The sequence below is a fragment of the Bacillus rossius genome, chromosome 3 (assembly GCF_032445375.1).
Source record: "Bacillus rossius redtenbacheri isolate Brsri chromosome 3, Brsri_v3, whole genome shotgun sequence".
In the NCBI taxonomy this organism is placed as follows: Eukaryota; Metazoa; Arthropoda; class Insecta; order Phasmatodea; family Bacillidae; genus Bacillus; species Bacillus rossius.
Window position 1 is genome coordinate 12,136,570 of NC_086332.1, and position 59,269 is coordinate 12,195,838.

At 37.0% G+C, this 59,269-nt stretch overlaps 3 protein-coding genes across 3 annotated transcripts in view; 1 reads left to right on the forward strand and 2 right to left on the reverse strand.

Annotated features, from left to right (window-relative positions):
• Nucleotides 1-10,057: 10,057 nt before the first annotated feature.
• On the reverse strand, nt 10,058-27,351 carry LOC134530228 (venom serine carboxypeptidase-like). Its single transcript, XM_063364905.1, has 6 exons — nt 26,907-27,351; nt 24,642-24,828; nt 23,016-23,156; nt 22,009-22,083; nt 17,440-17,606; nt 10,058-10,645 (listed from the first exon to the last, which is right to left on the reverse strand). The coding sequence occupies exons 1-6, from the start codon at nt 27,210-27,212 to the stop codon at nt 10,133-10,135; spliced, it is 1,389 nt and encodes a 462-aa protein (XP_063220975.1). The 5' UTR covers nt 27,213-27,351; the 3' UTR covers nt 10,058-10,132.
• A 7,732-nt stretch (nt 27,352-35,083) lies between these two features.
• LOC134530229 (venom serine carboxypeptidase-like) lies at nt 35,084-47,648 on the reverse strand. The gene is made up of 6 exons (XM_063364906.1): nt 47,303-47,648; nt 44,842-45,028; nt 43,983-44,126; nt 41,254-41,328; nt 38,492-38,658; nt 35,084-36,353 (listed from the first exon to the last, which is right to left on the reverse strand). Exons 1-6 carry the CDS (start codon nt 47,603-47,605, stop codon nt 35,832-35,834), a joined length of 1,398 nt encoding a protein of 465 aa, XP_063220976.1. The 5' UTR covers nt 47,606-47,648; the 3' UTR covers nt 35,084-35,831.
• A 6,953-nt stretch (nt 47,649-54,601) lies between these two features.
• The window catches only part of LOC134531396 (collagen alpha-1(VII) chain-like), an 18,932-nt gene continuing 14,264 nt past the window's right edge, over nt 54,602-59,269 (forward strand). The window contains exons 1-3 of the mRNA XM_063367100.1: nt 54,602-54,691; nt 54,771-54,834; nt 59,195-59,269. The exon at nt 59,195-59,269 is cut by the window's right edge and continues 204 nt beyond it. Coding sequence (XP_063223170.1) covers nt 54,771-54,834; nt 59,195-59,269 — 139 coding nt within the window. The 5' untranslated portion in view covers nt 54,602-54,691. The remainder of the gene's footprint in view (nt 54,692-54,770; nt 54,835-59,194) is intronic.

Below are 59,269 nucleotides of genomic sequence, written 5' to 3' on the forward strand. Positions count from 1 at the left end.
CTGCTACCAGTGGGTAACTGCTACCCTGAAGATGGAAACTGCAAGGTTGAACGAAACATCGATGAAATCTTTGCTTTCAACGGGGCTAGTACCAAGAAGAAAGTAAATCAAACAAAGGACATTCAACCAAAAACCGTTACTGAAGTCTTAATAACCACAACGGGATAGTGTGACACCGGCTTTACCGGCGTGGCCAGCTGGGGCCGACTAAACTAAATGATTCTATTGTGGTTCACTGTTACCCACACCCAGTGCAGTACACGGGAAAGAAAATACTCACATTTGAAAAAAAAAATCTGAAAAAAAAAATCCCCTGACCAGACAGGGAATCGTTTTCAGGACGTTTGGCTAATATGTTAGAAACTACAACTGAGACAACAGAAGGTACTACACTGTTAAAAACTGTCACCTCAAATTTACGAAGAACGTTTGTTACAAATTATCCAGTAATATTAGTAATTTCTTTTGGGCATTGAAACTTGCTTACTATGAATTGAACTAATAGGAACAGTATTAAAGTATTAATAAAAAAATATGACTCTTTTCAAGTTTAAAGCAAACACACTCTTCTTCTTTCCATCCATGTGTATGCTTATCCAGTTTACAACGGAACATAGACCTCGGAACATGGAATCTGACGTAGATACTACGAATAACTGGTTACACTCATATAGGACTACGAAGAAACCATCGTTTATTTGTGGTTCATTCTTCGTTAAAAATTACGCGATTAACTGTAATACCTAACAGAGTACTAACTCAATAGAGTTAAATTTGATGTTCCGGAAGCTTGCTATGATAATTTTATTCTCCTGCAGGGAATAAAATCATGTTCCACCCGTTATTTATTGGTGGTGAGGGCAGGCCCGCCGAGAGGGGGGGGGGGGGGAAGCAGGGGTAAAATCCCCGGGGCCCGACTCCCTTCAGGGGGCCCGAGGCCCGAGCATAGTATGTCAACATTTGCGTTCTGAAAAGGCGATGGTAGATTTAAATGACTATTAAATGTATGTAAACTTTGCACTGCAATCATATGTTATTGTCTGAGACCTTTATAAAATATGTTATTGGATATTATTCCCTTAGTGATGGTTTTAAAAATCGCTTACTTGCCATAAAAAACAGAGTAAATTATGTACTGTCTAGCAAGCAGCGAGCCAGCGACACTTGACTTACTGGACTTTTAGTACCTGGTGCTGATAACAGATGGCGTCACAGTGAGCTCTTGAGCACGTATGTCAAGTTGGCGAATAGGAATACCATCACAAATCTGGGGCACAGAAAAGAAAAGAAAAGGCTGCTCGGGACAAGTTTTTTAGTCGTGGCCAGAGATATATTATAGGCTTTGTAGTTACAGCTAAATCGGAGGACAACAGATCAGACTTGAAAAAAGTTCATGATAGAAGCAATCAAACTGATGATATTACTCATGGGTTAGATGACAATGTCATGACATGCAGCGTTATCTCCACTGTACACTCTGATAAAACTGAAAATGCTCTTAGCAGTGTCACAGAGAGTTCACGTGGCGACCTTGTAACAAGTGCTAACACAAATGGTGGTAACTTGGAGAAAGAAGTACCCTGCAGTTATCATGATTTGATGCATAGAGCAGCACCGCAGGATGATTTTGCAGATGGCCAAATCTTGATAGATTCAACTGGTAACTCATCTTCAAATCAAACAAACAAAGAAGACCCAATCCGTGGGGGAAAACTGCTGGATTTTGATATTGGTCTGCTTAAGACAAACCCTTTTTCAAATGATGTTGAAGATGCTGTTCGGCGAGGGCCGAAAGCAAACCCTAAGACACTGCCTACTGACGTAGGAGACCATGCATTCCCTGTCAATATTCTGTACTGCAAATTGAAAAATGGAGAAGTTTTGCCACGTGACTGGCTTGTATGGAGTGATGCCAAACAAGCTTTATTCTGTTTTCCTTGCAGTTTGTTTAGTAAGTTGCCGCCATCAAGTCGTTCTATTCTGTCGACTTCCATTGGTTGGGGACCCTGCAAAAACTGGAAAAGGCTTTATGACAAACTTCCAGAGCATGAAAGCAGCATCAACCACAAAAGCTGCTATGTAGAATGGCGCAGTTTGGAAATAATGCTGGGTAAAGAAGTGACTGTTAACAAATTACTACTGCGCAATATTCAGTCTCAAGTTGAAGTTTGGAAACAATTACTCTGTAGGTTTCTCGAGGTTATAATATTCCTTGGAGAAAGTGGCTTGGCTTTTCGTGGGGAAAGTAATTTGATTGGCGATCCCAGAAATGGAAACTTTTTGGGAATATTAGAGTTGATAAGCCACTATGATCCATTACTTTCAGAACACTTAAAAAAAGTAAAGGAATCTCAAATGGAACATAGACGACTTCAGGTGTATTATTTGTCAGTAGAAATTCAAAATGAATTCATTGAGTGCTGCGCTAACCATGTTATAGGCTGTATTTTAAAAACAGAGAGAAGCTGCGAAGTACTATTCTATCATAGTCGATGCAACACCTGATTCAGCTCATATAGAACAAACAGTCTTCATAATACGTTATGTCTACTTGTGTGATGAGAGTAACAAGTATGTCATCTTCGAGAGATTTTTAGCTTTCGTCAATTGCAACCAAAAGACTTGTGCCTCCATTGCGGATCTAATAATTCAGACATTAGCTCATCATCGTATACCCATTGGTGATTGTCGTGGTCAAGGATACGATAATGGCAGCAACATGAGTGGCATGTACAAGGGTGCACCAGCTCACATTAAGAAGGAAAATCCACTTGTCATCTTCTAACCTTGTGCATGCCATAGCTTGAATTTGTGTGGAGTTCATGCAGCCGAGAGTTGTGTTGAAGTTATAAAATTTTTCGGGGTGTTACAGAAGTTGTTCACTGTTTTTTCTGCAAGCCCTCAGAGATGGCAAATACTGAAGGAAAAAACTGGCTGCTCTCTGCATAGCATGTCTACTACTCGCTGGTCTGCAAGAGTTGAATGTGTTAAGCCTTTTGCAACACACATACCAGGAATCAAGAAGGCAATTGATTAGGCTCTTGACTTGAACCTTACTGTGGAAGTTCGAGCTGATTTAAATGGTATCCAGAGCTACTTGGAAAATTTTGAGTGCATCTTAATGGGTTCAATTTGGTTTAAAGTCCTGACTTCTATAAATTACACCAGTTTGGTTTTGCAAGCAGGAGATGTTACACTGGATGTAGAAGTAGAAAATATACAGCATTTGATTGAAAACATTACGGCCATAAAAAATAGCTGGGATTCGATTTGGGCTGAATGTAAATGTGTTGCAGAATGTCTAAATATATTACCAGAGTTATCAAAGGAGCAATCAAAAAGAAAACGGTGCAGGAAACTGTTTGCAGATGATAGTCTTTCTGCAGATGCTTTCGAACAAGCAAACCCAGAAGAACATTTTCACTGGCAAGTATTTAATGTACTGTTGGATGCTGTTATTGGAAATTTGACGAAGCGTTTTGAAGCAGCTAAAGACTTGTGTAACATTTTCAGCAACTTGTGGAAATATCATGAGATAGAACAGGATCAAGTTCGTGAATGTGGAAGGCAAATTTATGAGAAATATAGTGTGGACATAATTGAGGAAATATGTGAGGAACTGTTACATCTCAAAGCAATTCATCTTCCCAATCTAGGACAGAAAATTCTTCCACGTATTGATTTGCTGAATGAACTGCATGAAATGAAACTGGACAGTTTATTTCCTAACATTATTGTTGCTCTGCGATTATTTTTCACATTTCCAGTGACTGTAGCACAAGGTGAACGATCTTTCAGTACTCTGTATAGGATCAAGAATGTACTGCGATCTACAATGTGCCAGGACCGTCTGACCAACCTAGGAACATTAGCAGTGGAAAGCAGACTTGCGAAAAAATTAAACTTTAATCAGGTCATTGAGATATTTGCTAATCGCAAAGCTCGCAAAGCCCCATTAAAATAATTGTAAATTTGGAACTCTGTGTTCAGGCTGTGATAAGAGTGCTGTTACTTGTACTGTGTACTTTTATGTAGGTCCTATGTAAATTTTTAATGTTAAATTTTCAACATATATTATCTGTGGCCCAGTATAATTTTACCTCATATTTTTTAAGTAATTTAATTACATTATGTGGAATTTGCAAAACATGTGATCAGACTGTGGCAGACTACAGGTTTTCATTTAAATGATTGTTAAATTTGTTACATCTCTTATCTTACTGTGGCCTAGTTTTCGAGTATAATTTACTGTACTCCAAGTTTTATGTAATTTAATTATGTAGAATTCGTGGTGTTTCTGATGCTTATCTCATTGTGTTCGACTTTAATTTGAATGCCATTTTTCATGTAAATTATTTATGTAGAATTAGTGACTTCCTTGATCAGACTTTGATAGAGTTTATTTTGAACCCCATATTTTTATTAAAATGATTAATGTTAGTATAAAATAATTTTCTGACTTTTAATAACATAAGTACATGCCATTTCTTATTTTAAATGTTGTATTTTAATAAGAGAATAAAACTTTTCCTTTCACTGTTGATAACATTAGGTATTTTGAACAGTGATGGGAGGGGGCCCCACTGTTAGTATCCCCTGGGCCCCGGCCTGCTCTCGACGGGCCTGGGTGAGGGTGAGGGGTGTTGCGGTTGGAGTTAACCACGTCTGGTTAGAAACGACTGAACTCCTGTGCTAAATTATCAGCTCATTACGAACCTTTAGAACGGCTTGTGAAGAAGAAATTTGATTTATCACACTCTGTCAAGTTTTCCGCCAACTGTGCCTTGGCAATTTGTGGAGATAGGAAACTGATTTTTCTGCATATGTTACCGTTTCACAAGATGCGGAAACTGCTTTAGGTGCGAACAGGATTGATTAATATTGCATATTTACATAAGAATATTTATTTCTTCTATACTTTAAAATATTGTACCGTTTTGTTATGAGAAATTATAATTAATTCACATTTCTCTCTTTTTACATAAAGTTTGCATGCGAAGGTCTATTATGTTAGACTCTTAATTTATCCAATATGTATCCATAAAATCCCGAAGGACTTCATTATTAATGAATTAATCTCAAAATCTCTAACAATTTACAATGTTCCGTTAGTCTTGCGGGAGACCAGTTAAATTCGCTGTTTTTTGTATACAGTTTATTATTATTCTCTATTACATTATTTAATTTTTTTAACCTCGTGTATATTTTTTCAATGGTCATGATTAAAACCTAGGGATTGTGAATAAGTTCGCTTTTTCATTGTTCTTCAATAACACCCTTAAAGGGAAAAACAGTTGTTTTACTTTCAAAGGAGACATTTTCAACAGGATAAACTTTTCCATCACCTTCTTGAACTTTAACGCACCTACTACAAGATGATTAAAAATTATTATACGAGGGTCATCCAAAAATAAAGATCATTTAGTTAAACCAAATAAGAAACACAATATTTATTTGAAAAAAAAAAACAGTCCTTTTTCAGACCGAAAGCTTCTTTCACTTCTCTACATAATAACCTCCTACATTCAAACATTTGTCGTAACTGTTCACGAGCTTTAGAATTCCATGGCGTACTCTTCTGCCGCCATAGTTTTATAGTAGTTCAAATGCTATGCTGTACCCCTTTTTATAAAATTTATGTGAGTAAATTGGTGTGGTATTGTGAATTTCGGGGGAGGGGGGGTTCCCAACTACCGCACAAATGCCTGACCACATACACATATTTCTTGGTAGCTTTGCGATCCAAACAGGTATTTGTTTCATGCAGAAGCAAACATTACTGACAATTAAGTGTTATATTTGTAATAAATAAACCAATTTTGGAGATACATATTATCAGTTCAAGATGTATATTTGAGTAAAGAAAGACGATTGTGTTTTAATATCCGAATCGAGGAACGATGTTGCTGTATCGCCACAGTGTATTCTGAAAAGAGCTCAAGTATAAGAATTTTCGTTGATTTTATAGTATATATAATATAATAAATATAAGTATAATACTTAATGTATTATTTTATTTGTTTTAATGTATGCGGTTCAAATTCCTGATATAGAAATTAATAATATATTGCACTTTGAGGTTTCGTTTGACACAAAAAAAAAAGAAGCGTAAATCTAGTGGTAAGCATTCCACACAGGTTGTTTGGAAGTTCACCCAACCCGAATAATTTTGGGAGGTGATGTCTTAAGAAAACCTAGGTAATCAATTTTAACTATAGTATCCAGGACTCATTTTTAATCTACAGAGTTCTTCTCTGGCACTTTGGGAACCTACTGGAAAGAGAGTTGTAGGCAGCGTACTACCAAAAGTCAGAACGCCTCTGTCCTTTCTGGTTTTCATTCAAGAAATGGTTTAACGACTTGAAAAAAGGGTGAAGAATTGAAAAAAGGGTCATCAATGGTTCGGCATTAGAGTCTGGTAAGGTGGACGACTGGTGGGGAGTTGTGGGAAAGGCCTGGACACTATGAAGTACCGAGTACTAATTGCTAAGGCAATCTTTCCTGCCCTTTTATTCATTCTTTTTGCTAACAGCATTTGAGCCTTTCAATGTTATGGTTATTTAATGCAATTTAATCAAGATTTTATGACATAATCAAAAAAACAACCATCTGGTTGCAACTGTTTAAGATGCATCGTTTTGGCGTACAATGCATGTAAAATTTTCAGCTGCAATTATAGAACGCCTGGAATGAAGTAAATTCTTCATGAAAGCCGAGACAAACCGTATTTACAGCGGGCGGCAAGAGTCTACAGACTAACAGTAACACATTAATATTCTAATGTACCTATGGATTTCTCGAGCGGTTTTCTAACTTTCAGGATCGCAGTAAAATTGAAGACATTATCATTTCAAGATTATGTTATCTTATCAGGTTTCATCCTGGATTAACAGATTGTATGATATCTATAGTTTGTGTGATACATTTGTCGCAAACAAGTGACAGAAATATTTAACATGTAAAAACGGGTGCAAGGATATTCTGACGAATATATCACCATAGAAATCCATTTGTTATAGAAGCATGGGTTCAGCTTCTCTCAACAAAAATACCATGATTTTTTTCTGAGGTGTAATGATTTCATTTAACTTAATCGGCACACAATTTAAATTACTTGAGTGTTTTGGTATCTCCACAAAAAATATTTTAACATATTTTTTTAACAAAGCTGAATATATAAAAATCTCTTTACATAAAACAAATAACTGACTTGCACTTAAGTCTTATTCTATTTGTTTGTAAACTGCGGTTTTTCCACCCAAAATTTTTCCACCCAAAATATTCACTTAATGGTTGCTAGTAAAATTGGAGCCAAAATTATAAATAAGACTGCAAGGCAAGAACAAAACACGAGGTATAAGCCCGGTCGTTGCTACTCCAAGCAAGAGTGGTGGTGATAGGTACAAATATAATATTTAATTTCAGTATTGTGGGTTTACCGTGCATTTCCATCATTTTTAAGATGGCGGCGGAAGAAGTGTAGTTTCGGGTCGGCGTATTAAAGTTGCATCTGGGTTGTTTATAGCAGTGGAACGCGAAGACAAGTTTTTGAAAGTGTATATAAATAATTGGCAGAAGAAGAGAGTGTAAGTTGAGCGATGTTCGGTGGTAAGCACATGGTGGTGAGGTTAGATATGGAAGGAAGGGTTGTGTATGTAAGAGTTGTGGAAACGTTATGAGGAAGACAGAGAATGGCGTTCAGTGTGATGTATGTGACGGATGGTTTAGTATGGAATGTAAACAAGTTACGATGGGATTAAAGAGCATTGAAAAAAATGGATATGCAAAGTGTGTAGCTCAGATCGAGGTAATAAGGAGAAATTCAGAACGATCATGTTTGGGGAAAATGCAGAAGGTATGAGTTTCGAGTACAAATAAAGGATAGAGATACAAAGCAATTGAGTGGAAACATGGGGAGGAAATGGCTGCGGAATTTGTGAGAAAGGGGTTGAGGGAGTTGTGATGCAAAATGAAATGGAAGCTAAGGCGAGGAAATGGGTTATTGTTGCAGCATCAAGAAATCAAAGAAAACAGTAAAAATGAGAAGGTTAAAATGTTTAGAGAGAGGTGAGGTTAGAACCTATAGAAAGGAAGACGTAAGCTGGATATATAGGCTAGAGGAGGAGATAAAGAAGGTAGAAAGGTTAATAGAAGTGAAATAAGACAAGTCTAAGGAGGGGCATGAAGCAAGCAAGGGGAAAAGAAGTGAGGCCAACAATAAGCATGGAGTTGAGTTGTAGAATGAGGTGAGACAGTTAATAGCAGAACTCAAGGGGGTGAAGAAGGAGATCGCTAATCTATGTGAGCATAAAGATAGAGTTAGGTAACTGGACGAAGAGCCTAGCAAACTGAGGAGGCATAATGGAGCTCTGGAGGAGTAAATAAAGCTATGGAAATGTATATGGAGGGATAGGTAACAGTGGATTATAAATAAAGGTGAAAAAGTTCGAAGTGAGGCACAAGAATCGCATATTTAAAAAGGAAATGAGAAAACTTGGGACAAGATAGCCAAGGGAGCTTAAGCAGGCAGAGGAAAACCGAATCGGTACTAAGTATATGCCGTGTATGAGAGGGCCAGAACAGGAAATGGAGCTGGTATGTAGACAATAGCAATATTCTGGGACTTGATGCTATGGTATATCATGCTACCGGGGGCATACAAGGCGGCGAGGAGGGGACAATTTTTGTATGTACAGTTAAGTGTAAAGGAAAACCAGCTGGAAGAAGTAAGTGCCTGTGGTAACAAATGACTTCATAAGGAAGGAAGCATGAGGAAAATTCGGGATTGATTTATGAAAAAATGTTACATGAAATAAAATAAATAAAACAGTGGATACATTCTTATTAGTGGGATATTTCCAAGGAGACGTATCTATTTCAACAAACTTAAAATTTGCAAAAGATATGTTGGAGCAATGTCAGGCGTAGAGAGAGGACTCTGTAAGTGCCAGAAGGATTCAAAAGCAGTATATGCAAGTGACAGGTCCACTTGAATAGGGAAGGTGTGGGGAGAGGGTTTAAAAACAGGAAGGGCGGGGCAGAAAAATGATGAGGGGGAGGACAAGTGAAGATCATTGCTACTATTAATAAAGATAGGGGACGAGGGAGACAGGAGAAATGTGAGAGAATGGAGGTGGAGAGAAATGCAGGATCAAAGTACGGGTAGGAGTGAGTGTACAGATACAAGAGGGGAGAAGTGATATGTGAGTCAAAAAGCTATAAGTTACCTAGGGTAAGTGTTGTAAATAAACTTGGCTAGGATAGCAGATAGAGAAGGCAGTAAAGAAGAGTAGAAAAGCACTGGACATGAGGGAGGACGCAATGTTATAAAGAAAAAGGGTATAATACCAAGGTACATCCCATGCTGGAGTATGCTGGAGGAGTATGAAATCCATATACAGCAGTGCTTGAGTGCAGGGGTGAGCACCTGAATGGGTGAAGGGAAAGTTGAGGAGGATTGATAGAAATGAAAAGAGAAGTATATTTATATACCAACAGAGCCGTTGAAGGATATAGTGTAGGGAGACCCTAAAGGGCAGAAGATGTATGGCGAGGCTAGTTGTAGTGTATCAAGTATTGAAAAGGATGGGAGGATGGGGAGATCTGGGGCAACAAGTTGAGGAAGAACTCTATGCAATCTTTTGTGTGAGCGAAGTAGAAAGAAAAGGATGGTTTAACTATATTGTAGTTATATCTATAGGGGAATGGAATGACTAAGACGAATAGCGTGTGTTGGCAAGGGGTGTAGTTCAATTCTTGAGAAGAGTGAGCGAATGGTAGGTTGAATGCTTGACATCGGATTTGTGCCCAGTAGCGGCAGTATTCAAATTTAATTAAATTCAATATCTTAATATTACTTTTTTGTTTGTGGATTTACCAGCAATCTAATTCTTAGGGTTAATACTAAGGAAATCTTGTGTCACCAAGTTGTAGTGCCATGTCGCATACACGTTTTATTAAACGATATCACTTTAAAGGCATTAGATATGTCTGGCCTAGTACATTCTCGTTCCAACGTGAAATATTTTGGGGCCAAGGAGAAAATATAAAACAAAGGTATTTTAAGAAACTGTTTATTCTCAAATGTTGGTATTATTCTGTACTTATTGTAGTGACACACAGGTCTAGATGCTCAGAGAGTGCCCCTGGTGGCCTTGTAGATGAGGTCGAAGGCCACGGCGGGCTGGTCCGCCGGCACCATGTGACCGGCGTTCCTCACCAGCACCTCGGTCAGGCCGCCGGCCTTCTTGGTGTAGCCGTACACTTGGATGCCCTTGCCCCACGTGTGCCGCTCCGCCTTGGCGTACGCCTCGGCCTCCTTGAACCTGAGGTTCTGGAACATGTTCTCCGACAGCGGGTAGGCGACTATCACGTCCAGCTGGCCGCTGTAGAAAGTGACGCGGTACCCGGCGTCCAGGAGCTCCTCAACCCACGAAACCACCGACCTCATCATGTCTGTCCGGAGGGCGTCGTAAACGTCGTCGTTCATGTCATTATACGCCACTGAGCCGACGTGAAGCGCGGAGCGGGTGGATTCCTTCTCCAAGAAGGTGATGTAACTGGTGGAAGAATCGTCCCCTTTGACGATGTTGTAAACACCCAGTTCAGATGCCTCTTCGTAGAAACTAAGTGTTTCCGACCATGCCTGGAAGAGGAATACAGTCATTATTCTTTAAATTCTAGTATTCTTGTATTATGTTAGTGTATTTAAATAGTACCTATTTAATATAGCAGTTTATGTGCACTAAACAATATCTCCAAATGTATACCTACTAAAAAAATTATTTACAATATTTAGAGTCACCATGTGTTTTTTAAATGTCCCCATAAAGATAATCATATTTAATATTATTTAATTTAAATGAAGAAGTGAGAACGATTTCTGTTAATGCATTAAGAGTTTAAGCTTTTTAAGAATATCTACTAATTGAGGTCAGACAAATACACATAGAAGAATGACTTTTATTCTTGGTATAATATATACTACTTATAAAAATGTTTGAGTTAAAAAAGACTGTTTATTAGATGAAATAATAAAAAAAACCATTGGCAATTTCTTTTTACGTTATTGAGAACTCAAAAATATAGTTTTTAAATTTTTTGTCCGTTTGCCTGTTTGTTCCAGCATCTAAAGCAAACTACTTGACAGATTTTGATGATTTTTCTTATTTGAAGGGTTTCCGACCAACTTAAAGCTAGGCTACATATAATTTAAGAATTCAACCCCTAGAGGGTGAAAAAGGGTTATGCGACATTTTAGGATAATTAATTATATCTCTTAAATTACTCAAGCACAAGAAATTGTACTGTGTAAAAAAATATAAACATAGAAATATTACCAACCACAATTGTAGTATTTTATAAAATTCAATCCTTAAGGGTTTTTAAAATAAGTAATTACATCTCATATAATAAATAAAAAATAAATAGTAAAAAATAATTATATATAATAAAGCATAAGAATATATATTAAGTACTTATAATAAACATATAAAAGCTACAATCCACAATTTTACCATTTAGCGAAATTCAGTTCTTAATGGATGAAAAGGAGGAAAATTAGATTTTAAAATAAATAATGATATCTCTGAATCTAATAAAGCATAAGAAATATACCAACCATATTTAACCATTTTGCGTATTAAACCCCAAAGACGTAAGTATGTTTTTATAACGAAAAATGAACACTTCAGATTAAATTAGAACAAGAAGTAAGAACTGAGTTAAAATAATTTTCATCTAGAGTTACGTATAGCATGTTTCTTTCATTTATTAAACCCTGTCTTTAAGGAGGTGAAAAAGGTGTAAGTTTTGTTTTATCAGTAAAAACGTGTGTGTGTATATATATATACTTCTATCTTAATTTGCTTGGATATATGATTTATTAATATAAAAAAATTAATGTGCCACCGTTTCAAAAAATTGGTAAAAGAACCCAACGTAATTAACTGTTTGAGTTATTCATGCACACACACACACATATATATATATGTGTGTGTGTGTGTGCATGAATAACTCAAACAGTTAATTACGTTGGGTTCTTTTACCAATTTTAACCAATTAACTGTTTGAGTTATTCATGCATATATATGTGTGTGTGTGTGTGTGTGTGTGTGTGCATGAATAACTCAAACAGTTAATTACGTTGGGTTCTTTTACCAATTTTTTTAAACGGTGGCACATTAATTTTTTTATATTAATAAATCATATATCCAAGCAAATTAAGATATAAGTAAGAAACTGAGCAAGAATAAATTACATTATTATGATTTAATAGCATGTTTTTTTCCATTCCCATTTTTCTATATTCGACCGCAAATATGGTAATAAGGTGGTAATTTTTTTATTAAAAATCAAAATCTACCAACTCGTTTTTACTACATACCTTTCAATGAGTGAAATATTATAAATATGATTTTACGATGGCTTTTCGTAAAGTAAGCTCCGTTTGGTCATTTTAAAGAATAAATTGGTGAGGAAAAGTTTTTATTGACTGTTTTAGTTTACTAAAGCTCTTGTTCACATTTTCACATAATCGCTATTCAGTTCCAAACAATTTTCGCAACGCTGCACCAGTATTTCAACCTCTCTGCATAGAAGTTCGCCACCTGGGAATGGAACGGACGCCTTGGACATAGGCATTATGAGCTGCGAATGCGCAATGCGTGGAGCCTACGTACAGGCGCTTAGTAAACATTTACGAACAATGTTTAAGCAATATCTGTACTTGTGTCAAAAACTGATAGCTATCTTTTTTTTTTTGGGGACTAAAAGGGTGTGATTTTGGTCGATTTTAATTAAACGTGGGTCAACAATTACAGAAATAATTACAAAATTACGATAATCAACAAGTTTAATTTCGTAACCTTAAAAAATAATATTTTCTGATCAAATAAAACTAGTTTAATATATAATTATAAATTATTAATTATCATAACTTTAGCTACTTTCTCTTATTTAACGTTCTCAGAAATATTAATCTTAAGTTGTTACAGGGGTTAAAACTATTAAAAAAAAAGTGGCACCAAATCCAGTAAATCACTATTCAAGATAAATTTAATATTAATGTTAATTTATTATAATTATTTGGAGTTTACATCTTTGGTAAAAATTGATGAGTTTGGTTTTATTTGGTTAAAAGGTATTGTCAAAATTTCCGAGTTTTGAATTTTAACGTGTGTAGGCATCCATGTTATAAAAGATAAGAGAGGTAATTAATTTAATTTTAAGTAATACTATCCATAACTAAAAATATCTAATACATTAGATAATAAATTTGATATTTTTACTCTACGTTTAAAATTAAGATACGATTGTGGATAATATCTAAATAACGTAGGTATAGGTATACCGTGAAATTATTTAATTATTCTAACCAGAGCTTAAACCATAACAATTTAGAATATTTGTTTAAACGATAGCATGAATTTAATTAAAAATAAATATTTGTGTGTTTAAAAATACTTTAAATTGTCAACTTCATGAAATTAACTGGATGTAAGTTTAATTTCATCATGTTAACATATATCCTCGAACACACTAAAACCTAAGTTATAAAATCAAGATTCGTAATATATATATATATATATATATATTAAAAATTAAAAATGCCGACGCATAACCACTTTAAAAATTATTTTAAAAATTTATATTAAATTTTTTAAATCTTTTAAGCATATTTATTTACTACATGAATATACTAATTACATACTTATATTTCAATCATAAGATATCAGCAATGTCCTAAACTGGCTCGAGCGAACCCGTGGGTTATTAGCAAGTTTAATATACATATGATGAAATGTGATATAACGAAAGCTCCAACAAATAATACCTGCAGTAGAAAACTCATACCTTATATTTTTTAGACAGATTATATTGTGAAAGGGCTAGATTTAAGAACGGCTGATGGTGTACAGGAAATCATGTACTTGAAATAATGGGAAAGCATTAACTATGACTGCTGCTAATATCTTCCTTCACAACTGACAAACATTTATCACTGACACAGGTTATATTAATTCTCTAAATGTACTGCAACGACCATCGTATACGAGCCAAAAATATTCCTCCACACTGTTTGAAAATATGACCTTTCTATTCCAATATTTCAGCTTGTCTCGTAGAATTTTAGATTTCCGTTGCTGGAGTAGAGATATGTAAACATATTTGAAGTTATTTGCTTTCTCGCTGTGTTCTGCTTTGCCATTATAGATAATTATTTATACTGTAACTTACCATGAAGTGAAAAAGGGGTGGTGGGGGAAAAGCATCAAATTAAATTTTTACATACTGTCGACAATAAATAGACGCTGTGATATTCTTAAATTTACAATATTTTTCATGGAGAATCATATTAAATTTAAGAAATTGTAAGTTCTTTGACGTTTCAGACTGTTTTTCTTCCTCATAAGTTAGCTTCACCTCTGTGGGCGTGTGTATGTTATTAACTTTGCTCCCGCTTAACCAATTCAAATTAATTTTAACATCTAAAAGTATTACATCATTTAGATTTGATTTTTGCACTATCGGTCGAAATCGGGTTGCAAACTTTCGTTCTTTTATACGACCCCAATTGACATAATTTACAATAACTTATAAAATATACCTCGCATTAAAAAATATGTAAGAATTTACAAAGAAAAAAGTTTCAGTTTTGATTATCTTGTTTAGTGACACTAAACATATATTTAAAACAATTTTTTTTTCGGCTGTCCAACAGAATTTTACAGAAAATTGACATTTTAATTTTTTCAAATATATCCTTTAACTAGCTGCAATACCCGGCGTTTCCCGGGCTGAACACAGGGTGTAGTTAGTTATTGTCTTCTTAATTTTAATGTAAAGTGTGAAAATTAATTTATATCACTTACATATCCCGACAGACGTTGCTCTGCCAGTTTATAGTTATTTACCTGGTCTGTATGTAATTTAGACTTTATAAAGCAATATAGAAAAAAGCTGAAAAATAAGAGATTAGTAATATTGAAAAGATTCCATTATCTAGCTAATGCTCGGCCTGCATTGCAATGCCTCATTCAGTTTTGTTTTGTAATATGTTTGAAGCAGTTCCACATATACATATCATCTATCCATCTCTCTATATATATTTATCTCTATCTACATCTATATTCATCTATATATCTCTCTATCTCTATTTATCTCTTTAAATCTACATATATACTTCCCACTATCTCTATATCTTCTATATATGGCTCTATATAGCTCTATACATCTATAGGTATATCTCTTGATCTAACCTATTTCATTCTCTATACCTCGCTCTATCTCAACTTATCTCTCCGTCTCTATCTCACTATATATATATATATATCACTCTATCTCTGACTCTCTTTTATATTTAAATAAATTGTGTCATGCGTGCGCACTTATACAACAAAAACAGACAAAGTGCCGCTATATAAAATGAAATGAACACATTTTTTGAAACGATTCGTGCTCCAACTATTGAAAAATGGTTATACCGTCTCAGTAACCTTCATGGGCATGCGCATAACAAATCACCAAAATTTCATCGCAATCGGATGAATGGTATAGGAACGCATACGGCACAAACAAACGAAAATTAAAGACATGACAAATGCATCAAACGATGGTGCGTTTAAAATTCAAGGCAACTCTATCTATTGACGAAGTTAAGAACAAAACTGTTACCTATTAGCGCCTTTATTTTGCTAGCCGCTGCGAGCTCCACTAAGCGGACTGGTCTCACCAAGGAGAAAAATATTAATTTGCCAGACCTTACTATGTGCATGATCGTGTGTCAGACATAGAGAAATGACACTCACTCGCTATTTGTATGTCTATGACCTATGATTATAGACTTGACAACGTCTAATAAATTAATGAACCCCGGCTGCACGCACGAAAAATTGTCCCACTACGGATGTCCCACTACGGATGTCCCACTACGGATGTATTTACGCATGCGTGGCATCTCTCTGGTATGTTGCGGACGGTACAGAGAACTCGGCCGGCACGTGGTGGCGTACTGCTCAGGTTTCACCCCGCTATGCTGCAGGGATAGGCGGATCGCGCCGGTTGGATCACGCCTACGCATGTCGCCACACACGGCTTGGGGCAGACGACAACATAGCAGGGTTCGAGGTTATTGTTGTGCACCGCGCCACGTGAGTACATTCGCAAGGAAATGGCGTTCTTACAAGTACGTATTATTTTAATTACTAGTGTAAATCAGTATATTTAAACAGTGTTGTATGAGTATTGTTTTATCTGTGTAACTAAATATTTATTGCTGGTATGATACTTTTCACGCTTTAGTTTGACATTGGTAATTATTTGTCATGAGTTATTACTTGATCAACTAAATCACACACCGTATTATAGTTATGAACCCACGAGCGTGTAAATATTTCGATTCCAACAGAGAATATGCTAGTTAAAAGAAATTCAAACAAATATCGTGCGTGGAATATTATTAATTTATAACATCTGAAAAAAAAGTTCGCAATATGGCCTCGTGGCTGTGCGGTCAGCATCGCTGACTGCCAATCTACAGAATGACGGTTGGAATCCCGGCAGCTGCGAATTTTTTTTTGTACTTGTAAAAATAAATACGGCGCACGCACCATTTTAAAAGTAATAAATATATTTGAATTAATGAATGCAAATAAAAGTGAACTTATTAATTAAATTGTACATTTCATTTCACTCCTTCTTTGTATCCTTACAAAATGTGATAATTCAATAAAAATGAATCAATTTTATTCATAAAAGTATGCAGAGGTAGATTTTATCATAAAAAAGATAGAAAAATTAAAAAAATTTCTTATTCAAAGAATATAATATTATTTAATGCCTAAATGGTTTGGTTGCAAAAACCTATTACGGCTCAGTCTCAGGCCGAATATGATATTTCCTTATCTTCTGGATCAATAATTTAATCAGTGTTTTGTTATGACGTTGTCACGTTAAACTTTCGTCCGTAAACCGACTTTACAGACAACCAATTTTTTTCTGTTGTAAAATGAAATTATCACTTTTTCACTCCCTCAGGGATGGAATTTCATATTAATATTGGGTCTATGTGTTAATCCAGGTTATATGCTAGCTGTAGGCCAAATTTTTTTCAAATCCATTCAGTAGTTTTTACGTGAAAGAGTAACAAACTACCATCCATTCTTACAAACTTTGGCGTTTATAATATTAATACGATTAAAGGTGGTTGAAAAACGTTTAAAACTTTACATACGCCTCGCAGATATGCCTGTGCTCACGAGTGTACTGGGTTGCAGTCGCGTTCAGTCACAGGAGGACGCAGCGTGGTGTCTGTCTTCCGGGAGATGACCGGACATAAATCGAGTCTCTCGTGTCCACGAAACTTCCGTCCCCCGAGTAACTACGGTGATCCAGGTGGTAGCTGACCGTCTGCTCATGTACTGCCCTTACACTACTTACATAAAATGCGTTGAAAAAATCCTCGTCCTTGATGTATGCGCGTGCTTGGCCTTCGCTTCTCTTCATGCTTTTCCACGTGCTGTTGTCCACCAGACCCACCTGGTACACATAGTCGCTGTAGTCTAGCTGGTGCACAGGGTCGGTGAGACCGTCTCCTATGATCAGGCCTGCGAACACACATTGCGCATAACACGTTCATGCCCGGAATATTTTTTTGACGTGACAACGTCTAATAAATCGATGAACGCCGGCTGCACGCACGAAAAAGTGTCCCGTTACGCACATTGTGCCGTTATGCTGTGTCCCGTTACGCTCATTGTACGCTTGCGCCGCATCTATCTCTCTTCCACTCCATTGGAACAACCATCGATTTGACTTTTTCGAGGCACATTAAACTTGAAACACTCCCATTCGTTTCCTACTTTTCCTATCATCATCCTATCCTTAACAGAATAACACAGTTTGGAAGAAGTTAAATAGCAAACATGTATAAAAGTTATAGTTAAAATAATCTGTTCGTTAAAGTAATAAACATATTTGAATTAATGAGTGCAAATAAAAGTAAATTTATCAATTAAATTTTAGATTTAATTTCACTCCTTCTTTGTATCCATACAAAATAGTGATAATTCAATAAAAATTATTCAATTTTATTCATAAAAGTATGCAATCATTTCATCAATATTTTGTTATGACGTTGTCATGTTAAACTATCGTCCGTAAACTGACTTTACAGACAAGCAATTATTTTTTCCCTTTGGAGCTTTATTAAATATCGTGTCTACGTTTCGCCGCTACCTAATGATTGGCCAGAGTTGAGACACAGAATTGAAGAGACTATTGCTTACATTACTCCGGACGTACCTAAAGTGTGGGACGAATCGGACTTTAAGTTGGATTTGTGCCGTGTAACTAAAGGTGCACATATTGAATATTTGTTAGAAAAACTGTGTCAGTTAACATTAAATTTATGATTTGTTGTAAAGAGTCATCATTAAACTGTGCCGGAAATTAGGCATTTCGTCACCTTTTTTTTAATTTTTCTATAATTTTAAAATTTTTTGGGAATACTTATTTTTTTATTTACCTGGTTGTTAAGGGGGTGATTTACTTTTTGTTAGGACGGTGTACGCCACGTATTTAAACTTTGTGCCAGTGGACCGAAGCCCTTCCCAGGGGTCGATCTGATATTTTACTGTCTAATGTGGTCGTGGGCAGCCCGGTTGAGATTACTTTCGCCTGCAGTCACGTCCCGGGTTTGTTATTTTAATTCCCTGCATGACCAAATTCGCATAGAGCAGCTTCTGGCCTGCGAGCTGCTTCTCCTTAGAGGGCTGCTGAGAATAGCACGTCTCGTCACGAAGCAGTCTCCAGTGGACCGACGTTCTCAAGCTAGTGGCGTTTTCTGTCCCCCCTTCCTCTATCCCCACCTCACCTTAGTTCTGAGAAATCAAGCTAGGAGCAGTGACCTGATGGGACGATGGCCTAATTCAAGGACCTTCTCCCTGGTCCGACAGAGACGTCCACCACATCTAGCGGCAGAAAAAGTAACCGCGGGCCTGGTCACCAGCGTGCAGAGCTCACCCTCATGACACCTGGTGGCAAGTCAGCTCACCGCCTCAGTTAGTTCCCCTTTACGCCGCTAGAGAGCAGCGCCGCGGCGCCCTTAAGCCCTATGCTTCCTTCTCGCGGCCTGTAGAAGTCGATTCTTTGTAGCTTCCTGTTACCGCCGGTAGAGAGCGCGCATGTCGTGTTGTTGTCACGCCCGCCTCGGGCACCTCCGCATGTTTTCGGCCCTGAGCCGAACCTTCCCCCCCTTTTTTCTTAGGGCTGAGCGCCCGATTTAATTAGAAGCTTTGACCGCCATCGCCGGCATTCAGTACTCTGACCTCGGCTGCTGACCTCGTCTTCTCGGCGTCCTCTGTGCTAAGAGGCTTTTCGCGGCAACGGCGAATTCGTGTGCACAAGAATGTAGTCAGCTTGCTTTAGGGATGTGATCCCAGTGGTACAGTAGCCAGTCAGATGTAGTATTTAGAAGAAGTCATGTTTAGTTAAATTTTATTATTTTTTTTACCTTCTTAAAAATTTTAGTTTCTTCCGCGCATCTGCGAATTCTCGGTACGCGCCATCCTGATGTCGGCGCGAGACACCTCGCGAGCCCTGATTTCACACCCTGTTTGGTGAGTAATCCAGCCTTTTTTTCCCCCCCAAATTCACGTTTGTTGGCCTTTCGCGCCGACTGTGTATGACTGTCTGGACGCAGGTCTAATTCGTTTTGAATTTGACATGTATTTCTGACAGGGTCAAAGTTTCCGGGGAGAGAAATTGCTCCCCGCATGATCTTCGGGACCTGCAGCTGATTCCCCCCTTAGAAGAGTTTTCCTCTCGGTCCGACGTCATCCTGGGAAGACCCGGGTGATATAAGCTATATATATATATATTCCACTTGCTTAGAAGATACTAAACTAATTAAAAAGATACCAGCGAGCAGTGCTTTAAGAACGTAATCCTCAGAACATGTAAAATAAAGGAAACTCATATATATGCAATCGGTGGGAGAATCAAATTTTGGTGCTATACTTGAAATTTTGTTAATGTAATCATTTGTTTGTTAAGGTGTAATGTGTATTGTTTTAAATAATGTAGGGGCACCCCCCTTTACTTTGTTAATTACTAAGATTTTTATTATCATGTCGAAATAATGCTAAAACAAAACCTCTTAAAAATTGAGGCCACTTGGGGCGGCCTCAGTCGTCTTGATTATTATTATTACTTTTATGGTGCGTAAAGTTTGTTTAAAGAGGAGTAAATTGTTTTATAATATTATTTATAATATTATACTAGTTAATGGTGTATGTAAATTATTTATTTATTGTTATTTTTTAAACATATACTTGTGTTATTGTACGCTTATTATTCTTATTCGGTAGTGGGACCCGCTAGAAATAACGAGAACGATCGAGCGGAGTGAGGGGTGGCAGTAGAGGAGGGGAGTGACGTCAGCTGACGTGAGAAGGGGAGGCGGCGGCCAGCTGTTTTGCGAGGAGTGTGTATGACCGCGGGCCGCGGAACTATCCGGGGAGAGACGAGAATTGGCATTTCAGCGATGAGCAACTGGTGTTACGTTACGTGATTAATATGGAAGATGACGGTAACGCCACGACACCTTCGGCGAAGCAACATCAGTGGTGGTATACGAGAACGCGATATTGTGGGCCTAGTGCACGGGCCATCAATGTAGCGCGATGCTAGAGGCGCTAAAAGGTGAGCGGGGTTTACATCCGACCCCGGCGGACACCGACTACAGAGGTATGCTTCTAGAACAAGTAAGTGCGAGAACTGGATTTGTACTTTTTGCTCGGCTGGTATGACTTGCGGACAACGTGTTTAAAAACAGAGTGCGGCGATGGAAATTGCTGGTAGAATTATTTAGACTGAAGGACGTCACTATTTCGTTTTTCCACCCTCCCCTCCTCCGTAATAGACTTTATGGGACTTTGGTCTATTTTAAGTATAGTGTAAGAGTGTTTGTATGCAAATGTCACCAACGTACGTTAAATTTAATTATAGCAATTTAAATGGTATCTCGAATTGAATTTATAGGTTCCTTTCCTTTTTTACAGTACTTAATGTTGGTCATTTTATTTCTGGTAATTCATTATATATATTACAACTATCACAATAAGTTTTGCAGGGCTGTCGGTCAATTTAGTACGTTAATGATTCCTTTTGCGCACTGGCCAAATTTTAAGCCAGTCCCTGCGCGTCTATTGGTGACGCGTATACAGGACTGGCGTGGCGAGCGCGGACGTGTTCAACTACCCCGGTAAAAGGGGGGTTGGCCACAAAATAAACCAGGAAAACCTATAGACCGAGCTATTTATATATCGGTTTTTATTTATCATATACCTTCTTCTACATAACGATCCACGAACTCCCAAGTTACTAGTGTGCAGGGAGTGTAAATTTTGTCTTGTTCACCGCTTCGTGTCCCCTCTGGTAATTAATTTTAATTTTCTTAATTTTTTACCCAGCTATTTCCAAGGTGTTTTTAATTAATTTAAAATAATATAATTTTTGGGCACGAGGGGCGTTACAAAACTGTTATAAGATACCATTGAAATTGTGACATTCGTTTTATGAACATCCTGTATTTTAAGGATAACTTGAGGTGTTCTTTCTCATTTCCCCACCTTTATGCATTCTTCCAAGGACAGCTCAGGTACCTATTTCCCTTTACATATTAAAGGTTGACGAGATGTTCACGTAAAAAAATTCCACCTTTGTGAACATACAAGTATGCTCGAACCCGCTGACCGAATGTACTTGTATTAAAACCATCACTGTGGTGATAGTAGCGCAAAAATTTAACTAATAGTCAAAACATTTTGACCGTCATTTAATACTAGACTGTTGGTTTTAGAAGATAATTCATGATATGAGTGTGAACGGAAGATTTAAATACTTTATAGTAGGTTTTAACAACATTTTCCGTTTTCATTTGCAGTAATTTCACAACACGTTCACATACATTATGGTGGTTCGTTACATAAATGACTATTCATTTACCTTTTAGATTGATCTTCAAACTGGCATTCGGATTATTCTTATGGATTGTGTGACCCAGTGCTGGTATATATTTTCCTGAAAAATGCAGTTATGATGTATAAAAACACACTTATCACTTATATTGATAAATTTAATATTTAAAAATATTATCTGAAGCTTATGGCAAACACTACACGATTAAAAGTTTTCTTTATTTTTATACATAGATAATCACTAGAAACTGAGCATTATCATTTAAATCAGTAAAAGTAAATAACCGTGTCACCATTAAATAAATATTTATTAGATACAATAACGGAAGATACAAAATATCTCATAAAATACACTCGTGAAGACGTTTAATTTTAATGGTTTAACGCTATCATATGATGTCAGATAAAATATTTTCGTATAGAGTTAATATTTAGTTGAATTAATTGCGTTATCTTCCTTGTTTGAGGCCATAATATTTCCTCAAACGAGTAATGTGATTTCAGTTATTTATATTATTAACTTATACTTGGCGTATGTATACAAAACAAAAATTAAATTAAACCTTATAACATTTTTTAGACAATGATTTTTACTAAAATTATTATTCGTATCATCAAAATCACTATTACTTTTGTAAAATTATATTATTTTTTGTATATAAAAAGAAAACAGTTATTATAAAACCTTTATAATTTAATTCAAAATCTCCTCTTTTCAATACTAGAAATTTTTTAGCTTAAGACAAACTTAAAAAGAATACCTCTGTGGAGTATAAAATGAAAGAAAAATGGGTGAATAGAAGTCTGGTAATAAACAAGTAATAAAAAAACAAAAATCCTGGACGGGATAAATAAAATTATTTTAATGTTAGTTGTACGATGACTAAATAAGATGTAAAAATAATGATACAAATATGAATATAATATGGCCTAGAAAACTGGGAACACAAATTTACATGTTAAGCTTCCGACAGAATAAATTTTACAGTTACTAGTCAATATTATTCTAATTATAATCGTATGGTACCTACTCACCCGCATATGACTCCCCAGCAATGAAGAAATCATTCTTTTGAAGATCCGGGAACAAAGTAAAGAACTGTACCATTGCGGAGTATAGATTTTCTCCTATTTCAGTTTGGTTTCTTGGATAGCTGCTACCTGTGTAGCTAAATCCTGGAATAAATCCATTTCAGATATAAATATGTTGATGTAGAATGCATAAAATAACTTATTTTAAGAAAATAACACTACAAATATTTTATTCATTCTTTCTCTAACACTCGACACTTTGATAGGAAAAAAAAAAGATAAACCAAGCATTTATTTAAATTTATTTACAGGTGCTTCCCTCAAAATATTTTTGGAGACGTCTATTTTTTTAAAAATTTCTTTTAGTTTTATTTATTAATTTAAGATTTACGTCTCGTAGACAAGGAGGTCATATGAGTTACGGCTCATAAAATCAACTGTAGGTAATCGAAGGACTCCACCATGACCTGTTGTAAGGAAATTATGGGAAACAGACATCAGGCTAGTCTGAGCGGGATTGCAACCCCGGGTACCATGAAATGCATGTCCAGTGTTTGACACTGTAACTATTCGCTCCCTTCCTGCGTTGGTGTATTCGAAAGATTGAATTTTTCTCTATAAAATCCAACTACATTCTCACCCCGCTAGAAGAGAAATTTCTGAAAATGTTAATTTTATTTTGCCTTTCCTTAATTAGTTTTGGAGGCCTGTTTTTCTTTCTGTTATAAAAAAACTCACCCCCTTTTCACTCTCTTTCAGGAACAATTTCGTAAATCTTACTAAGCATATGGTCTACTACGCATATTTCCATTATACGTTTTTCGCTAATATTCTATCCTTCGGCTTTAGGTTTTTTTGTATGGTTATTATTCGTACCTAATATGCTATGTAACTTCAGCCTTATTAGCTTAGAAGATATTTTATTTTTTTCTATAAAAATATATTCTTCAATTTTCTTTATCCTTAGGGGCGAAAGTAAGAAAATAAATTAAGAAAATCATTAACCATACTAAAATTTTGCCCGTAACGATTTTATTACTAGTATAGATATAGGTAATGAAAATCACTCTCTCTTAACTGTTGACTAACATTTTTCCCTACAACCTCCCCAAGATGAAATTATTTTTGGCCAAAATATCATCTCTTAAAATACCTTAGACGCCATAGTCATTCTTATTTTTATGATAACATTCATGCAATTACTCCAAATACTAATAGTTTTCTGAAATATTATTTGGGTCTAGTTGACATCTTATTAAGATCATCGTACTATTATTCATAGGACCCATTATAAAATAAATATTAAAGGACAGCAAAATATAGTATAATTAAATGTTTAAATAATCTTTAACAAAATGAAACAAATGAATCTGTTGAGGTTTGCAGAAACAATAATTTTTTTTTAAATTACCACACAAATATAGATAGCACTCGTTCGTAGAATGTACTGCAGTACATTACGGTGCATAACATTTTTTGTTTGGAACTCAAGATAAGGAATCCAGTATATTTGTACTTTTATAAAATTAAAATAAAAAATAAAATAATTTTTTAAGCTTTTTTCTTTTAAATGATCAAAATTGAAGCGTTAATAAGGACAAGAGAACTGAGTTTGAAGTATTTACTTACCTGCTCCCACAGGATTGTCGATGAACAGAAGCGAGTGGTTCTTGTGCCACGAGTATGGGTTTCTTATGAGAGTGGAAGAGTCATTGGCGACGGAGAATGGACCCAGCTCCTCAAACAGCCCGAAGAGAGAAGTGGACCCAGGACCTCCTTGTAGCCACAGAACTACCGGAGCATTCTTGTAGTCGTGCTGGAAAAGAATTATTTGGTTTATCGTAGCTTACCATATACATACTAGATGCTTGTTCGACACTCAGATTATAGGCCACCTCATTAATGAATGCTTGTTGTGAAAATAGTTTTAAAAAATTTATCCTTTGTGAAGAAAATTATCATTATATTTTCATCAATTATTTTTGCGTATAACATTTTTTTTACTAATACTGACTGTTTTCATGAATATGTACTGATAATTATTATTTTTTAATTGGAAGAGAAAAAAATTAAATACCCAATATCGTAACAAATAAGACTAAAGGATAAATATGTGATTTAGATTAAGAATATGCACTATTATACAGTTGCCTGTATATTTAAGAAAAACCCAAATACATTAATGATTGTGTATTGCTAATAACTACAAATGTATGTATTTATTTAATCAAATCATTTGTCCTTGCAGTAATGAAAATATATTTATTTTACATTTTACATAATTTTACACAAGACATAACATAGTATATAATAAATATTTTAAATATTTTTGTTGCTGAGAGTTCAAGCTATTTGTAAGGATACATGTAAATATAGCAAGAATATTAGTTTATTTTACCATAGATTTGCACTAGAAGCTGTTCATATGACGGCATTGAGAATGAAACAGAAGTTATTCATCTAATCATTGGGTTAATTTTTCAACACCCATATTCAACAACGATATCTAACTAATGTTATGTTTTATACATGTGATTTGGAATTTTTTATTTTTAAGGAACATAAATTAGTTTTATTTAGTACAATAAATAACTATTTTTGTAAAAAAATTAAGCTATATTTTAATTAGTATGAGTTGAAATTTTAAAAATGTTCTACATAATTTTTTTGTTTTTTTAGGATACGTATAGTAAATAAATAACAAGAGTCTAGCGACAGCAATGCTACCGTCCTGCAACTGCCGATCCTCTCCGAAGTTGGCCGATCGGGAGCGCCTACCCCCTGGATGTTTGATTTCCAAGTATCTTTAATGTAACTATCCTAACCAAATCAACCGTCCACAAAGTTTTAAAGTATTTATAATGTAGCTAACCTAACCTAATTGACCATTAGTTATCATGTCCTTATCTGAAAATTACAATTTAATTAATAAATTTACTTTTATTTGCATTCATTATTCAAATATATTTATTACTTTTGAAATTATACGTGCTCGAATTTATTTTTACAAGTACAAAAGAATTTCGCACCTGTCGGGATTCGAACCGGCAATCTTACGATTAGATGATAGCGCCGCTAAGCGCTCAGCCACAAGGCATTATTTGATAAATAGAAGTTTCAGATGATATATATGATCGTACCGCCGGCCCCGGAACGAGCGTGAGCGGTGTGGCAGCCGGCCCCGGAACGAGCCAGTTGCCAGTTGCCAGTTGCAGGAAGGTAGCATTGCTGTCGCTAGACTCTTCTAATAAATAACATTGTATTTTTAAAATTAGATATCACTTAATTAGTTTAGTTGTATAAATATGGAAAAAAAGGGTAATACAAAATCCAAAATCGAAAAGTTAAAAGCTTTAAACATAATAATGTTGCAAACTTTGTGAACCATCCGAGATTTCCATGAATATTTCACGTTCTCTCACATTGTATCAAGCCTCCAAATGTACAAAATTATTATTAAGGTGTTTTTTTAAGTTACAGCAATTAATGTAGTTTAGGTTTTTATAAAGTGCTAGTGTATTGAAACCAATCTTTTCCAATCTTCATTTAATTGAGAAAAAACTACAAAATATTAAAAATTTTGGCAAGTTATAAATGGTGTTTATATAAAATATTTAAACAAATGAGGGCTGGTTGCTGGAATGTTTGGCAGATGCTACAGTTGATTTAATAAATAAATTTGATGAAAATGATCAACATTTCACCAATTTAATTAGGTAAATCTTACTTTTGCTTATTTAATTTATGGCTAAAGTAAAGTGCTAGTATGTCAAGAGAATTCAAACAAAATAAATTTGGTGTGTGTACGAGTGTGTAGGTGTGTGTGTGTGTGTGTAAGCCTATGCACGTGTATGTAAATGTCTACGTAAATGTGTGTTTTTACCCGTGCATTACCTCCGCCGGGAAGAACCAGAAGAACGTGTTGAATCTCTTGGACTTGTCGACGGTGAAGAAGCCGGAGTAGCTGGGAATGTCCTCGGGGAAGGCGCTGCCGTTCACTCTGGACAGCCGCTGCGCCTGCTCGACCTTGCCGGCCTCCAGGTATTCGGTGAGGATCAGCTGTCCCGTGGCCTTCTCTCCCGTCGCGGGCCTGTGTGGTTCCTGCCTCGGCGAAGTCCTCAGCAGGTAGTTGCGGGGAGGCCGCACGGACAGCGCCGGCGCAACCAGCAGCAGCAGCAAGCACAGAGCCTCGGTTGCCATGGCAGCGGCGCGACGTCTCTGTGCGAGCTGGACGTGAGGTCTTGGTATTTGTAGGCGGCAACAATCTCGCACGGCCACTCGACCAATGACTGGCTGATTGTGAGGGCCACTTGGTCCTATCTGAACACTCTAGATAAACAACTCGCTTTCGGCGACAGCTACGTTTAAATTAATGTACTGAACAAGTGTCAGTGACCGAACCATATACATCATAACTTGTACCAAAAACTTCCTCCCCGATGTTAACTGCACAAGTACACAGAAACTGTGTTCTAACCGATATGCATTTGAAAAAAAAAATACATTCTGATGTTGGTAATTTTGTCTACAATAACTAAAAATACATTATTAACTTTACTTCAAATGCTGCAAAAGTTTACTGTTAAGCCGTACCGTTATTTGTGCAGATATCACATGTTAATTATTTAACACCATATTAGCATATTGTTGTGCAAAATCAGTTATAATGCAGATATATGCTACATAGCTCTTTAATAAATGCATTTTCAGTCGAATTTTTATAATTGTTAACATACTTTATAGACAACTGAATATATACTGATAATGCTTCAATAATAATCAAAGACTTATTCAGGAACATTTTCGTAACAAATATTTTGTTGGTTGGTGGACACTCGCTTGTACATTGCAGATAATGCTAATTTTTTTGACGTGATAACGTCTTATAAATCGATGAACGCCGGCTGCACGCACTAAATATTGTCACGTTCCGCCTGAGCCGAGCGTGCAAGAACCGGCCAACTACCGTGGGAAAAAAACTTATATAATATCAAACAGGTTAAAGCGGGCTCTTTAACTAATTGTTCGTGATTATATTTAAACAATTTATTCAAATTAAATTTGTAAAAACTATAAATAATATTTGAAAATTAAAAAGTGTGCAATTTTTCATCAATGTTTTCTTATGACGCTATCACGTAAAATTATCGTCCGTAAACCGACTTTACAGACAACCCCTTTTTACGATATAATGTTAAAAAATTGGATGTTTTTAAATTTAAGGTGTATGTTTTATGTTAACTATTCAGTTTTATTTTCATTAAAATGGCAATCATTTATTGATTGCGTATATCGTGATATCTCTCTAGTTATGAAGATAATATTATCTGATACACTTTGTTTGGCATTGTAGATAAACGGTATCCTGTCTGGTTAGGTGCAGATAAAAGAGTAAGTAAAAGAAATTGGTAAATTTTTTAATACATTCTCTTACGTACAACCATATAATCATATAGATTTAACGTTTCGATCATTTAATATAAATTCTTAATTTCCTGTGTTGAAAGAGACAAATTAAAATTTTCACATGGTAATGTTTTCACTGTATGTATAAAAAATCATTAACAACCTACGTGATTTTTACATTTGACATGAACATTGTTATACTAATGTTTTTAACTAATATATATTAATCCATATAATACCTACACTTACAATGTGTGCTAAGTGCTGTAGGGAGTAGGTTCTCTTTTATATTAAACGTTATTTGAACTCAATGCAAGACTAACTTTCACTTCCTAATGAGTCATTTCGGCAAATGTTAAAAAAAAAAAAAAAATAAAAAAAAATAACGGGGATCAGTTGACCCTTGTTCTAGCCAAATATTTTAAACGAAAAATTTTATTTTCATACAAGTTTTTTAAAATAATTTTTAAATAAATTATTTACAAATCATAAATATCAATATTATACCCATACATTTTTTAGGGTGTTAAAAATGTATAAATATTTTATTTTCTCAATGTCAAATCAAACAGCAGGTGTAGTAAGAAATGTATTATTGTCAATTAACACAATAACGAGTTGTGGTTATTTTTAATGTTTTTATCATAAGTGTTCAGAAAATCGCAAGCACACTATAAGTAAAAAATCCCAGCATAACAATTATTTAATATATTAATATGGACAAACATATATAACTTGTTTGAAAAATATACAAAACATGACAAGTATGTAATACCGTCACGTGGAAATAAGTCTTACAATAATTCTTCCTTATTTACTTAAGAAAAATTCACATTTAATATATGAGATTTATGTGTATTAAATAGGCAGTAAAAGATTCTCGTTACATCACACAAAATTTAATTAATTTTTTTTTAACTTTTCGTCTGAGTTTTGCTTTTAAAATAAATGTTTCAGCACATTATTCTTCTAAGTTTTTAAAATTGAAAGTGAAAATTTAACATTAACCGGTGCTCAAACTGTTTCCTATTTTAAGAATGTCTGATTCAGTCTGATTGCATTGATTTTTCTCATCCAAGGAAATTATCGAAGGAAGGTATTTTTCTTTTTCTTTTCAAAGTTAACGTTTGAAATTAGAAGTTAATACGATGTTGCAGACACTATACCATCACACCTATGGACTAACAATATTAGTTGTGTCTAAATGTTTTTAAAGCACTTCAAATCATTCTTGTAAAATTTGTCATTGTTCTGGAACAAAAAAATAATCCTTTGTACCAAAAAATAACCAAATCATAACAAACTGGACTATCAAAGGGGCCTTACATATCGTTTGAAGCATGGATGGCTGTGCTGAAACAGCTTTCTATCATTTCACATTATTCCAAAATAACTTTTCTACATTAAAAATTAACAAAAAGTTGTTTTTTTAATTATTTTGAAATTTTTACTTTTTATAGATAGTTCACCATATGCACCTTACTTGGATTTCTATGTTGAAAATTGTGATTAAAACATGCAATAATGTATTGCAAACATGCAATGCAAAACATGCAATCATCACGGGTATCAACCCTGTAACATACTTCGAGTAGTTGAGATTTCTGTTTTGGTCATTATGGCCAGCAATTTTGTACTAGTACATGACAATTTGGTGAGTTCAGATACATAAAAAAAGCATAATGAGACTTTCACAGAGTTGTAGTGAGTGGTATTGAATTGTGGGCGTGTGAGGTGAGCGATTTTCAAGGCGTAACGTGCTTTCTCAATGAGTTGGATTTAACTAGTTGTTATTTTATAAGGTGGTCTTGGATACCAAACAGTTTGTTATCACTAGAAACCTGCAAAATTCGCGGATTCATTTCGTGATATGCTACAATTCAAATAATTATACCTAAGCGCTGCTTCTACCACTGGTTCACTGTTAATCTGGAGTAATGAGGGCCAATTAGAGATCCTCGCTCAAAGAAGTGTCGAATCACAGACACTCGGTCGAGACGACTCACAAGTCAGCAGCCAATGAACAGGTGGCATTTGCCCGAGTGTGTAGAGTGTAGTAGAGTCTATCCTGGAGGTCACTGAATCCGCGAATTTTGCAGGTCTCTAGTTATCACGTTGGGGCTATATTTTCATTTTTTCATTTTTTTTACATTATAAATAACAGACCGCAAGACATAGAACATTGAAAATCGCCTTTAAAAATTTTATATGGTTAACACACAATTGTTGCAGCTGCCTAGTCTCAAAATAAAATTTTACATTAAAAATATATAAGATATTCTCGTAAAGTGGTTTTTATATTGCTATGAGACAATCATACGGTTATATTACTATCAAAATTCAGTAATAACGGAATCATTTTAATTTTTAGATTGTAGTATCTTATCAGGCCATGTCATGAACAGGTGGACATTGATAAATGCGATTTACGTAACTCGTTGGTGGACAACTGGTAAAAGAACACTGTAATATTTAGAAACTTCTGACAATTTATAATAACGTGGAATATCCTTTGCTGAACCAAAACTCTTTATGAAGCTTTAAGTATCCATTGTTTATAGACAGTGGAATATAATTTGAGGTTAATATTAATTTTATCCTGAAATAAATAAAAACAAATATATTTTAATATTAAGATCAAAACAGGAAAATCTTCCAGCAGAGTTTATCACTTCTTGTACTCTCTATAGAATGAGTACAACAGAGCTCTCAGTGTTCTAAGAAATTAGTGTAGGTTTAAGATACGTCGGTAGGTATTAGCACTGTCATTCTCAGTTTAGCCGTTAGCTCTTCTGACGATGACGATAAGTAGTTATAATCATTAATCGACTCAACAGATAGCACGCGCGGGAAGAAAAATGTTTTCAAAAACAAGTTTAGGCAGAACTGTAAGGTTTTAACCATTGTGCATAACAAATGTTGGTATAATTGCACCGGTACTTTTCTCCCTCTGGTTACTGGAGGGACGGGGGAAAATTTGCCATCTCGGAAAAGGTACGCCTACTTCTGGTTTGCTCTAAACAGGGAGGACACTGCCATTAGGGAAAAGTACCAGAGGAATTCTGCCCACACATTTTATACACTCCTTGGGATGGGAAAAGTTTCAGCTCGAAGAAGGTGCGCCAATTAATATATAATCAGCACTAAATAAAACTAAGTATTATGTTGCATTTCTGTCATATATATATAATATATAAATATACATGCATTATTAAATATATGAATTGTGCAAGGGCACTAAGGTTAATATCTTAAAATAAATAAAAGTTTTATATTGACCAAAAAACTGGGCATTATTAATACTTTACAGCCTATTTAATTTATTTATCAACTTCTGTTCGTCCCGAAAAAATTTTTTTTGTAAATATTTTTCCTATATGTTTTGAAACAGTTACCTACAAAATTTGGTATGTAGGCTTCAGTGCATTCTTCTTAGTTAGTTATACATTACTCATCGCTGAATCTAAATATGTTGGCTATACATCTTGCTCTAATATAATTCAAGTGTAGGTACTGCAATCAATGCCATACTTTCAGGCAGGTATCTTCAAGGTCTTCTGTAGCCTAACCAGCCACAACGACCTAATATTTGCGAATGGATTAGTGTTTATTATGACTTTTTTCTCGCCGCAATGAGGCTAACATTTTATTATTATTTAATGCGTATTATACTACATCATTCGTTAAGCATTAATAATGTACTGGCACCACAAATTTAATCAATTTGCAAGAGATTGACATAAGTTTTCATAGCATTATAAATATACCTTTTTAAAAGTTATTGCTGATATCTTCTTAAATGAACAAACAGCAGGATCGTCGTAATTGGTTGAGAAGATTACAAACGGTGGTTGAGTGGTCAGATCATTTGCCTTCTTCCGTGGCGATCCGCTGTTGATCCTCGACCAAAAACCTGACATAGCTTGTACCACCTTTAAAGTTATGTTTTAAATCTGAAATAAATTCATGTTCAGTGTATAATGGTTTCATTTTAATGCGTGTCAAATTAAAGAAGTCATTAGTTGGTTTAATATTCGTAATGACATTTTAATTTTGCTTTGGCACACAAAATATTTCCGACATTTTTACTTGGAAATTAAAACAATCTTGTTTTACTTTAATATCTATTTTCAAAGCTTAGCGTGAATTATGTTACAAAAAGAAGTATGTATTTTTTTAGGGTACTTATTACATAACGAAATACGAAAATATAGGCTTAGCTCTCGGACTAACTGAGTAATTGATCTGAAGAAGCTGCGTACCAAAGCTTGTAATTCTAATTCTTGTGTTAGCTGTTGGTTATTGGCTGGAAATGAACTGTAATCCTTTGGTTTGATGTCAGCATTGAGACCGATGATCACATTCCTCCGACAGCGGGAACACGGTGATTGGGGAGGCCCGCACACTCCCCATTTCTCACGTCAGCCAGAAACTCGTGTCGTTTATTACTTCAAATACGGTAAGAATACCCATTCCTACTGTGTGTAACATACCGAAATTTTTTTTCAATGGCAGCGTTCAACGTTCATAATGAGCATAGTCGAGTTATCCTCTTGGATTACGGCTGGGGTTTATGGTGTCCTCGTTACTTACCGTTATCATTTAAGTCATGCACAGGGTAGTTTCTTTTTCCAATGACACGAAATAATTTCTCCTCCTTTTGTTAGGGATACAGTAGTTGCTCGCAGGGCGGGTACAAGACACTTTGGTGCTCTGGGCGGAGTACACAACCCACGACTGTTTGCTTGCCAGGAAAACGCCGTGACCTCTCTAAATCCCACCTTGGGGGCGCGGGAAAGTGTCATCATGGAAAATATGCAAGTTTTCCTCATTAAACCTACATATACGTCTTGTGTTTTTTTTGTGTTCACTAAGTCGTTTTAAATTTACTCTGAAAAATATTATGCACGTTTACAATTACGTAACTGTGTTTATAAAACCACAGTTTAGTAATAAAAAAATACTTTAATTAGTTTAACGTTCATTGCATTTGTATTTTTACATATACATCCAAATGTGCAATTTAGCACGTTAATTATTGTAATAAATTTGAGATGTAAAATCGTGTACTTAACGTAAGCCTGAAGTACAATTTGGTTTTATAGAAACATCAGTGTAAACAAATCTCAAATATAAGTACTTGTTTCTAAAAATTACAGGACAAACCCTTAAATTACTGAAATTACAAAACTAGCTGCATGTATTTTTGAAGTGAAACTTCTAATGCGACTTCCAATAAGGTTGCGTTAAACGTTTAACGCTACCATGGAGGGGGTATGAAAGCACTGTTGCGTTAAACGTTCAACGCTCCTGGGGAGGGGGAATAGAAAGAGACAGAGCGAGAGTGAATACGTGGCACTCGAACGCATGCGCGTAGTATACCTGTTACAGGCCAGCGCGAGCGTTAGCAACGAGTAGCGTCCAATATTCCAAGCACATGCGCGTGGTATTCTTGCTATGCAGTGAAGTAAACAGTGTGAGCGTCGTGAAATTAGCTGAAATACGTACTTGTTGTTCTATTTTATTGTTCTGCTTTAATTTATAATATTCATTATTAGAGACCCGTAAAATCCGCGGGTTCATTTCGTGTTATGCTAAAATTCAAATAATTATATATTAGTTTTGCTTCTGCCATTGGTTCACTGTTAATCTGGAGCACTGAGGGTCAATTAGAGACCCTCACTCATAGAAGTGTCGAATCACAGGCCACCCAGTCGGGACGACTCACAAGTCAACAGCCAATGAACAGTTGGCATTTGCCCGAGTGTGTAGAGGATATTGGAGTCTATCCTGGAGGTCATTGAACCCGCGAATTTTACGGGTCTCTATTCATTATTTCATTTACTTGTTTTTTTTTAGTTGGATTTGATACAATATTATTTCACTAAAAATCAATTTATACCCCTTCCTATTTTCATTTCCACATTACGAAGTTTCACTTCTTTCGCGTGGAGGGACTCCACGCACTATTTTTTGTTACAAAAAAATTTTGCAGCACATTGCACGGATGCTGGACTCTATCTTCTCAACTTCTCAAGTTCAACAGCATACACAAGGACACACAAACACACGTGAAGAGAGTTTGTGTGATTAGTCGTTTCCGTACAAGCTTGCATCGGATCAATGGCGGCACAAATTCTGTGATGAGGGATATTAGAGAGAATCCACCAGAGCTTGCGTCGAGGTTCAACGCATACACTTTGGTCATTACTTTGACTGATTATGTTGCTGGTAAGTACGAACTCAAACACGAAGATGTTGTAAATACTTACTATCAATATCCAAAATCAGACATACGAGGAAGTGTAGCGGCTAAGCATTACTTATATTAACAACAGATGGAATTTGTCTTTCGAGCATGTATAAACTAGTTGGATTATTGGAGTTGAAAACAAACACTTTGCAGATACAAGGCGTGTAGCAGCAAGTCATTGAACATGCACATCAGTGATTTAGGGACAGGATGATTGAGCCATATTAACAAAAATCCGTCATTTATATGGACATGACTAAATACGTGCTTCCCATATTTTGTGGCCAAAATAGTAAAGAAATCGTGACATAGATTGTTCCTAATAAATAATTCAACACAAAAATAATCATATCAACTATACACTATGAAAAATAATTCTGTAATCTTTGGAAATGTTTTGTTATGAGAACACTTGTTAACAGGTAAATTTTATTTCTTGTTTCCTCAACATACATACACTAGACAGGAAAAAATCACGTCATAACTAGAGTAACCACTGAACATTTAATATATAGTCTGCAAATTCAACTAACGAAAAAAAAAACCTCATTTGACATTTTAATATTCCTATTTATACTTACGCCATCGTTACAAGAACACTTCCCGCTTGAAACCTTTAGTGCAGATTTGGCCACTGACTTACACAGTGTGTGTCAGACAAACACGAATGCAATCCAACAAGAGAAATCTCGTCTGGAATAGGTCACGAAGTCTCATGCGGAATATTTTAGATGATAGAAACGCAAAAAAAAAAGGGGGGGGGGTTGTCTGTAAAATCGGTTTACGGACGATAATTTTACGTGATAACGTCACAAGAAAACATTGACGAAAATTTGCATAATATTTTAATTTTCAAATATTATTTACAGTTTTTCTTGCAAATTTAATTTAAATTATTTGTTTAAATATAATCACGAACAATAAGTTAAAAAAGCCCGCCTTAACCTGTTTGATATCTATTATAGAAGATTTTCTCGTACGGTGGTTGGCCGGTTCTTGTACGCTCGGCTTCGGCTGAACGTGACGATGAGTCATGCTTTTTTCGCGCGTGCAGCCGGCGTTCATCAATTTATAAGACGTTATCACTTCAAAAAAAAAGAAAAGGTACTAAGGGGTAGTTTATTCTCGGGTTGTTGTAATGGACACACAGGTCTAGATGCTCAGAGAGTGCCCCTGGTGGCCTTGTAGATGAGGTCGAAGGCCACGGCGGGCTGGTCCGCCGGCACCATGTGACCGGCGTTCCTCACCAGCACCTCGGTGAGGCCGCCGGCCTTCTTGGTGTAGCCGTACACGTGGTTGCCCTTGCCCCACGTGTGCCGCTCCGCCTTGGCGTACTCCCCGGCCTCCTTGAACCTGAGGTGCCGGAACATGTTCTCCGCCATGGGGTAGGCGCACACCACGTCCAGCTGGCCGTTGTAGAAGACGACGCGGTACCCGGAGTCCAGGAGCTCCTCCACCCAGGGGGCCACCGACTGCATCGTGTCGTTCGCGAGGAAGGTCGCGCCGATGTCGTAGAAAGGCACGCTGCCGACGTGCAGCGCGGACCGGGTCGAGTTCTTCTCCAGGAAGTCGACGTAGCTTTCGGTGGTGTCGCCGCCGTCGTCCTCGTCCACGTCGTACAAGATGTTGTAGTAACTCAGCAAAGATTTCTCTACGAAGGTCATGACCGTTTTCGACCACATCTGCGCATGGAAAAAAAATTGTTTGTCTGTAAAGTCGGTTTACGGACGATAGTTTAACGTGACAACGTCATAACAAAACACTGATGAAATGATTGCATACTTTTATGAATAAAATTGAATCATTTTTATTGAATTATCACTATTTTGTATGGATACAAAGCAGGAGTGAAATGAAATTTACTATTTAATTGATAAATTTACTTTTATTTGCACTCATTAATTCAAATACGAAGAGATTATTTTAACTATAACTTTTATACGTGTTTGCTATTTAACTTCTTCCAATCTGTGTTATTCTGTTAAGGATAGGACGATGATAGGAAAAGTAGGAAACGAATGGGAGTGTTTCAAGTTTAATGTGCCTCGAAAAAGTCAAATCGATGGTAGTTCCAATCGAGTGGAAGAGAGATAGATGCGCCGCAAGCGTAGAATGAGCGTAACGGGACACAGCGTAACGGGACACTTTTTTGTCCGTGCAGCCGGCGTTCATCGATTTATTACACGTTGTCACGTCAAAAAAAACATTTGTTTCATTAATATCTCGCACGTGCTTATAAGTTAATACCAAAGAGTTTATTTCAGTTTACCATAACATACATGTAGGCAATATCATATTTTATATGATTTTCATTTGTTGATAATAATAATCATTGCAATATTATAAAATAAATCTAATAAACTTTTTACATGGCCTTAGTATTTATTTCCCACTATAATTCATGCAATATTTATTTATAAGCCTTTTTTTTATGTTTCTATAAATGAAGTTAATTTTCTTGCGCAATGAATTCAGTCAGTAATTTGGTCGTTTAGTTTTACTACAGGTTATGGAGATGGACTGAAACAATTTATCGGGAATTTGCAAGAATCAAACATAAAAAGTTACCAGATTCGTAATGGAAATTTTTGAAGTTACCTTGTGTTGAAGCCACGTCTTTGCATTGGTAATTCTCTAACCAGGTTGGAAGTTAGGCACTGAGAGATTTATTATTGTTCTTGTCTAGCCTCTGCATCATAACACAGCAGCATGAGCTCAGTCACAGTTTGTGAGCCCTTTAACATGCATTATAGTGTCATAAGGACATGACCCACTGTAAAATCGACGTCCATGACTATGTTTAACCACAAATATTGAGAGGTAACATTAAACTAAATATGTATGGCTTCCAATTTCCTCTCCCAAACAAAGTTGAACTGTTTAAAATCACATCACACTATCAAAGTTTACTGTTCGGCTGAGATTGCTCTAACTTTTCAATAGTAACCTAATTTTAATATTAGATTAAATAATCTCAGTGCTGGACGGAAAATTGGAACAGATATATCATTACCTTTTTCCAGATAAAATACCTATCATATGATAATCACAATCAAGCTATTTTACCTATACGTATAGTTTATTTAATATATCATATGTTTTTGCAAATTTTAAGATGTGTTTTGACGGAAATATCTACTTATTTCCGTTTTCACTGGGCACTATTCTGGTTTACTGACTCCGTCAAAGATCCAACCCATTTCATAGTGACTCAAGTCATCCAACCTGTCATAGCTGCTCTAGTTATTATTTCTATGTTTTCATAACCTTCAAACTTTATTCGACCAACTTCATTGGCAGGTGTGGGAACTGAAAATGTTGATAGTTAGATGGGGCCTTTAGGATGATTGTAGAACGGAATCGTCGCGTTTCAAACACCATGCTTGTAAAGCTGGGTTTATTTTCGAAGCTGTTACCAAGGTTGTTCGGTGCCATGGCTGCCGTTGTGGTCAAGGACAAATATATACTTACCGACTAAAGACACATTTTTATTTTTTAAATTAAACAACACGCGTCGTCGATGATGAGAGTTATATTTACGGTCATGTTCTACAACACAATTCAGGCCTACGCCTATAGTTGTAAATTCGCCCAGCATTTGCCAGTGTCTTTAAGAGTCAGCTTAAAGATAGGGAAAAAAAAACGTACAGTTATTATTTTGGTATGTCAAGCAGATAGAAGTTGTGTTAGTTGGCAAGCCAAACGACAACTTTGTGAGGTTCATGCAAGACGAAGAGTATAAATTAATTAGACCGCACTGCCTGAATGTGTCCCAGAAGTGCATAACGTTTAAATTTTAATTAACTTGAAATACATTTACCTTCGCGGCATTCTTGAAGTCCTTGTCGCGTATGTATTGACGTGCTTCATCTTCCAATGTCCTCATGCTTTTCCACGTGGTGTTGTCCACCAGACCCACCTGGTACACGTAGTCGCTGTAGTCTAACTGGTGCACTGGGTCGACGAGACCGTCTCCTATGATCAGGCCTGCCAACACAGTGGTGTGGAATCTCAGACGACGATTGTGACGAGTCCTCGTCGTTCGCCCGAACGGGTTTCCTCAGCTGGCGACGTGGTGAAGGCCCTCAGGGCGTAGTGATTCTGCTAGGGGACGCACCACAACGCCGAAATACCACAACGCCGAACGTAAAATAACGCCGAAAACCATAACGCCGAATGCCAATTTGACTACAACGCCGACAGCTAGAAAACTGCTGTGTACCACAACGCCGAAATACATTAGCGCCGAAAAATGTCAATGCAGGACCGCCACAAAAGTTAGGTTAGGTAAGGTTAGGCTAGGTTAGGCTAGCCTAGGTTTGGTTAGGTTGTGGTATTTCGGCGTTAAGATACATTTAAGAAACACACACAAATTCATTCAGTTGTTTTTCATTTTGCTCCTGTGGGCCCCCCCTCCCCGCCGCAACATTTTTCGGCGTTACTGTATTTCGGCATTGTGGTACACAGCAGTTTTCTAGCTGTCGGCGTTGCGGTCAATTTGGCATTCGGCGTTATGGTATTTGGCGTTATTGTACGTTCGGCGTTGTGGTAATGACCCATTCTGCAACAATTCCCAACTACACCTTAACACCATCAGTAGGTTACAATGGTAGGTTTGTAATGGACGATTGACCGAAATAAATTATCAACTTTAATAAATCTTGAAAATTTCAATTACAAGTTTACACGTAAGTAAATAATTATTTTGTAATTATTTGGTAAAAACAAAAAATATATATTCCTTTAAAGTCTTTATTGAAGTAAGAGTTATGTTTTTTTATTATTTTATTAAAATGGATTGTGTTTAAATTTTGATATATTTGCACAATATCTGTGATAAGTAAACAAAATACTTTTTGCAAGAATATGGTGTTTTGTTTTTCGTATCAAATAGTGAAGAAAGTTCCGTAAACGAATAACAGTTCAGATATTTTTTTTTGCTATTACCTTTTTTTTTACCTTTTATACTTTGGTGATAAGGCGTAAATGAGCCATTTAATAGCAAGTTTTTCTAAAATATTCATCGTAGTTAAGAAATAATTTCTGCCGGAACTTTAGAAACGAATATTATTTTTAATGATCTATAGGTGTTAAACTTTTGGTGGAACCTGTATGCTTCACCATTACCTTCTGCAGTTTACAGGGTAAAGACTACATCACTCCTAGTCCTAAATATGGAAAGTGAGTTTTACTGCAAGTGAAAAATCCCTGACCCCACCCGGGATTTGATTCCGATACAAGTGAAAGACTTGTGTTGCCTTAGAATACAACTTTTATTTTTTAACAATGAAAGGAATGGTTGTTTAAGAAAGAAATACTTTTACGGGCTGTTTGGAAATTCAACGGAAATATTTCGGTGGTTTATTCTGTATTGAAAATGAGGTACAAAATATACAAGCATCATACTCTCTCAAAAGGTACTACAGATGATGATATTTGCCCTTGACCATTGGGTTTAGAAATTCAAATTCGTTCATGATAACGAAACCTATTACATATTTACCTACGATTCCGAAATGAATGCCAAGAGCTATTACAAATTTTTTAATAGGTTAATGAACACCATAAGACCAAAAAATTGCACGAAATTTCTAGTTTTCCAATACATTCAGTTATCACTCACAAATACATGACGTTTTTAAGATGATTACATATTTTATACCTCATTTTCCGTAAGGAATTACCTAACGAAGTTTGTTGGGCGAATTTCCGAGCCTGTATATAAAAGGCCAAGGTTAAAGTTTAATAAACTTTCTAAATTACACTACAAAACTGGTTAGACTGAGGTCTTCAGTTATTAGGAGGATATTTTACAAAATCATTAATTTAAAGCTATCAAAAATTTAAAATCTCTTTAAATTGAAGGGTTCGTATCAAAAACTACCCATGACCAAAAATTTATTTTTTAGGAAAATAAATAATAAAATAACCATTGCCACTCCCTCAAAATCATAGATATTGGATTCATATATTTTTTTTAATCTCTGCTTCTTCTATTATCACATTCCGCCATGTTTTAATGCATCCTTTGCTCACACATCATTAGCTCAAAGTTTTGTACTGGTGAATAATTGTTTATTTTGCCTGGAAACCAAATTTCCTGCAAACATTCAGATAAAGTAAAATACAAAGCTATCGATGCTAGTTATTTCTTAAATATTATTTAATTGAAATGAAAAAAAATATAAAATATGTCAAATGCCAAACCATAAGGAGGTAAACAGATATAATAAATAACAAACAGGAGCACCAACTTCACAGTAAAAATGACCTTTGCCGTGACAAAGGTTGTTTTTGTAAAAATGTTTTTCGTAAATATCTATAGACTAGGGTTTATATTGCTAGAACCAACTGCACCAAGTAGTGAAAGTTTGAGATGAACCCCAGAATACGTTTTAAACGTGAAATTAATTTTTAAAAAATGACGGGTTATTTTTTATGTGAACCTTTAATTGTATTATATTACGTATTTGAAAGCTAAATATTTTGTTTCAGCTTTATTGATTTATTTACTCCACAACACTCCAAGGAAATAATTATTAAGAGTAGGCCTACAATTTCCAAATGTTCCTACATAGTTACCTTTCAGGTTAATCTTCAAACTGGCGTTTGGATTATTCTTATGGATTGTATGGCCCAGAGCCGGAACAAACTTTCCTGAAAGAAAAAAAAACAACAGATATTCATGATCGAAAAAAATCCAGTATAACATTTTTCTAAAGCATACATATTATGCGTTTTTTTAGTGTGTCATATTTCAAATTTTTCTCCAATTTAATAACTGTAGAATGGTGTTTAGAGTTTTACAGATAGTTTGTTTCTGTACTATTTTTTAAAGGTTTTAAAAATACGGCATTGGATAAAATTTCTTGCCTGATGTAAATAAATTGGGATTCGAATAAAGATTTTTGATTAAAATAAAGTAATAATGTTACTTATAGGCGAGATTTCAATGATAGAAGAACTGTGAGGTAGGGTGAGTGTAATGTCTGACAAAAAATTAAATCTATAACTCTGCAGTTAACGCATAACTTTGAGTATTACAAAATTCCTGTATGATTAGTCTTACTTCTATACATCTTGAATGTAGAAAACCCAGCAAAAATATAAAATACTAACTTTTGTTACGTCAGTTCTAATAATACAGTCCAGGAAATAACAACAATTACTACAATACTTCCTAAGCAACAACGACACTTAAATAAGTATATAATGAGTTTTTATCATGAAGTTGTATGGAGTCAGAATCTACATATTTATTCTTATCTGAAACTAGCTATGGTACCCAAATTCAGATAAAATTATTTTTAAAATTGAAGTTTTTATTTAAGTAATCACTGTAAAATTGATGTTTGAATAATTTAAAGCGATAATTAATTGCCTCATTCCCTGCTTTCCAATTTAAATTTATTTTGTTATAGGCGATATGATAGCCAAAATAAGTACCTACGGAAATGTTTTATAACGATCAGGAAATTGCGTGTACTTGGATTGTATATTTGCAACAAATATGTATGTAAGGTATATGAGATAGCCTATTTCGAACCATTTGTGCATTACGTGTCAGCTCTCGAGGCAGGGTTGCCGTGACACGGTTATTACGCTATACTGTATCTATAACGTTTACTTAGAGAAGCTCCCAGAAACCAATCAATTTATTGTGATTACTTTGGGTTTACTTACAAGTACTATCACTTATGGAACCATAGTTTCTTTGTAGTATCAATAAAAAAAATAATAGGCTACAAAAAACACGTGGAATAATCTAGCATTATGAAATTGAAAGAATATTTGAAATATGCCCAAAAGAGTTCGAGTTTACTTATTACAAATAAACACTCTTTTGATAATATTTTTTTTTTGATTATCAGAGAAATTGAATCCCTATTATTTTATGAATATATTAATAACTAAAAGAAAACTAATTTAATGCAACTGAAATACATAAAATTTTAGTATTAATGCAAGTTTGTGAAACGCATTAACGGATTATTAGCTTCCTTGATTTATTCATTAATTTAATTTCTTACCCATGTTTATTTTAAGAGCCTGTGCAGTAACTAAATAAATATATATTTTATAAAACTACTAATTTAATAAATTTTTATGATAAATAAAAGAACAGTGCTGTTAAAGGACAAACTTAAGCCTCGTATAATTTTACTTTTTTTAATCTTTAAACTAAGTATTATATGCTGGCCGGTCCGAGATCTGGATTCGGAGTGTGGAGATGGAGACACTGTCCACCATCTTGGATTATGACGTCACAGCGGCCATATTGGATGAACTTGACCCTTGACCTTTAAATTCAAACTCTGCCCAAAATTTGCCAAAATCAGCCAAAAATTTCCAGATTTCAGGGGGGAAAAAATCCGCCAAACAATTTTTAAAAAATCAGAAAAATTACAACTTCCCCATTTTTAAGGGGGTAAAAAACTGCAAAAAAATTCAACAATTTGGAATTTGAGAAACCTCAAACAACTTTTGCCTTAGAAAATACTAAATGTCCTCAAAGCGGCTTATTCCCCACGGGCAAGCCACTTCAACCCAACGAGTTCATAACATTAACAATTAGGATGTATTGGCCACCATTTTAAATTATGACATCATCGTTGAAATTGTAGTTTCGGCCGCCATCTTGAAATTCCGTATTTTATATGCTAGAAAATCGGGAAAAAATTTAAAATTAAGGAAAAAATTCCTTAAGAAAATTTTAATCAAAAGAACTTCCGCCATTTGCAAATCAACCGCCATATTTAAAATCCGTAATAATACTCCAAAACATTGGTAAAAGTTCAATTTAATAAAGAATTTAATGAGTAAAATTTTAACTAAAAAACGCAGATTTTTTGCGGATTTTTCCACTAAAAATGGAAATGTGTGTTTTGGCGAATTTTGGGCAAAATTGGAGGAATTTAGGAAAATTTAAGCAAATTTTGAAAGTCAAGGTCATCCAACATGGCCGCCGTCATGTCCGATTCCAAGATGGTGGGCAATATCTCCGTCTCCACACTCCAACTATAGGGTTGGACCCGGCCAAAATATATTACTAATCTTGATGTATAAATATAAAATATAAATATAATAATTAAATATATATATGTAAATATGGATATAACTAGGGGAAACTGTAAGTAATGCAGCAGTGTCATAACGTTGCTATATAGTAAGGGTATACATGATAAATTTTCATTCCATTCTAAAAAAAAATATGTAGACAAATTATAATACTAGTATTGTTTGAAACTAAAACAATCATGTTTGCATTAAACATTTTTAATTTTTTTTGTAAGAATTAAAAATGTACTCACCCGCATACGACTCCCCAGAAATGAAGAAATCGTTGCTTTGCAGGTTAGGGAACAATGTGAAGAACTGCACCATTGCAGAGTATAGATCTTTTCCTATTTGAGTTTCTTCAGTTGGATAGTTATCACTTGTGGTGTAACTAAAGCCTGCAATGTAAATATGATAATGGTAAATCAAAATCAAAACAAAAAAGTAAAAAAAAAATATGGGTTTACTTCCTTGCAGGCATGTAAATATTTTTATGTGATTTTGAGAATGCTATATTAATGTCACTGAAAAATTATCTGTGTTTAACAAATATTATTACATTCATGATCCATTAGTTACGAACAACTGGGTTCTTTTGTTGGTCTGTTTGACTTCGTGGTGCACTTAAATGAATTTGGATTTAGCCATTAAATTTTAGATTCTAAACCCCAATTAAATGGAATTATTTTGTTTCACAGCAGTTATATAAAGGTAAAATATTCAGCTGCAGGTTCATTAAAAAACGTTTCAAAACAAATACTTACAACTTCTGACATAAAGTGACTTCTAGGTTGGCGCGAAACAACTGTTTTTTTTTTGTAAGTATTGGAGCAAGTATTAAACGTATGAATAATGTTTTGTTTAGTAAACATTCACGACAGCCTCAAAACTTGTCCATGTCATAAAAACGATTTCATTGAAATAATTTGAGGTAAGAACAGGTCAACAAATGTATGGAAGATATTTTTTTTTCCATTAATTATTATTGTGAGCCTACAGCCGAACTTGCCGGCCGAATTACTGGTCTTGTATCCGTAAATCAAATTGCAACATTTGCAGTGTCACAAGACCCAAAATGGGAGAACTAGTAAAAATAACAAACAGGTTGCGTACCTGCTCCCACAGGATTGTCGATGAACAGAAGCGAGTGGTTCTTGTGCCACGAGTATGGGTTTCTTATGAGAGTGGAAGAGTCTTCGGCCACGGAAAATGGACCCAGCTCCTCAAACAGCCCGAAGAGAGAAGTGGAGCCAGGACCTCCTTGCAGCCACAGAACTACCGGAGCATTCTTGTAGTCGTGCTGAGGAGGCAAAATAAGTAACTTTATTAGGTTTGTATTTCTAGCCCACGACACAATTTCGCCTTTCCCGGCGCAACATTTTGCATATTTGTTTTTGAATTTTAATTTATGTATGTTTAGCAACTAGACACAATTTTCCACAGTGTTTCCAAGATTTTGCATTAAATTTTATAGTGCTGAGAACACTCAAATTATAATCAATTATTATCTCGTATCGTTATGAGCCAAGCACACTTGAATTAATGGGGGTTAGGCCTCCCCATATTGTATTTCCCCCATCGTTTTGCTAAAATTATAACTTTCAACTATTTATCCAAATTTTTGGCATGTGAAGGCATAAATCATATTCCCAGACATTCCACACCTTGTTGCAACCACATATTTACCAACAGGCTCTAGCCTGTAAGAGAGGAAATAACTTAGTATTTCACGTGGACGACTACGGCCATGTTGACTACAAGTGTTGTAGTCAAAACTAAGTCCTATGTCCATGTCAAACCAAAAAATTAGCACGGAATATTCATTGCAAGCGTTGTAAAAGTATTTTAAACTGCAAGATGGAGAGGCTTAATCCCTCTTAAAACAACAATTTAACTGAAATATTTGCATTAAGTTCCAAGAGAAAAAATAATTTCCATTCATGGTATCAACCGAGGGTTGTTTCAAGTGAGAAGCACTTTTAATGAATGTCCAGTTGCAAATTCAGAGTTCAAGCGTGTTCTCGTTCCATAATCTTATTTGATTTAATACAATTACTTGGCCATGCGCCATTGCAGTTTTGCATTGTTTGTCATGGAACAAAATTGAAATAACGCAATTTAAGCAATTAAAAATGCAAACGTAAACCCACAGAGAAGAAGCTTAAAAACAGCTATGTCAAACAGATAGACACAACGATGAACCTAAACAGGTATTATGGGCAGCACAACGACGACAGAACAGACGAACACATTCAAACTTAAATATCAGACAGCACAAGAATTCCGTGGAAGAAATTTAGTCACAAAAATAAATAACAGCACAGATGAACACAGTGGGCTAACAACGACGAAACCGCTTCAAAAATAACAGTAAATTCAGTCAAACACAACGATAAAGACAAACCAATATTGTGGACAACATAACGATGATAACACCAACGAACACAGTAGGATTCATATGATAACACAGTTGCGACGTTTTGGGAACTGGCATCTGTTTCCGTCATTAGGCCCAAACAGACTGCATTAATTTTTTTTCTATGACAAACAGTGCAGAACTGCAATGAAAAAAAAAAGAATTTAATCAGAATCCCCCATTACATGAATCATTTAAAGAACGTATAAACTGATTTGATCGTGCTTCGACGTACGAGAACATTTTCTGTTGCACCGTTGCTTTTTGAGCACCGAACTAGGATCATTGGAAATTTGGTTTAAAAAATTTATGCATTGTAGCTAATTTTCCGGATTGATCTCCATTGACATGTTTAAAACAAACATGTTACTCAGTAAAAAGCTAAGGGGTAAATAAAAGAAATATTTTTAGTAAGCGAGTTTGTTATTTAACTAAAGGTTAACATAAAAACAGAGACCCATCGAAACAGTAGCTACTGATATGAACTTATTGGTTCTTTGAGAAGAGACCGGTATCTCGGCCGGTTGGAACTAGTTGAACGTTTGAATTATTGGTCTTGTTGACGGTTAAATAACAGGATGTAACATTCATTCTTTACCGTTCATGTTAGACCGATGATTTTTTTTTAAATTTTATATGAACTTTTTATGATAAAAATAAACACAAGTTTATTAAACTGCTGTTTATTAAAATAAATTAGAAAATTCAATATGATTTTATATATATTCGAGAAGTTTTGGTTTTCGTTTGAGCGAAGAAATATTTGTAAACAATCTAATTTTAAATGAATATTATAAGTAATAAGTAGAGACCTGTAAAATTCGCGATTACAAATCCCTAAAGGATAGACTCCATGATCCTCTAAGCACTCGTGCAAATTACATCTGCTGATTGGTCACAGACTCGTAACACCTGTTGACTGGAATGTACGTGATTCGCTAATTCTTCTGTTAAAAGATTTTTCATTGGCCCAGAGTCCTTCAGATAAACTGTGGCCCAATCACTGAAGCAAAATAATGTCAAAAGTATTTGGACTCCATCCTATCGCGAAATGAATCCGCGAATTTTTGCAGGTCTCTAGTAATAAGGTCTCAGTTATGATAGAATGTTAAATAAGAACTGGGAGTGATGTTACTAAGAGTACAAATTGGCTTATACCTCTGCCGGGAAGAACCAGAAGAACGTGTTGGAGCCGTTGGACTTGTCGACGGTGAAGAAGCCGGAGTAGCTGGGGATATCCTCTGGGAAGGCGCTGCCGTTCACTCTGGACAGCAACTGCGCCTCCTCGACCTTGCCGGCCTCCAGGTACTCGGTGAGGAGCAGCTGTCCCGTGGGCTCTCTGTGCACGGCGGGCCTGGGAGGTATCTGCTGGGCCGGGTCCCTCAGCAGGTAGCCGCGGGGAGGCCGCACGGCCAGCGCCGGCGCCAGCAGCAGCAGCAAGCACAGAGCCTCGGTTGCCATGGCAGCGGCGCGATACCACTGAGCGACAGCGTGATGGTAGGATCGCGGGTATTTGTAGGCGTCGGAAAAGACTTAAGTGCACTCTGCAATTTATTGTCTCGGCCGTTTTGAGGACCACATTTGCGTATCTCTCCTTTGTTAAACCGTGGGATAACAGGTCAAGTACATCACAACGTACATTTCTCTCGGTTCAGGGTTAATTATTGTATAGACAAAAGATAACTAAAATTTAAAATAATAATTTTTCTGCAATTTGTCTGTAAAATCGGTTTACGGACGATAATTTTACGTGATAACATCATAAGAAAAGATTGATGAAAAATTGTATTCTTTTTTAAATTTCAAATATTATTTACAGTTTTTGAAAATTTAATATAAATAATTTGGTTAAATATAATCACGAACAATTAGTTAAAAAGCCCGCCTTAACCTGTTTGATATTATAGAAGATTTTCTCGCACGGTGGTTGGCCTGTTCTTGCACACTCGGCTCAGGCGGAACGTGACAATTTTTCGTGCGTGCAGCCGGCGTACATCGATTTATAAGACGTTATCACGTCAAAAAAATTCTTAATGCAAAAAAAAATTAAAATAAAACAAAACCTAAGGAACTAATGGTGAAAAAAAAAATCGTTTTGGGTTATAATTCAAGTAGCTGACATACAAATGTATAGCACAAGTAAAAGTCAACATTTCTTTCCCCATAATTTTCTTATAAATAAACTACTATCTGATTTTGGTACAAAAATGATCGTTTTAGTAATAAATAAACATTATTTTTCTGTCGAGGAAGATATTTGGAAAATTTTAAAGCAGTGAGATGGAATTATTGAGAAATACAAATTGCAAGTAGCAAGTTGAAAACCCTCAACCCGCATTGGTTACATAAAAATTTCCAGCATAAAATGGTAAATTTGAGGGTCTAAACATAGTTTACATCATTGCAAGATAAGTAAATTTATCGGTCGTTACAAATCAAAGATAACAACACTCATTCCTACTGCGGGGAATCATTTCCCAATAAAAGTTTTATTTTTAAACAAAGAATCCATTTGCGCAATTCCACTCATTACTTTTAAGTACTCGTATGATTATCTTATCGCCAGAAAAAGGCGGTTGAGACAAGTTAACTATCTTTTTTCTAGATTGTAGTATCTCACCATGATGAAATAAACAAGTTTCAAATGTTTGTGCTGAACACTAATGTTTTAATTAAATCCAAACAAGTACTTAGGTACACACGTTAGAAGTTATACCTACTTGGCGTAATAAAAAACAAACTTTAAATTTGTATGAAAATAATTAATATAAATAAAATAATAAATTAGCCGGATTAGTACCTATATTATAAATACAGTTGGTAAAGTATAAATGCAATCAAATTAAAAAATTTCCATTAATAATCAGTTATCAGTATTAATATAAACATATTTAATAATTTAAAGTTTTAATTTAGTAAAATAATCAAGAAAAATTTTAATTGAACATAATTTATTAAGCAGAAATTTTATAGGTATTTAATTATAATTATTTATTAAATAATAATGTAATAATTTATAATGTATAATGCAAATAAATTACAATTTTTGAAACATTACCTCTCAAACACTCCCATGAAAACGGCCTGGAGACTACTAAACCTTCCACAGACACCCACTGCCAGCTACAATTGAAGCTTACAAGCAACCTGACATAGTTATACATGTGGGAACATAACCTCATTTAAGTACACTTAAGTACTAATACAATTTCTATCACTTATATTTACAACATATAAATGTGTATATTTATATGGACCAATATTTAATTTCAGACAAAAGCACACATACAATATTTATCTCTGTGTAGCATTAATTCAGCCTCACAATGTTTGTTGAATATTTTGCGCGCGCATCGTAAAAAAATTGCTTGTCTGTAAAGTCGTTTTACAAACGATAGTTTAACGTGGCAACGTCAAAAGAAAACATTGAAGAAATGATTGCATACTTTATGAATAAAATTGAATAATTTTTATTTTAATCATAAAAGAATAAATATTTGAAATTGTACTAGTAATCAGATTTTTTAAAATGCAAGAATAATTAACCTTTATTGCCGAAATTGTTGTTGTAATGAGCAATGAAAACCACATTAACTTTTCACTTCACTTTATAAAACAGTCGAGTGGAAGAGAGATAGATGCGGTGCAAGCGTACAATGAGCGTAACGGGACACAGCGTAACGGAACAATGTGTCTAACGGGACACTTTTCCGTGCGTGCAGCCGAAGTTCATCGATTTATTAGACGTTGTCACGTCAAAAACTCTCGTCGTTTCTTCACACCGCGCCAAAAGAAGTACAACTTGAACACTCATAGATCAGTTGAAAGGGAGAAGCTTGAACACTGAAGCCAGCACGTGCGACGAGCCGAGCTTCAAGCGGGCCTGAACTGCCGCAGCACCACCACGTAGGTGGCCGTGACGCTGACCAGGGGCAGCAGCACGCGGTTCGTGACGGCGAAGCAGCCGTGGACGGAGAAGTCCAGGCGCTGGACGTCTGTCTGCAGGAGGAACTGGCGCGCGAGCCGCGAGGCCTCCCGGTCGCGGACTGCCCTCACCGCCATCTTGGCCAGCTGCGCCCTGACGCGGTCCCTCTGGCCGGCGACCGCGTGGCAGCGGCGCACCATCAGCTGTATGCGGCAGCAGCTCGCGAGCACGTAGTACACGATCAGCGCCGCCAGAAGTCCAGGCATCTCGATCGCGCCGCCGCCGCCTCCTTGCGTCGCGGTCAGCTCCGTCAGGCGGTACGTGATGTTGATCACGTGGAAGAAAATGTTCATCAGCGCGTGCGTCTGGTAGTGGGAGTTGAACCTGCGAGCGATGTCGGACAGCCTGTCGTAGATCTCCATGTACTTCGGGATCAAGAAACTGAGGTTGAGTTCCCGCGCGTTGTTCACCGTGAACGACATTTCTTCCACCAAGTGGCGCAACCTTTGTTCCAGAAGATACTGCAAAGTTAACGGCTCCAACAGGACAGTCCATCTGAATACGTGGTACACGTAAGCAGAGATTGTGCCAAGAACGAGAATATGCCCGCTGTCTGCCGATGTGAAAAGGTAGCAACCGAATGGTATGAAAGATACGGAAAGAATGCAGGATACCTGCTTCAGCATATCGGCGAACATCTTCTCGTAAAGCGCACTCCTTCCGCGAACAAACCTCTCGTCGAACTCTTGGAAACTGACAAGAAGATCGTCGGCACGTCGCCAGCGGTGCGCCAGAGCCAGCAAGACAAAAGCGAACTGGTTGGAGTACCATGCAACCTTGCTCGAAATAGTTAGGATCGTGTCGTCGTATATGTCGGGGTGCGAGACGATCGGGAACGTGGTGATCTTGATCCACATCAAGCTGGTGAAAAATGCCAGAGAGTACAGGAACCAGGGCCGAGAGAGCTGGTACCTGTCGCGGAGATGTTCAGACACCGCTCTGACGGATGCCACGCCCATGACCTTGCTCAGGTAGCAGACTGGCCTAACCGCAGACTGCAGGGTGTCGACGGGGCTGAAGATCTTCATGCCGCACACCCGACAGCAACACGCGAGGAGGTGCCACCAGGAAGGAATAGCCACCAGCGGGAACCTATCGATCCACATCAAGTATTCACAAGGTTGCCATGTGACAGTTGTATCAACGTTTTGCTCTGCTTGTTTTCACGCTCGTCTTCAGTTTGATGTCGCGAGAATTATTGATATGTTGCGTACTTATATTCGTATATCTGCGGATGTGTTATGCCAAGCAGTTAAATAATATATTTTTTATTTTATTTTTGACGTTACGTCTAATAAATCGATGAACGCCAGCTGCACGCACGAAAAATTGTCCCGTAAAACACATTGTCCCACTACGATGTGTCCCGTTACATTCATTGTACGCTTGCGCCGCATCTCTCTTCCACTCCATTGTAACAACCATCAATTTGACTTTCCAATCATGTTTTCGTCGTTTGAATTATAAATATTATGTAATTTAACGATCGTCCACCGATTTTCAGCACAATCGGTACGGTTATTTAAAAGTAATGTTGAAAATTCAAATACGTTTTTGTACGAACAATGGTGTTTTACAGTTACACATAATAATTCAAATTACACCCGGGATCTTTTGCACAATGTTTTAAAAATATTGTAACACATTATAAATAAGTTTGGTGTATTTGCGATGCGTATTTGTTATAAAATCGTATTATAAAAACGAAATAATATTATCCCCTACGGTGCTGTCATCTACGGTGACGGACGCGAACCGAACGATCGAGCTATCTATCCGCTTCCGCGGCAACCAGGCACTCGTTAATACATATTTTCTTTGTTTATCGCGAGGGGCGTTATTATTAATGAATTATACATTTATTTTCGTATCTGGGGCCACAATTACAAATCATTTTGAGCACTGGAAGACATAATTAAGTAAAATATTCTCGACGAATTTTAATCTCGGCCCCAGCGCCACCACGAGCGTCTGGGTTGGAGATTAAAGCCGAAATTATGTCTTAAACTTACTAATACTTATTTTATTAACTGCAAGGGCACTTTTATTAAATTCTAAGTTAAATTTCACGACGAACAAACTTCGTCGTTAAATGTGTAATTGCGAAAAAGCGTAAAACATTCTCGACGATCTTGAAGTTAAATAGCAAACATGTATAAAAGTTATAGTTAAAATAATCTCTTTGTTAAAGTAATAAACATATTTGAATTAATGAGTGCAAATAAAAGTAAATTTATTAATTAAATTGTAGATTTCATTTCACTCCTTCTTTGTATCCATACAAAATAGTCATAATTCAATAAAAATATTCAATTTTATTCATAAAAGTATGCAATCATTTCATAAATGTTTAGTTATGACGTTGTCACGTTACACTATCGTCCGTAAACCGACTTTACAGACAACCAATTTTTTTTTACTGTATTATAAGGAAAAATTTTAAATTTTACTAAAGCGGGGGTATTTTTTTTTACATGCTTTATATTAGCTTCACCTGTATGTTTGTTTGTCTGTCCGTCTGTAACTCTTTCGACTAAGAGTGCGCGGCGCATTAAAGTAAAATGTCCCATCAATTTCATTACGTTCGTTAGCCGAGTGGTCTAAGGCGCGCGACTTCAATGATGTTAGCTTTCGGATTCAGCGTTCGTGGGTTCTACTCCCGGCCATGCCGAAAAGAATTTTTTTTTTTTTTCGGTAAATTCTAAGATTATATCCATACATCTAACTGCAAATGATTCGGAGAAACTTTACCATTTCTTTGTGACGTTGCAACTCCAAATAGTTATCTCAGATGGTAATAGGTAGTTTCGGTAACTCATTTCCCTATGATAATTATACATAAATATAGTTTAAAAAACTAAAAAAACATGCTTTTAAAGAATATCAAACTTAAAGTTAAAAATAAATATAGTTTAAAAAACTAAAAAAACATGCTTTTAAAGAATATCAAACTAAAAAGTAAAAAATAAATATAGTTTAAAAAACTAAAGAAACATGCTTTTAAAGATTATCAAACTAAAAAGTAAAAAATAATTTTAAAATTTAATTTATGACAATAGTATATAAGCAATACTAGTATAAATGAGAAAAAAGCATGGGGCGCTTAATATACAAAAAATATGGCACAAAGCGCCTCAAGCTTTTTTCTCATTTATACTAGTATTGCTTATATACTATTGTCATAAATTATAAATTTTTTTTTACTTTTTAGTTTGATAATCTTTAAAAGCATGTTTCTTTAGTTTTTTAAACTATATTTATTATGTGCAGAGCATGGAAGTAAATAAATAAAGTAAAGGAATGAAAGTAGATTGTTAACTAATGATATTATTTGCCCTTGACGTATATGCAATTTCTTCGTTGTATGCCCGTTGTGTTCGTCTGTGCTGTGATATTGTTTGAGTAATAACTAGAGACCGGAAAAATTCGCGGATTCCTTTCGAGACAGGCTGGAATCCAAACTCGTTTAGCTTAATGCTGCGTCAGTGATTGGCCCGCAATTCACCCGAAGGACACTGAGCCAATGGCAAAAACTCAACAAAAGAAGTATCGAATCGTGAGAATCACAGTAAACAGGTGCCCCGAGTCGGTAGCCAATGACCAGGTGATATTTGCCCGAGTAGGCTACATAGAGAATCGTGGAGTCTATCCTAGTGGTCATTGAAACTCCAGTTTCTAGTAATTTCTTTCATGGAATTCTCTATACTGCCTGTGTATTTAACATTTGACATCGGCTGATTTCGGCTAGTTTGCGTTTTTTTTTTGTCCGTTGTTTAGTTTTGTCTGGGACATACAGCATGACCAGCAATGGCATACCTAATAATAAACCTCTCAGCCTGATCAATAAAAGCCAAAATTTTTACAAAAGAAAAATTTATATAACATAAATAAATAAAAAATGAAACATCAAAAATAATACAGCAGTAGTCAGAATTTCACTCTAATAGGCATTGGTGGTTTCTCGTTGGCGAAATAAGATATTCGGGTTCAAAATTTTGGACTGGTTTTAGTTTTTGGAATCAAATAGTTTTAGACATATGAAACTTCAGCACATGGACTATTTATTTAATAAATATTCTTGAAATCGATTCATTCAGTTTTTTGATGGAAAAATTATCTAATTATTACATTATATTTGTCTCTTTATTCGTCCGTACTTGTCATTTGATGCAAAAACATATAACATTTTATTTTTAAAAAAGTTATTATTGCAACAAGAAGCAAGTACAAGATTATCTGACGATTGTAATTTTTTTTTTTTTTACAAATTTTTGTTTCACTGTGAAACAAAGGCTGGCGAGAAAAGACTTTCATTGACCATAAATTATTTTGAGAGTAAACCCAATGGGAATTATCGTTGTAAATCATCCAAACCGAAGTTACTTTTTTGATAACGATAAGTTCGCAGGACAGAATTACGTACGTCGGCAGTGATGTGTAAAGCTTTCTAGATTAACACTCAATAGTGGGAAAGTTCAGCTCATCCATGAAACATAAAAACGAATGAATGATATCAGTGTGTTTCTTCTTCGCCACAACTATATACGTGCTGAATAACAAAGGCAAGTATTCTGGCGCATAAAATAATTAAATACAATTTTACTTTAAGTTATTAAAATTTATTTAATTTCTTTTTTAAAGATGTGGATCCTGTGGCTGGCCCTTCTTCTGCCCGAGATTGTTAATGGTCAAAACTCGTCCTGCGGTGAGTATAAATACACACAACTCTTTAATCGATAGCTTGCTGAAAAAAAAAAAAACTATTTTGTAGACGAGGAAGATACTTCTCAACCGAAAATGTCTATAACGCGGAGAATAGCATGGCCATTGCATCAGCCATTGAAGCTTACAGTGCAGATCTATAGGTCTCAAAAAATCGCACGTAACTTAAATTTCTCTGTACATTCCATTGAGGCAACATACGTGGTGTAGTTTAATTACTACGCCAAATATATTATTAAAAATATTATCCACTTAAAATTAAACAATCATTTTCTTCTTTTAGTACTAAGCTATAAAACCACCAAGACAAAGTTTGGAAATACATTGTTGTAAGCTTTCAGAATGGAAATTATATGATATAATTCATGTTTTCTAAAGAGTGGGGAAAAATCCTTTTAGCATTTAAATTTTATCTTGAAGTATACGCACATAATTAATTACTAAACTATGTATCTTGGCTTTCGAAGATGAATCGCAGAGATAGAAGTGTGTACTGACCTTTTGCTCTGCATTGCGGCAGGCATCTTCAGGATTGAGAATCAACCGAACATCCTGACGATGACTGCTGCAGTGTAGAGCGAAACGTCGGTGCATACTACCACAGCGGCGCGGCTCTATCTCGAACGTTATAACTAGAGACCTGAAAAATTCGTGGGTTCAATTCGTGTTATGCTAAAATTTAAATAATTATACCTTAGTGCGGCTTCTACCATTGATTCCCTGTTAATCTGGAGGACTGAGGGCCAATTAGAAACCCTCACTCATAGAAGTGTCAAATCACAGGTTACCCAGTCGAGACAACTCACAAGTCAGCAGCCAATTTATAGTTGGCATTTGAGTGTGTAGAGGATAGTGGAGTCTATCCTGAAGTTCATGGAACCCGCGAATTTTTCCGGTCTCTAGTTATAACACACCGTGAAAAAAGAGCCACTAATGCTTGAAATCTGTTTCATGTAGGGACATGCACGTACAGTTGTTTTACGGTGCAGTGAGAGGTCTTTAACTCGGCATTCTGCGGCTCGGCACGTTCTGTGATTCGGCAACAATCGGGCCACTCGCATTTTGATTTTTTTTTTTCTGGGGGAGTCACGCTGTCGACCTTTGACCATCAGGTCACATTACCTAGCTGCCGGAATTTTTTGACGTGACAACGTCTAATAAATCGATGAACGCCGGCTGCACGCACGAAAAAGTGTCCCGTTACGCACATTATTCCGTTACGCTGTGTCCCGTTACGATCATTGTTCCGTTACGCTGTGTCCCGTTACACTCAGTTGTTCCGTTACGCTGTGTTCCGTTACGCTGTCGGCGAGTGCAGGAATAATAAGTTATGTTACAATTGACTAAAAAATTTATTTATATGAAAACATGTTCATAATTATATTTAAACTTTATAGCTAAACGCCAATTTTTAAAATTAATTACAAGTCATCTACACGTTAACTGTTTCGTCAACTGTTTATAAAGTGAAGTGAAAAGTTAATGTGACTTTCATTGCTTATTACAACAACAATTTCGGCAATAAAGGTTAATTATTATTGCATTTTAAAAAACTGATAACTAGTATAATTTCAAGTATTAATTCTTTTATTATTAAAATAAAAATGATTCAATTTTATTCATAAAAGTATGCAATCATTTCATCAATGTTTTGTTATGACGTTGTCACGTTAAACTATCGTCCGTAAACCGACTTTACAGAAAACTCAATTTTTTTTTAGTTCACTCTGAGTTTATCGTTAGTGTCGGTTTTAATTTTAATATTGTGTTTTCTGTTGAAAGCTGAATATGTGATAATTTTTCTGTCCTATTCCTCCCGTTGTATTCTCTGTGCGGTCTATGATGCATTTAACTTTTCACATCTGATGATTTCCGGCTTGCCTCCTGTGTGTTTGCGTATTCGTCTTTTTGTCCGTTATTGACCCTTGTCTATGGCATACGGTATAACCAACAATGGCGTTAGTAATAAAAAAAAATATGTGAGCGAGCTTTCAGAAAGCTGATGTTACATCAGTAACGAGTAAATTCACGTTATTTTGAACTCGCCAGTAACGAGTGAATTCACGTGTTCTCATGGTGCAAATACACTACTAGTAATAGTCTCGGGCACGAAATCTAACGTACATTTCTTTTAAAATAATGCGGAGCGTGATAAAAATATGAAAATTGTGTTTTCAGCTACATTTCTGGACATGTATCACACGTAGTTTCCGCACCCGCCGAAGCAGCTACGTTGCCTATCGAATCAATAGATTTGAAGCGTGAAAAATTTAAATTTATGTAAGCTTTTGGACATACGCCATTGCTAAGCACATGTATGTATGTAGAAGAAAACTTAAAAAATACCCAAAAGACAAAAACAGAAATTAAGCAAACAATTTCTGTTGTCAACAGGATATAAACAGCAAATAATATTCCATAACAGGAATATGGTCAACAAACAAAAAAAATGATAACAGCACAAAAATATTAAACCCAAAAAAAGACGGCCTTCACGGCGAGCGTGGTGGTGTCTGGTGTCCACAGTCGCCGGGAGCGTGGGCGCAGTGCGGGTAACGGCGGTGACGGCCTTCACGGCGAGCGTGGTGGTGTCTGGTGTCCACAGTCGCCGGGAGCGTGGGCGCCGTGCGGGTGACGGCGGTGACGGCCTTCACGGCGAGCGTGGCGGTGTCTGGTGTCCGCAGTCGCCGGGAGCGTGGGCGCGGTGCGTGTGACGGCGGTGACGGCCTTCACGGCGAGCGTGGCGGTGTCTGGTGTCCGCAGTCACCGGGAGCGTGGGCGCGGTGCGTGTGACGGCGGTGACGGCCTTCACGGCGAGCGTGGCGGTGTCTGGTGTCCGCAGTCGCCGGGAGCGTGGGCGCGGTGCGGGTGACGGCGGTGACGGCCTTCACGGCGAGCGTGGTGGTGTCTGGTGTCCGCAGTCGCCGGGAGCGTGGGCGCCGTGCGGGTGACGGCGGTGACGGCCTTCACGGCGAGCGTGGCGGTGTCTGGTGTCCGCAGTCGCCGGGAGCGTGGGCGCCGTGCGGGTGACGGCGGTGACGGCCTTCACGGCGTGCGTGGCGGTGTCTGGTGTCCGCAGTCGCCGGGAGCGTGGGCGCCGTGCGGGTGACGGCGGTGACGGCCTTCACGGCTAGCGTGGCGGTGTCTGGTGTCCGCAGTCGCCCGGAGCGTGGGCGCCGTGCGGGTGACGGCGGTGACGGCCTTCACGGCGAGCGTGGCGGTGTCTGGTGTCCGCAGTCGCCGGGAGCGTGGGCGCCGTGCGGGTGACGGCGGTGACGGCCTTCACGGCGAGCGTGGCAGTGTCTGGTGTCCGCAGTCGCCGGGAGCGTGGGCGCCGTGCGGGTGACGGCGGTGACGGCCTTCACGGCGAGCGTGGCGGTGTCTGGTGTCCGCAGTCGCCGGGAGCGTGGGCGCCGTGCGGGTGACGGCGGTGACGGCCTTCACGGCTAGCGTGGCGGTGTCTGGTGTCCGCAGTCGCCGGGAGCGTGGGCGCCGTGCGGGTGACGGCGGTGACGGCCTTCACGGCGAGCGTGGCGGTGTCTGGTGTCCGCAGTCGCCGGGAGCGTGGGCGCCGTGCGGGTGACGGCGGTGACGGCCTTCATGGCTAGCGTGGCGGTGTCTGGTGTCCGCAGTCGCCGGGAGCGTGGGCGCCGTGCGGGTGACGGCGGTGACGGCCTTCACGGCTAGCGTGGCGGTGTCTGGTGTCCGCAGTCGCCGGGAGCGTGGGCGCCGTGCGGGTGACGGCGGTGACGGCCTTCACGGCGAGCGTGGCGGTGTCTGGTGTCCGCAGTCGCCGGGAGCGTGGGCGCCGTGCGGGTGACGGCGGTGACGGCCTTCACGGCGAGCGTGGCGGTGTCTGGTGTCCGCAGTCGCCGGGAGCGTGGGCGCCGTGTGGGTGACGGCGGTGACGGCCTTCACGGCTAGCGTGGCGGTGTCTGGTGTCCGCAGTCGCCGGGAGCGTGGGCGCCGTGCGGGTGACGGCGGTGACGGCCTTCACGGCGAGCGTGGTGGTGTCTGGTGTCCGCAGTCACCGCGAGTGTGGGCGCCGTGCGGGTGACGGCGGTGACGGCTTTCACGGCGAGCGTGGTGGTGTCTGGTGTCCACAGTCGCCGGGAGCGTGGGCGCCGTGCGGGTGACGGCGGTGACGGCCTTCACGGCGAGCGTGGCGGTGTCTGGTGTCCGCAGTCGCCGGGAGCGTGGGCGCGGTGCGGGTGACGGCGGTGACGGCCTTCACGGCGAGCGTGGCGGTGTCTGGTGTCCGCAGTCGCCGGGAGCGTGGGCGCGGTGCGGGTGACGGCGGTGACGGCCTTCACGGCGAGCGTGGCGGTGTCTGGTGTCCGCAGTCGCCGGGAGCGTGGGCGCGGTGAGGGTGACGGCGGTGACGGCCTTCACGGCGAGCGTGGAGTGGGGCGAGGCCG

What these genes read in the sequence shown, in the direction of transcription:
- LOC134530228 (XM_063364905.1), bottom strand. Translation starts at nt 27,212, where the DNA reads ATGGCAACCGAGGCTCTGTGCTTGCTGCTGCTGCTGGTTGCGCCGGCG. An exon ending in CGACAATCCTGTGGGAGCAG is followed by an intron (nt 23,157 to 24,641) that starts GTAAGTAAATAC and finishes GATTTATTCCAG; the next exon opens with GATTTAGCTACACAGGTAGC. An exon ending in TTTGAAGATCAATCTAAAAG is followed by an intron (nt 17,607 to 22,008) that starts GTAAATGAATAG and finishes GTGTGTTCGCAG; the next exon opens with GCCTGATCATAGGAGACGGT.
- LOC134530229 (XM_063364906.1), bottom strand. Translation starts at nt 47,605, where the DNA reads ATGGCAACCGAGGCTCTGTGCTTGCTGCTGCTGCTGGCGCCGGCGCTG. An exon ending in TCTGGTTCTTCCCGGCAGAG is followed by an intron (nt 45,029 to 47,302) that starts GTATAAGCCAAT and finishes TTGCCTCCTCAG; the next exon opens with CACGACTACAAGAATGCTCC. An exon ending in TTCTGGGGAGTCGTATGCGG is followed by an intron (nt 41,329 to 43,982) that starts GTGAGTACATTT and finishes TTTTTCTTTCAG; the next exon opens with GAAAGTTTGTTCCGGCTCTG.